We start from the raw sequence: 72,089 nt of genomic DNA, 5'->3' as shown, positions 1-72,089 counted from the left end.
TCAAATGTTAGGATAACACCCCGCAGAACTTTTTCATATCAAAGGTCAAATGATCAATCAACCCAGGTCTAGTGTCCTATTAAGCAAAACAGAACTTCTTTAAGAAATCCATTAACTCTGAATCGCATTTACACTTCAACTCATCATTCACATACGTCGGCCTAAACCCATCTCCAAGACTCAACGCTTATTTTTCCTTTAATCCAATGGCCGATGTGAATCCATGATTTTTCTACTAAAACAAACTCTCAGAGCCGATCACTTGCATCGACTGTTGGCTTTCATTGCTGATTTTAATGAAGCCTCCTTCCCATGACTTGCCAGAAAAACATTCGAAGTCTCCTAGTTCCCAAAAGACTAGATCGGTTGTTGCGATGCTCATGGACTCATCAGCGTGAACCAGTTCAACGTCATCTCCATGCCATTGAATCAAACACTGATGCATGGTTGATGGTATGCAGTAATTTGCATGAATCCAATCACGACCGAGGAGCAAACTATAAGACCCTTTTCCATCAATGACGAAGAACGTGGTGAGCAGAGTCTTGCTCCTGATTGTTAGTTCGACGTTTATTGCCCCCCGAGTCTTAGATGTATTACCTCCAAAATCCTTAAGCATCATGCCAGTCTCCATCAGATCTTCTGGTCCTTTGCCAAGTTTACAAAAAGTAGTGTAAAGCATAAGATTGATAGAAGCACCTCCATCTACCAACATCTTGTTCATCGGCTTCCCATCGACAAGACCTTTCATATATAAAGCTTTTAAGTGCCGATGTTTGACTGGTTTGTCAAATATTGCTTGCTGTACAACCATTAACTTGGCAACTATCTCCTCATACTCTGATTCATCGAAATCCAAATAAACTTCTTGATCTACCGGAGCTCTAAATTCCGATGGCAATAGAAAAGCCATTTGGATATTAGCCGATGGTTGCTTCCTATCGACTATTTGCTTAGTACGCCACACTTGAGTTTTATCGGATGTCTGAGCCTATTCCATCTCTTTATTCCTTAGGCATTGCACCCTCCTCTTCTGGCTTCTTGTTAAACCTCCTGGGCACCACTGGCCTTCCTACCACATATATCTTCTTTCAGTGCCTCCCTCTTCATGATCAGCCCAGTCCTAATCAACGACTCTTTTTCCAAGCTGACCATGAACACTTTTATTTTTTAAGCGCCGATCCACGTTATTATGATGATATGCATCTTGAGCATGGATAGACCGGTGGTTGGTTTGAGACTGCCTATACTCCCGATATTGATTGCTACATTCTGGACAGTCATGTCTAGTAGGCAACTTCAAACCTTCATTCCAGCAATGTCTGAAGAAAGGACAATTCCAATGTAATTCGGCTTGTTCCCTTTCATACCTCTCTTGTTTCAGTTGATGCTAGTACGCTTGATCTTTTAACCAATGCTGATAATCTTTTTCCTTCTACTGCTGCCATTTATTCAACACAATCTGAGACGTGACCCACGGCTTTGTCGTCTCTACTTTTAACGTCTTCTCCTGCTCGTATCGGCTCTTTTGTTTGGCATGACGTCTTCTAATCTCTCTATACTCGCCAGCCGATATTTGCATCTTGGGATCGACTGTTCTAGCTTCTTTTGATTTGGTTGATGTTAGGACCTTAGTTTTTCCTTTGAACATCCCAGCATCAACCATGTTTTGATTTCCTAGGAAAGGATTATCATCAACTTTCATTTTTCGAGGCGTATCAAATTTGAGCCTCCCCTGCTGAATGGCTCTCTGTATATGCTACCGAAAAATACTGTATTCATTAGTGGAATGAGAAGTAGCATTATGGAACTTGCAGAACTTCTTATTCTTCAACTGATCAGGGGGCAACATGACATGACCATTGGGCAACTTGATCTGCCCTTTCTCAAGCAAGAAATCAAAGAGCTTATCTGATTTGGTGACATCAAAGTCATAGCTCTCCTCGACTCTTCTTCCCTAAGGATTTGGTACCATTACTGTCTTCTTGCCCCAATTCCATTTAGCTGCAACAACCTCTTCTTCTTCATCTTCATAGCCGTCATCGACTGAGTATGGATCATAAGCTTCGGCTACTGTGGTACTTTTCTAGAACCGGGTATCTCTACGCATACTCTAGAATTGGCTATTGAGCGTTGCTACTCGTTGAGCCAATTGTCCCAAGTTGTCAAATTCTTGTCCCAACAACTTTTCTTTCCACATCGGCAACATTCCTTGAACAGCTAAAGCAGCTAGTTGATCATCGGCCAAGTTTAAGGAGAAGCACAAGTTCCTGGTTTCTCGGAACCTCTGAAGAAATTTATTGCCCGATTCATTAGTCTTCTGTCTTATAGTTGTCAGATCAGTAATCTTCTTTTCTCCAGTCCCAGTGTAAAAATACGTATGAAACTTCTTCTCTAGGTTAGCCCAATTGGCAATGGAATTGACTGGCAATGATGAAAACCACGTGAAAGCTGGCCCTGATAAGGACAGAGAGAAGAAACAAACTCGATGGGCATCCTCAACTGACGCTTCGCCCAATTGTATAAGATATCGACTAATATGTTCTATCGTGCTTGCACGGTCTTGGCCAGTGAACTTAATGAATTCTGGGAGCCTATAATTTGTTGGAAGAGCGACCAAATCATACCATTTTGGATATGGGCATTTGTACGAAAAGGTCAGCCCTTTTAGCTTCAGATCGAACTGATTCTTCATCATCTCGGTCACCCTCAGCAATAATTCATCAGCTTATGGATTTGGAATCCTCTACACCTGCTGACCCATCTGTAGATTGAAACCCTGTGTGCCTTGATATCTTGGATTTGGCATCATGTGGAGGGTGTTATAATCTGTGCCATAGTGATACCCTTGTGGAATTTCAATCTGCTAGGTCCTTTGCTGGCTTGCTACTTGAAGTCTCTGATTATAGACATAAGGATCTATATCTCTACGGATCCTTTGAATTGATGGTGCTATTTTTTGAGCCAATGATGGTATATGGCCTGATGTGCCAAAATTGATCACTTGGTTCTGACTTTGCCCCATCAGCTGTTGCACATGCTGTACTGATAGTCCAGAATTGTATTGTGTCTGATTTCTAGTAGTTCCTTGAGTTTGTTTAGATGAACCCTGAACTGTCTGGACATCACCACTACTAGCTGGTGCTACTTCTTGATGACTAGTACTGACTTGATTGGTCCCCTAGGTCGACGGATCTAGAATGTTGTAATAAGCCGGTCCACCTTGACCAACTAGAAATCCATGAATCGCCACTCTCATGGCGTTGTGGAATATGTCCATGAAAGATTCGTTATGGCTTGATATGGCATCACGAACAGATTTGTCTACAACTTCCTTAAAGAAACGCCGATCTTCAGCTTCAGTTGTGTCTGTCTGCCCGTGTAATAGAACCCTTGGTAGTGAAAATTTCTGAACAATTGTGTTGTCATGTGTTTGGGTGTAGGACAACAAACACTTGTTCTGAAACTCTTCTATAGCTTTGCTGATGATACCCTTATCCCCATTAGGTATATCTTCATAATGCAGCATAAGGATGTCATCGTTGTTGTGAACCGCCATGACGATTGTGGGGTCCCACTAGTCATGCCAGGAACATGTGTTGACATAGAATTTTCATTCCGTACCGAGGACACACGCAGTAAGCTAGAAGGGTCTGCTCGATGGAGCTATAGATCCACCTAGTTTCAGCACAGGGATGGTCGATCCTGCGCACTCCTCCTGAGACGTGCCAGTCAATTTGACCCTATAATTGACAAGGAGAGAAAGTTCATCAGTAATTAAGGGTGGAACTTGCCAGTGTTGCCAGACAGTCCTGAATGTGTGGCTCTGAGAGCCGATATGAGAAGAGATCGACTAAACAGCCGATTCCAGCATATTCATGAGAATAAATCGGTTAAAGTTGGGTTGTATAAGAAGAATCGGTTATCATTCAAGATAAATATCATTATTTGAGCAGATATTAATCAATGGCAATAAGATGTCAACAATGATTGGGTTATGCTGAGCCAATGATTACATGCAACCGAACTCCTTTTATATAAAGAAATAATTCAACATCATCTAACCGTTTAATAAAGATAAATCTAATGAACATGTTAGATCTCATCTATCACTATTACCAGTGGGGCATGAGGCAGAATCATGCAGGCCGTAGAAATAACAATAGATTCGACGACCCTAACTCATTACTAATATCAGTGGGGCATGAGGCAGAATCATGCAGGCTGTAATACAATAATAAGATCATGGGGCTAACATATCTTTCAACCTATCTTTACTTCAATGGTCTCATGATACGAACTGTTCATGAAAGCACTCGATATCGGCTAAAACAATCGATTCAGGCATAGCGCACAGTTAAAGTCATGCCTTATCAGGAATAGATCTATCAAAAAATGATCCCCACTCCATGGTGCTAATAGTGGGGTGTGAGACAGAATCACACAGGGCATGATAACGGGCCATGGAACAGTTCTCGCTAGCCAATAAATCTACTCAAGACGCAACATGCTTTAACCGTACGCTATGCACGATCAAGATTGAAGTAAAACAACCGATAAAACATAACTCATCATTTAAGGTATATATTAGATCAGTTTCAGATTAACAAACGATGAGCTAAACAAGATATAAGGCCGATCTAGATCAATCTCAATCGGGCAGAGTGGTATTGCTGCAATTAGATAAATAATGAAAGCAATAAGCAATATCGGTAACTTAATGAATCTATCAAAGACTGCCACTCTAAGGTAGAGCCGATAACTTGACCCTGATCTAGTTCATACAGTGGGGGTCGACTGGATCGATGCAACCATACTTGAACTAGGCAATAGTCGATAACTAACTTATACTAGAGTCATAGTGGAGGTCGACTGGATCGATGCAGCCATACGAACAGAGGTATAAGCCATGACGGTACTTACAACAAGCAGTGGAGGTCGACCAGATCGATGCGACTATACTTGCTAAAGAACTCACCGAGGTCTACTCTACTCCTACTCCTAAGGGGTGGCCGGAGCTGAAAAAAACTTGTGTATTGGATTGATTGTTGTCCTTTTACAATTGTTGGGGTTTGGTATTTATACCCGGGCCCTGTGCATGACTCCTGTCTAAGCATGACTTATTACAATTTTTTACCCTAGAGAAAACATTCCTAATTTAAGATAACTTGGACTCTAATCTTTCCCTTTTTGTAGAGTCCAACATGTTTCGTCTTGGCGCCGAGCGTAGCCTTTGTCGTTATCCGCCGGCACTATCTGAAGAAAGCCGATTCTAGTTTTTACATCTGAATCAGCTGGTTCTGATCTGCACACAATTGATTCCTTGATGACATGATCTTGGGGGCTTTTGAGTCCCTGTGACCCTTCTTCCAAATTTTGGTGTAAACAGGTACTCATGAAGATAACAAAGGTTCAAGAAATGGTTTTTATTGATAAATCCAACAAGTGGCTCCATACTAGAAAATTCTTTCAAGTGGTATCACATCTACACGTAGTATCAATCATGCAAGACAATGGTTCCACAAGTGATCCTCAACTTTAAGTGATCATCAAATGAAGAATGCATCCCTCACCTATAAGAGCTCAAGTTTATCAAATGGATGGCTCATGCTATGACATAGGGGGAGGTGTCCCACAAATTGGTACCAAGGTCGAAGATCCTATGTGTGGTATCTCAAGGGCTACAAGTGGTGTCATTCCAACAATCAAGTGATGTCCATAAAAAATGCAAGATTCAAGCCTCAACCATCTACCCTAAATGCAAACCTTTGCATCAATAAGAAGCACACCTTTTTATAGAAATTGATAACAAAGGGGGAGAGATTGTACAAAGATATGAAAGCTTTAGGAGAGATTAAGACAAAGAAGTAGAGGTTGGCGCGAACGGACATGCAGGGGCTGAGTCCGGTGGTTGCTGACATACGCTAATGCAGGTAGGCGCGAGAGGCCAGAGAGGATCGGACTCCCCTGTGCGTCCAGTCACATGCAAACGGATGCGTCTGGTCATGTTTTTAGCTCTCTAGGAGCTCTCTAGAAATGACTAGACGTTGAGGTGTGGCGAGTCCAGTCAAGCTAAGAAGCGCGTCTGATCAGTGGATGAAGGCACGCATGCAAGCTAGCTATTGGCGGCAATGGTTAATTCAAATGGCTAGTGACACGTGGAAGCGCGGCAGCAACCAGACGCAAGGATCGGTGCGTCCGGTCAAGTGGGCCTGCACAATCGGTCGATGCACAATGTGCCTAGTGTAGGTGTACAACGGCTCTATTTTTGTGGGGGCTATAAAACCAAGCATTGGTCGGCCTTGAGCTAAGAGCTGAGCACCCTTGAGCCTTAGTGGTTGTGTAGGTGTGCTTGGGAGCCCTCTAACTCACTTGAGCTTGATAGTGTTCATCCGATCGAGTGAGTGAGCAATTCTAGTGCAATTGCATCATGAGGTTGCATCGAGTGGCACTAGGTGATCGAGTTGCAAGCTGGTGATGCTTGTTACTCTTGGAGGTTGCCACCTCCTAGATGGCTTAGTGGTGGTCTCCGTTGAAGCACGCAAAGAAGATTGTGCGGTGCTCCGGAGAAGTGATTGTGAGGGGGATTGTGCTCACCCTGTGGGAGCCGCGAAGAGCAACTTTAGTAGAGCAAGATGCAAAGGGCAACAAGTGGTCTGGCCAGGTCAAGTGCTAGAGCTTGTAGTAAGCACTCCACATGGGAGAGTGTGACTTGTGGGTCACCACTAGCAAGGGGACCGATGGCAACCTTGGAGCTTGTCTCAACAGGGACTAGCGTGTTGGCAAGCACGTGAACCTCAGGATAAAAATCATCATGTCATCCTTGTATTCCCACTGATTTGCATCCTCATTATACAAGCTTGTATTTACTTCATTTACATTGTGCTTGTGTAGTTGCTCTTGTAATTAGTTAGCTTGTGTAGCATAGAAGTAGGTTCCTTGCGTGGCTAATTTGGTTTGTGTAACCTTGTTAGTCACATTGCTTAGTTTGTGTAGCTAAGTATTTGCGCTCTCTAATTTGGCATTGGTTGCCTTGTTATTGAGCATTGCTAGTGAGCTTAGGAGGTTTGTGCTTTTGCTTACTAGATTGTGTAGGAGCTTCCCCATTTGTGCAAAATACTAGTGCACAGGTTTGTGTGACCTTGCTCTAGAATTGATTAGGTGAGCTCTAGCTAGCCCGGCACCTTTGTTGCATAATTATGATCTTTATAAGGTGCTTGTGAACTTAGATAGAGGGCTATAGTCTTGGCTAGACCATTAGTTTTAATTCCGCATTTATCTCGGTTAGTAGACACGTTTAATTTTAAAAAGGACTATTCACCCCCCTCTAGTCTGCCGTCTCAACCCTACACCAAGACAGTGACGCGCATGAATTTTAAAGCGTTCAACACGACCAAACGATTGCTTTAGGACCTAAATCATCTGAACCATGCTCAAGATGGCATATGAGACTACCAAATCGAGCTATAACACTACACCACCCTTTAATCCAATCTCTCACAATAAATTGCTAAACATAGCAATGTCTAACTGTTGGCAGACTTGAAAATTTCTAAGTTTTTTAGCTGAATTTGATTTCCATTTACGATTTCTAAGCTAGTGGAAATATTAGCTAGTAATATCATTTTTCGACCACAAGTATTTCATTGTCATCTACAAAGTTTCTACTTCTAACTTTATTAAGGTGACACATATATGTTCTATAGCATTTTTGCATAATAAAAATTGGTTTTAAACCCTAAGTGATATAACATGACTATTGAATCAACTTTCGTTTTGCATTTTAGTTGATTGTTTTGAGTTACAGAAATTGATCCACACACTTTATTACATGCATTAACACATAAACATGATGGTCATGACATGTTTTAGTAAATGATTTATGGTGTAACACCAAGGGTGTTACAAATCTACCCCCCTTAAACAAAATCTCGTCCCGAGATTTCATGTGCCTAGTGTGGGGAAAAGAGATAAGAAATAAATTTTGATTTAAACAATTACCTCAGTGAACTAGAAAGAAGGTGGGGATAATGGTTCAAGATATAGCTTTCTTGCTCCAATGTTGCTTCATACTCCGAGTGATTTTGCCACTGAACTTTATAAAACTTCATCACATTGTTTCTAGTCACTCTTTCTTTTTCATCTAAGATCTTGACAGGATGCTCAATATAAGACAAGTCAGGCTAGAGGGGAAGTCCTTCAATTTCCACAGCTTCATCGAGGACCCGCAAACATTTCTTTAACTGGGAAACATGGAAGACATTATGCACTGTTGACAAAATATCCGAGAGTTGGATACGGTAGGCAGCAGAACCACATTGGCCCAAAATCTTGTAAGGTCCAACATAGCGAGGGGCTAGCTTTCCACAGACACAGAAGCAATGCACACGTCTCATGGGAGATACCTTAAGATACACATGATCACTAACTTCAAATTGCAAGGGCCTTCTTCGCTTGTTCGCATAAGTTTTTTGGCGACTTTGAGCTACCTTCAAATGGCTCTAAATAATACTGACTTGCTCTTGAGCTTTTTTGATAAAATCAGGCCCAAAATATCCACAGTCACCTACTTCAACCCAGTTAAGTAGTGTTCTACATTTCTTGCCATACAGGGCCTCAAATGGTGCCATTCGAATGCTTTCTTGATAACTATTGTTATAAGAAAACTCAGCTAGAGTCAAGCATTCGTCCCACTTTTCAGGAAAAGAAATGGCACAAGCCCTCAACATATCATCAAGTACCTTATTGACTCTTTCTGTTTGACTGTCAGTTTGTGGATGATAAACTAAACTTCTGAGGAGACTAGTACCAAGACATCTCTGAAGTTGCTCCTAGAAATGAGAGACAAAGACTAACCCTCTATCAGAGACGATAGTAAGAGGAACTCCATGCAAGGTCACAATCCGGTCAAAATACAACTTGGCATACTTCTTGGCTGAATACCTTGTATCCACTGGAAGGAAATGAGCGGACTTGGTAAGGCGATCCACAATGACCCAAATAGAGTCATATCTCTTTGTCGTGCGAGGCAAACCCACAACAAAATCCATGGAAATATCCTCCCATTTCCAAATAGGGATAGGTAAGGGCTGCAAAAATCCTGGTGTACGCATATGGTCTGCCTTAACTCTTCCGCAAGTGTCGCATTTTGCGGCGTACTTGGTGATATCCTACTTTATATTTGACCACCAATACAAGTGGCGCAAATCATGGTACATCTTGTTACTTCCTGGATGAATGGACAACTTGGAGTTATGAGCTTCATCCAAAAATTTTCTTCTAAGCTCCTCACTTAACGGAATAACCAATCTGTTCTTGAACCTCACTACACCTTGATCATCAATAGTAAAATGTGGACCACGCCCTTCGGCAATTAACTTTTTGATATGCGGAATTTCTAAAACATCTTGCCTTTGGTCTATAATAATTTGCTCAAGTAAATCCGAGACTAGAGCAATGTGAGCTAGCACCTCGCATGGTTGAGAGATAATGGTGCTTCTTCAACTTGATATGACTTCCGACTCAAAGCATCAGCTACCACATTAGCTTTTCTAGGATGGTAATGAACCTCCAAATTATAATCCTTGATTAGCTACAACCATCTCCGTTGCCTCATGTTCAGCTCGGACTGAGTGAAAATATATTTGAGGCTCCTATGATCCATATAAATATGCACTTTATTTCCCAACAAATAATGCCTCCAAATTTTTAGAGCGTGCACCACAGTAGCCAGCTCTAAATCATGGGTGGGGTAATTCACCTCGTGCTTTTTTGGCTAGCATGAAGCATAAGCTATCACACGTCCATCCTGCATAAGCACGCATCCCAATCCTATCCTTAAGGTATCACAATAAACATCAAATGGCCTGTCAATATCTGGTTGGGCAAGAACAGGAGTAGAGGTAACAAATTTCTTCAGGGCTTGGAAAGCTTCTTCACAAGCTGGATTCCATGCAAACTTGACATATTTCTAGAGCAACTTGGTCATTAGTTGGGCTATTTTGGAGAAGTCAATGATGAAGCGCTGATAATAACCAGCAAGACGAAGGAACTGACGGATCTGATGCACTGACTTTGGAGATTTCCAATTTAACACATCTTTTTCCTTGATTGGGTCCACAGAGATACCATTAGGTGTCAGAACATGTCCCAAAAACTGCACTTCATCTAACCAAAACTCACACTTGCTGAATTTGGTGTATAGCTTGTGATCCCTTAATCGAGTTAGTACTATCTGAAGATGTTGTGCATGCTCTTCATTATTCTTGGAGTATATCAAAATATCATCAATGAACACTACTACAAACTTATCCAACTCCGGTATGAAGACTAAATTCATGAGATACATGAATAATGCAGGAGCATTAGTGAGACCAAAGGACAATACTAGGTATTCATACAGCCCATACCTAGTAGAGAAAGCTGTCTTTGGTATATCTTGTGGATAGATCTTAATTTGATGATAACCCAAATGAAGATCAATCTTTGAAAATACTTTGGCACCAGCTAATTGATCGAACAAAGTATCAATACGGGGTAAAGGATACTTGTTCTTAATGGTTACTGCATTAAGAGGGCAGTAATCCACACACATCCATAGAGTACCATCCTTCTTCTTCACAAAAATAGCTAGGCAACCCCATGGTGAAGAGCTAGGACAGAGAAATCACTTCTCCAATAATTCCTCTAACTGCTTCTTTATTTCTGCTAGTTCTTTAGGAGCCATGCAGTAGGGACGCCATGAAATAGGAGCAGTGCTAGGTTCTAACTCAATGGAAAACTCCACATCTATATCCGGTGGTAACCTAGGTAGATCTTTAGGAAAGACATCCGGGAACTCATAGACCACAGGAATAGAGGCAAGATCAGGAGAAGCTTCAACCTGAGCAACAACTGGTAAGGTTGAATCTGAGGGCATAAGGACAGACATCTTATCCTCGGAAGAAGGAAGCTATAACTCAGTAACTCTCTGCTTAAGGTTCAAGACTACCCCATAAACTCGCAACCAGTTCATGCCTAGAATTGCATCTATGCCTTGCCCAGGCAGCACCATGAACTGGAGGCGGTAAGTGTGAGTGGCTAGCACTAATCTGACTATGTCCGTCTGAGTATTAACACACAATTGTGCACATAGAGTATTGATTCTATAGGCAATAGGAATAGCCAGAAGAGATATATTGTGCCTCTATGCAAACCCCATGCTCATGAATGAATGTGATGCACTAGAATCAAACAACACATGCAGGGTGGGAATCAATGGTAAACATACCCGCCATCATAGGTTCATTCTACAAGATCTCAGCCTCAGTGAAGTTTACTTGGCCAAAGCAGCTTACGGGCACCTTCTTCTTGATAATCGTCCTCTTGACCAGGTGGGAGTTGGCTGAAGGCTGGGAAGACTACACAGGCTGGTTCTGTGGACACTCCTGAGCATAGTGGCCCTCCTTGCCACACTTGAAACAAGCACCAGGCTTGTTCCCCTATCCTAGACGAGGTGGAACCTGCTGTCCCTAAGGCTGTTGTTGCACCTACAGAGTGGGTGCACGGTACTGAGTGGGAGGTGCCTTGTAGGTCTGCTGAGGCTAATGGAACGACTGCCCACCCGAAAACTGATGGGGCATCTACCTAACAACCTATACCTTCTAAGCCTAGGGGTGACTAGAAGACCTAGTAATCACTCGCTTGCACTTCCACTCGGCCTAAGAGTCATGCTGAAGTCCCTCTATGGCAATAGCAGCATTCATCATAGCACCAAAAGTCTAGTAGTTCTCTGTGTATAACTCCTTCTGCAGACTACAAGAGAAGCCATGATAGAAACGGTCCCCCTTCTTCTCATCAGTATCGACGGGGATCCTAGCATACTATGCCAGATGGTTGAACTTGTTCACATAATCCATCATAGACATGCTCCCTTGCTTCAGATCTAGGAACTCAGTCAACTTCCTATTCAGCACACCAGCAGGAATGGAGTACTCTCTGAAAGCAGCGGTAAACTCCTGCCAAGTCACACAGTGGTCCACCAGCTACATGGCATTGAACGTGTCCCACCATGCACTGGTAGAACCCAACAGTTGTTGTGCAGCAAAGTGCACCTTCTGCTCTTCAGTCACCATGAGTAGCTGAACCTTATGCTCTAGAATACGAAGCCGATGCTCCGCATCTAGAGGCTCAGCAGTCAGCGTGAACGTGGGTGGGTGCGTCTTCAAGAAATCCTGGTAAGAACAGGGCCCCTCGGGACCATGGGCACCACCCCCGTTCCCACCATTACCACCGGGGTCTCCATGGGCAAAGCCACCAATAGCCTAGGCTAGCATCTCCAAGGCACGGGCTGACTCACACTAAGCAGCCAGCATCTCCACCATCATCTCCGCATGGGTCATCGGAGGTGGTGGTGGTGAAGGGGGAGGAGCCAGAAGTGGGGCCTCATGGCTGTCCCCATTGGTGTGGCCATTGTCCTCACTGCGACCGTTATCACCCTGGTCTTCACCAAGACCATGACCTATCCCAGCATTGGTACTCCTACGACCAGACCTCAGGTTCATCTATAAACAAATAGGAACCAACCATTAGGGACAACACCTCTAGATTAGGAATAAGAGATTAGAGAAATGATAAGGCTTTTAGACGAAGCATTCTTTTAGGTTATCCTATCAATTCACTAATCCAAATTATATGTGTGGGGGGAGTTTAGTTTAAGCAAGATTCTCTTTTCATGATCATGCATCAGCCTACCTGTTCACTCAAGCCAGAATATAGCGGCATTCGCAAAAAAATTTGTCACATCGCACACTCACTTTCCGCTTGCTAAATGATTCTTACACAGCGTAAGTCATTGTACCTATAGAAAATTGATTAGATAAAACTAGTGCTGCTATCCTAGATAGACCATACTGCTAGGGCTTATACTTATTTACATAATTTTATCGCATCCTACTTTTCACAAAGCTTTTGTTGGTCAAATTTTAGGTTTTAAAAAGTGTTATGAAACTCGTAGACTCATTATTGGCTCTGATACCACCTGTGGTAGAACCGTCCGAAATAGCACGCTTTTGGAGGTGCTCGTCTTCCACCAGACACTAAGCATCCCAAAAGTAAACTACATCGGACGGTTCTGTGGAGCACACCCTAAGGGAGAACTTGAACAATCGATGCTTTTCATCCAAGATCCAATAATGAGTACGAGTTTACAATACTTAGTCCATTTCATACAACACGAGTTCTCAAAAATACATTATTGCAATACTAAGTTCATAGCGCAGAATTTAAACAGCGGAATTGAAATAAGCATCTAATGATAAGATACAAGGATCTGTTTGTGCCCACCAGAAGAATCCTCCACGCAACAGCCATTTCTGAAGCTGCACCTACAACAGGGGTAAATAAACCCTGAGTAGACAATGTACTCACAAGATTTACCCAACTAGTGGGAATAATTTTCCGACTCCAAAGGATATGATAAGCTTTATGGTTTGTTGGGTTTCCTTTTTGCAAAAGCATTACTAGCAGTGAATCCTTATGTATGTATTTTATTAGCAGTCATGATTAGTTCCTTAGCTAACCATTCTATGTAAGCACCTGTTCTACTTTCAAGCAAGAGTTGAGCAATCAGATCCATTTCATCACCTTTCATCTTCTAGTTCTTACTATGGTGCTAGATCGTAGACAAGTCATACCGTATTACACGGTGATTCACGAATCAATGTAGCCTAGCTGGGTACCCCAAAGCACATGCCCCGCTTGTACCCTAGGCACAAGCAGGACCAACCCACCACTCTCCTATCAAGGGGTCTAGGCCCCTGTCCAAACTTGGACTCCAAGCCCCCACACCTGAGTCCTGGACTTAGTGTGGTGCTTAGACCTCCACCATCCCCGCCTCCAATTAGTCAGTCTAGAAAGAGCCAAAACCCACGACAAGAGAGCAACAAGCCTTCCCGCTCCCATAAATAAGTATGTGCTCGGGATAATAAGTCTATGACCTAATTAGAATCCAATGCAACGACCGGTCCTTAACCGACACGGATAGGGAAAACAATGTAACTATGGGGATATGACCCCCGGTATCCATAAGACAAGACATGGGCCACACCATCAGAGGTGGCCCAGCCCATAAGATCAAAGCATGCGCGGCACTAGTCGACATGCACCGCAAGATAGTGTATAGTACCAAATAGGATACTTTCCTTGTAACCCTACCCCTCCAGAGTATATAAGGAGAGGCAGGGGTCCCCTAGTGGACATCTACATACATCTCACAATCAATACAATACACCAAAAACACAGGACGTAGGGTATTATGTCAATCAGACGGCCCGAACCTGTCTAAATCGCTATCTCTGCACCTTGTGTCACCGTCCGGTTCCTATCATGCGCACCTTCACCGATCAATCTACCTTTGTGGGATACCCCTCGGAGGACTACCGAGCATCTTTTGTCGATAGTTGGCACCCACCATGGGGCTCGTGCGTGCTGATCCCTGGCGGACCAGATGGCGTAACTCAAGATCAACATCCTTCATGGCAACTCGGCGGATCGCGTCGACATCCTTCTTCAACCACGGCACACGCCTTCGTATGCGGATTGACACCGCCAAGCTCCAACTACTTCCGTCCTACTCCAACATGAGATCAACTTCGTTCCAGCCATCAAGCGAGCCGCTAAGCAAGCTGTCCGCGTCGCCGACCAGATAATGACATACGCTACCGACCAGACGTTCTGTCTAAAGCTAAGTCATGCTTTAATATTTTTCTAAATATTCTCCAATCTTCATATATCGCCATAATGTTTCTTTGAGCTATTTTCTCCATGTTTGCTCTCCAAACGATTTTCTTTCATGTATACCAACTTAAAGATGACATACAACTAAGTCAAAGGTAAATCTCTGAACAGTCATGTTGACGCTCGGATGTCCCCAAAGACGGCCCTATCTCTAGCTCCTCCCTACATGTGCATGAGCGTCTGCCCTCTGCATTATGGGTGGTCGGCAGCGGCTCCATAGCGATGCTTTGTTCTTCCTACACGCACATGGGCTCCGCGCTACGCGTTATGGTTAATGGGCTAGCTAGGGCTGTAGACTCAACTACACACTAACTGGTCAGGCGGTTTGTATTAAATATAAATACATCTTCAGAATAACACTAAGTGTTCACACCAACTGATCGTCGAGCTGCATACGCTATTTCAACACCATTGCTGATTCTTCTCCGGAGTTCATATATTTTTACATCATGTACTACCCATTCTACATATTTGTGTTGTAGGATAATCATCCAGGTGATTAGACCACCTAGTGCTCGGACTTCTCCACCGATCAACTGGTCGGACCGCTAGGTTCATAGACTTCATCGCCGACCAATTGATCGGACTATTTGTCAGTCGCTTCTACTCAATGCTCACTTCGTTGCTGACCAATTGACCAGACTGTTCGTCGCTCGTGCTTCATCGCTAGCTACGCCGAGGACTCCTCGGTGCTCAGACATCACCAGCTGTAATGGGGACTCCTTGGTGCTCGGACATCGCCACTTACGCCGGGGACTCCTTGGTGCTCGGACATCGCCAGCTATGTCGAGGACTCCTCGGTGCTCGGACATCGCTAGCTACGCTGAGGACTCCTCGGTGCTCGAACATCGCCAGCTCCACCGAGGACTCCTCAGTGCTCGGACATCGCCAGCTCTGCCAGGGACTCCTTGGTGCTTGAACATCGCTAGCTACGTCAGGGACTCCTCAGTTACACCATGGACTCCTCGGTACTCAGATATCGCCAGCTACGCTGGGGACTCCTCGGTACTCGGACATCACCAGCTACACCGGGGACTCCTCAATGCTCGAACATCGCTAGCTACGCCAGGGACTCCTCGATGCTCAGACATCGCTAGCTACGCTGGGGACTCCTCGGTGCTCGGACATCCCAGCTACGTCAGGGACTCCTTGGTGCTCGGGCATTGCCAGCTACGTCGGGGACTCCTTAGTGTTTGGATTCTTCGTGCAAGCATCGCCAGCCAAGCTGAGGGCTCCCTTGGTGGTCGGATCTTGCTACGTCTCATCGGTGTGCTATCAAGTTGCTCCATGCTGTTCGGATCAGTATGCTGATCTTGGGCAGCACGTTTGGGGTCTTGATATGCGCATGTCAGATGATGCCGGCAAGCTTTCAGACTTCTTTTCTTTGACCCTGCTACAAGATTCATTCTTCATCTTCCAGCAGGCTTGGGGACTAAGTGGCTACACTTCACCTGGCGATGAATGTAGTGCTTATTTCTTGATTTACCGACCTTATTGATGGAGTCTAAGTGGCTACACTTCTCCTAAGTGGAAGAATTTTCAAATTTTATCTTGAGCCCCTTACATCCTTCTAGCAAGCATTACTTGGCTAAGTCTGAGGTCTCCTAACCAGTTAAACTAGTTGGTTTCGATCTTCACCGCCTAGGTCACCAGTTAAACTGGTTGGCTTCGACTTTCATCGCATAGGTCACTAGTTAAGATGGTCGGCTTCGACTTCCACTACTCAGATCACAAGTTAAACTGGTCGACTTCACGTCAAACTGCTCGGACTTGTTCAAGATAGCATTGCTCAAAGGATACAAGGTGCTCGGGGACTAGCTGTGGGGATATGACCCCTCGATATCCATAAGACAAGACATGGGCCACACCATTAGAGGTGGCCTAGCCCACAAGATCAAGTTGTGCATGGCACTGGTCGACATGCACCACAAGACATTGTATAGTACCAAATAGGATACTTTCCTTGTAACCCTACCCCTCTAGAGTATATAAGGAGAGGCAGGGGTCCCCTAGTGGACATCTACATACATCTCACAATCAATACAATACACCAAAGACACAGAACGTAGGGTATTACGTCAATCAGATGGCCCGAACCTATCTAAATCGTTGTCTCTACGCGTTGTGTCACCGTCCGGTTCCTATCACGCGCACCTCTACCGATCAATTTACCTTCGTGGGATACCCCTCGGAGAACTGCCGAGCATCTTTTGTCAACAGTAACCAAGCCATGCCCTGTTGGCCGTGGGACACAACCTCTTACACCCACCAATACTCGTACCATATCCCTACTCGGTCTTTATTTCTTTTCACCATTTTATCATGAGAATGATAATAATAATCACCTATTGTGAGTAACGGTAGGTTACTCACGCTACCGATAGCCTAAGCATAGCAGCTACTCGACCTATGCTAGTAGAACTCATAGGTAGGTTATCTATGCATGTAGTTTCAATATAAATCCTGCAACATAAATGCACATCACATATATATATCTAGTGATCATTCAAAATAAGGGTTATGCACCAGGGCTTGCCTTGGGCAGGCGGGGTGTCAGCTCAGTTAGTTAGTGATGGCTCTAGGACCTCCTCCTGCACAAGAATCTCCTCCTTGTATTCCTCGATCACCTCCTCGAACTCGTGATCTCCGATGGTCACGATCTCCGCCAACTCGTTCTCTACATGCATGCGATGAACTTAGTATTTTGGCAACAGCAACTCTTAAAATAAGAATACACATGCTAAGCTACTAAGCTAGCTCTAATGACTAAAATACTAAGCTAATCATTATCTCTATCAAATAGATTCCAAGCTCACCCCACAAGTGCTTAATTTTTATAAACCAATATCATGCCATTATCCATTTAGCCTTAATGGGTATTTAGCTACCATATTAAATAGTCGATTTTAGGGTTGCAAAAATTATAGTGAGCACATAATAATACCATGAAGCTACTGTAAAATTTTCAAACCTCAAGCTATCACCATTTTGCCACAAAAATTCTTATAATATTTAACCTAATAATATTAAGCACTCTCAATTGATTTAATAGCTCCTTGTATCAACAAGTATATATATGAACTAAATACACTAACAGATATAGCACAATTTTAGGAACTTAACAAAATTTGTTTCATAATTTTTGGGTATCTACATTATCTTATATTAATTATCAAAGTTCAGCTTAGAATTGAAATGAAAAGCTATTTCTATTTTTCCACGAAAAAGGTAAACTGCTTTCGGCCCAACGCGGCCCACGTGAGGCAGCGCACGCGTGCATGAGCGTGCGGTGGCCCACAGGCATGGCCCACACAAGGCCGGCCTGCAGCACGAGGTGGCCCGCGGTGATGGAATCCCGCGCGTGCTAGCTCATTAGCAAAAATGCCCCTGGACTTCAAGCAAAACAACCCACAGTCACGTTACTATTTCTATAGTCAGCGACTTTGCAATGGAACCCTCAGATATTTCTCCTCTATACAATGGCAAGGCCCTCGGCCTTCCCTGCGCGCTCCAACGCGACGAGCGGTGGCACTGGCGCTTGCGCCGGCCACACGGGACCCACGTTGACCTATCTACGAGGCCGACACTCACCTACGGTTTGATGCGAGACGATGGGCAGTGGTTGCACGAGTCAAAATGCCGTAGAAGGACTTCTCCATGACGGCGGACACCCTGTGGTAATGGCGACGGCGTTCTGGTGAGCAGCAGCAACAACAAGGCGATAGGGGTAGCGGGTGAGCAACGACAACTCACCAATGACCTTACTGAGAAGCTAGCTCGGTCGGAGACAACCCGAGCGAGGCTAGCCACGTGCGCGCTCTGAGGTGAATGGTGGACCACAAAGGCACGACCACGGCAGCGGCGAGGAGGCGGCACTAGAGTTGTGCTAGCGTGCACATGACAAAGAGGGAGCCAAGGCGAGCTAGTGGTGCAGAGGAATTAGTGTGGGGTGAAGTGATGGAGGCTGGCCACGACGTGGGCGGTGACGGGCCTTAACGGCACGACAACGGGCAAAGCTCCAAAATTGGAGTTCGGTGTGACGTGAGTCAAGGCGGGGTAGGGTCGGCTGGAGAGGGGGCGTGAAGGTGGAGATGTGAGCACGAGGAATTGATGAGAGGTGCTCGCTCTCTGGCTTCACTGTGACATGACACGATGGCGGCGAGAAATAGAGGGAGAAGAGGGAAAGAGAGAGACGGCGCGGCAGGTGGGCTCAGCTCGTCCTTGCCCTGGCGAGACATGAGCGGTAGGAACGGGAGGCCCATGCGCTGGCGCTAGCTGATAGGCACGTGCCCGACCGATGTGGCCCACATGGCCGCGGTGCCTTAAATGGCATGGCGACGGTGGCTCACCCACGCGCGTGCGGCAAAGGCGACATGCATAGCGGCGGCAATAGCGTAGAGGTGTAGTGGACCGGCGCAGATGCGACAACTATGCGACGATAGCAGTAACATCAAGACATGAGGAGGGTCGGCAGTGCGGACATGACGGTAGAGCAGCGTGGCCGCGGCGGCACCCAAGATGGCAGCGTGAGGCAGAGCAGTAGGACACAGGGCCAGCGCTTCGCTGCTGTCGGCCTCGGCTAAGCCTAGGTAACTCGACTGGCCAAGCGCGGTGGCATGGCTGACCGCACGAGACACGGCCATGTGCGTGGCGTGAGAAGGCCGCGCGGTGACTGCGCACTCGGCGCCAACCAACCAAAGACAGTGACACACACGAATTTTAAAGCGTTCAACATGACCAAATGATTGCTTTAGGACCTAAAGCATCTTCACCATGCTCAAGATGGCACATGAGACTACCAAATCAAGCTATAACACTACACCACCCTTTAATCCAATCTCTCACAATAAATTGCTAAACATAGCAATGTCTAACTGTTGGCAGACTTGAAAATGTCTTAGTTTTTGAGCTGAATTTGATTTCCATTTGCGATTTCTAAGCTAGTGGAAATATTAGCTAGTAATATCATTTTTTGACAACAATTTTTTCATTGTCATCTACAAAGTTTGTACTTCTAACTTTATTAAGGTGACACATATATGTTCTATAGCATTTTTGCTTAATAAAAATTGGTTTTAAACCCTAAATGATATAACATGACTATCAAATCAACTTTCGTTTCGCATTTTAGTTGATCATTTCGAGTTATAGAAATTGATCTACACACTTTATGACATGCATTAACACATAAACATGATGCTCATGACATGTTTTAGTAAATGATTTACGGTGTAACACCGAGGGTGTTACACAGGTGAAGTCTTGGCCTGCTGAAGATGGTGGCTAACCGTCGGTGAGCTCGGTGACTCTATTTATTTCTCATCTATATGCTTTTTATCAGACGATGTCACTTATGCTAGAAATGTATCTGGAACTTATATTAATGTAATCATTTGAAAGCTATATTATTTTTCTTAATCGGTTTTGAAACCCAAACTTGTACTATTATTTGTGAACCCATTTGTAATATTATTTCCACTGCAACTCTGTGTATGTGATGTGTATTTGCTTAATCATGCGATCTTGGTTGTGATGGTGATTTACCGAGGTCCTTAGTGACACTCGACGGACTACCGGGTTTATATAAGTGAAAGTATGCATGTGTCAATGTGTTAGCGGGGACAACCATACTTGATCTTGTATAAATTGGACGGTTCTGTCACAATACTCAATCTCTTTTGATATGAGGAGTTTTTCCCTACTGAAAAGGATAACATGGAATTAAGTGCTAAGGAGCTTCACAACTCCATAAAAGCACATTTTAGAAAGGTTTTCCTCTTTGATAACTTAATTAATTCCCATTATGATGGGATAAGTGGCCTGGGTAACACATTAAAAGCTTGTTTGATATGGCTTATGAATTGAAGGCACTTGTATTACATGTGTCTGATGAGTTTATGGTAAATTGCCTTATGAGTTCTATGCCAGAAAACCATACCAAACATGCTCAAAATGATAAGTTTCCAACGGTCTACAAATTTTGCAAGTTACCAAATTGATGATAAGTATAAGAATGGCTTCGAAAGATAGGTAACTTAAGTTGTCTCATAAGTTTTACTTAAAAAATTTCCCCAACATATAGTGGATTAACTAAGGTGCAATAAATAGGGGAGCAAGGGGAGCAAAGTTTAAGGAGCCATTGATGGAATAAAGATGAAGTCGAGCCTTGGAGCTTCGCATTAGATTAGTTTTAAACTTAGTTCTCAATGATGCTTATGTCATCTTAGTATGAGATACTTTATGTTTTGAACAAATGTTCTTAAGTTTGGAGTTTATGAATACATCAAATTTATTCCATTATGATTTATCTTATTAATTGGTAGAAATTTATTTCCTGTGATATGAGTTTTCTTATGTTATTATCTTTAAGTTAATCATTAGTCAGGTGATGAGACCTTGTCAAAATTGTGTCACTATAGTTAAGCCACATTTCGAAGGGAAGAATGGACTGTCTCGTCAGGAAAGAGATGCTCTATTCAAATAAGAAAGCATGGGACTTGAGAAATAATAATAAGAAAATCATACTAATTTTGTCCCTCAGCCCAACATTAGTCTCTAATTGAAGTATGGCTTGCTTTCACTATTTCTGGCCAAAGCTGATTAGTGTTTGCATATCCACCAAGTTTCTTGTTCTAGTTTATTCTGGCCAACGCTGATTAGACTAGTTCATAGAGCTTCTTTTTGAGACTTATATGCCTTATGTTTATCATTCTGGCCAATGCTGATTGATGAATATTTGACCATAAAAGTTTTACTAGGCAAAACCTTAGCAAGACATAAGTACCGTCAAGCTAAGGATAAGAAATGAGATTGTAAGTAAATGAGCTATCCACATGGCACCCTGAATGTGTTCCTAGAGAATGCAAAAATTAGTGGGAGCTAGTGGGAGTTCACAAAGGAGGAAAATTGAATCTTGGAGAGATACGAGCTTAGTTTTCTGTATCAATGACTCAAGAAGACATAAATATCTCAGTTTGTGCCATAAGTCATTAGTATACCTCCATTTAAATTACTACAATTTCTATTGTGGATTTTTAAGAGTCCATTAGTAAGCCACAACAGATATATGTAGCAAGCATTGGTTGATAATAAGGTACATAAGTAAACCTCTATTGTTATTAAACTGCTTGTGATCCATGGTAAATCTATAAGTGATCACATCTAGAGGAATTTTGTTATTCTAAACTAAGCAATTTTTATAAGCTAAGGTCCATAAGTGTATATATAAAGTGTGGCTGTCAATAAGTTTCCTAGTGAAGTCAAAATAGTAGGCTATAAATAGGTCTACAATTCTAAGTGTGACTTCAATGGGAGTTTTGAAAGATTTAAACTAAGAACATAGCCCACGATGGTTTAGAATTTCATTAAGTGGAATATTATGTTTAAAAAAAGGGTGGAAAAGTTTATTGTCCTAATACTCTACATGGGTTAAGTTGGGTTATGTGGCAATAGAAATGTCACATAAGTGTTTTCTACTCGCCCAAAAATTTTAATATGATATATTTTGGTAAAGCCTCTCAGTTTTTTTGGATATTGAGATACACCATACAATACCAAATGAGTACTAGGATTATCATGAAAAGCATATCAAATGAATGCATAAGTCATGGATTTTGAATAAGTAATGACATGCTTGTTTGTTCGCATAATGCAATTGCATAATGCATTAAGTTTAATTATCCCAATTATTCTAAGAATAAGTTAGTAACAGTTGAAGAGGAAGACATTCCATATGCTTCGGCTATCATTAACTTTAAGAATGCTCAAAGTCAATACTAGTCTAGACTTGGCATTGGGATACTTGGCAAAATATTAGTTTATTAATCCAGAATAGGTCCACTAGAAGGTGCTAAAGAATTTTAAGATATTGATGAGGCACCAAAAGAGTCATCATGTCACTTATAAGAATTAAGAATTATTTGCCAATTCTCTTGAGTATGTATAAGACAGTACACAATTAGATTATACCTACTCTTGGAGAAAAGGACAACTTTATTGAAATCTCTAAATATAATTAGTATTAAGATGAGCTCAATTAGTGGCATGAATACGACAGGCTATGTGGCTTAAGAGATATTGTCCCAATATTGAGTAATGACATACTGTTATAGGCCTATAGTTGAGTTGCAGTATTATTTCGAGTAACAACGCATCAAATGTTGATGCCAAGCACATTGATTAAATGTTGTGAAAGAAAGAACCTAGAATCAGATTATTAAGCTTGAGAAAAATAAGAACTAAGCTGATGCTAGCATATTTGATTATTTGAGTCTTAACACTTACCCATTTATGAGTGCGCAAATCAATTTGGGTTTTAGTGTAGTCTTTGACTTGATTCATGATAATAGGGTCATATACTCCCAATAAATAATAAGTGTTCTAACAAGGTATTGCAGTGAACTATGGGTAATGGGGTTCCAGTGGCGATTAATGCTGCTGACGACACATTGGTCTGGTCTTATTGTAGTATTGAGTGTGAACATAAGTGTAAAGCGAACATTAGTTGCATAATTGCATTAGCCGTTCGATCAAGTGGGAGAATGTTAGAATATGATCAGTTCAGCTAATCCTAAACTTAATTATGAGATTAATTAAGCATTAAGCTTTTGGTCCACCCACTCGTCATTTATTTCCAACTAAATAAGAACTGCCATGGTCGGCGGCAACACTTAAAATTCTAAGGGTTCGGCCCCCTGACCCACAGCGCGATTATAAATAAGAGAGACGTCCCTGATGTCACAATCTCTCTAATCCATACGACTATTCACATAACCGATCGATTAGGCACTGTAGGGTTTAGGAAGGCCGTCCTCAATCTAGTGAAGACTAAGATCTACTTAATCTACGTCAACTCTTCTACGTCTACGGAGGCACTCAGATGACATCTACAAACTCTGGTTAGTATCAGATTAATTTCCGCATAAGATTTAGTTAGTGATCATATTTAGACTAAGATAAGACCCTGTTAGTCTAAGTTCTAATTCAACAAGACTTTGTATTGTATATGATGCTGCACCTACTGGATCGAGGGAATTAAAGCTAAATGCATGTGTATAGTCTTGCTCTTTCTTTCCTTTTCCTCTTTTGCTAATGTGCTAGGAATATAGGCCATGTTCGCTTCTCTTATAATTCATCTTTTTCAGCTTGTTTTTCAGTTAAAACAGTGTTTCGGTTTGTTTTTTCAGCGAAGTGAACAGGGTCATAGCTCGTGATCAGAACAGTGTTTTGACTTGTTTTTTCACACTAGTAGAGAAACGAGGTGTAGTACCGGTTCTCAACCCCCTTTAATCCCGATTTTGGAACCGGGACTACGAAATCGGGACTAAAGGTCTTGATTTTTAGTCCCGGTTCCTCCAACCGGGACTAGAGGTGTTTATTGGGTAAAAAAAAGTTGCAGTTGTGGAGATTCGAACCTACGACCTCCCACTTCAGCTCTTGCACGCGTTACCATCTCACCTACCACCACACATCTTACTTAGATAAGATACTCTTTCCTTTTAAATTTAGTTTGGAGACACCTTTAGTCCGGGTTTGAGGCACAAACCGGGACTAAAGGTACCTTTAGTCCGGGTTCGTGTCTCAAACCGGGACTAAAAGTCACACTTTTAGTCCAGATTCGTGTCTCAAACCGGGGCTAAAGATTCTCGCACTTTTAGCCGTTGGGCAGGGACCTTTAGTCCCGGTTGGAGCTACCAACCGGGACTAAAGGTTTCGTTAGTCCCTGATGCGAAAAATACCGAGACTAAAACCAAATTTCGAAGTGGATCCAAAGTCGTTTTTCTACTAGTGTCAGCGAAGCGAACGGGGCCATAGCTCGTGATCCAAGAGCACAAGAGAAGAATTATTGGGCAAAAATTTGGGCGTCAAACTAATTAGGCGGAGAAGAATATAAGCTGTGGACAACACATGCACGGGAACAATTTATATGCTTGTCAGAAATGTTGATCATGTTCAGAATTTCAACAAGGGAACTGCTCCGGTACTTCTCTCTAAAAGTTGCACACATCTCGAAGGAGCCCATCCAATCAATTAAACATTTTCTTAATATTATCTATCCTGTATGGCCCAGCCCTTCCAAGCCCAGACCGTACCTAGCCCAAATCCCCAAATCCAATTCATTCGTCTTCGTCCTCCAGATTCCCTTCGCTTCCATTTGTTTTATTTTAATTAAAAACAGTAAATTTCAGTTCATCATAAAGGAGATGCAAATTCAGCTTGCAATACTACGCAGCGGAGACAAAAGAAGGGTGATGCTGATGCGTACGTGATATCCATGTCCGTGCAACTGCCGTGGATGGTCCAGCTACACCTATTTTGTGTCGTCTATATATTTAAACTCTTCTTGTTAATACAACGATACTCAAATCTTTTGCATATTCGAGAAAAAAAAGTTTTTCTCTACTATCTTTGCAAAACTTTTCACAAAGAATGATATGTGATTTGACAACTAGTCAACTACGTGGAAGCAACAGTTGTGACTCGTTAGCCTTTTCTTTTGACAAATATCTGGAAGCTGACACACATTTTCTACCTCTTTTGCAAAGTTGTAATGTTTTTATGAAAAAAAAGTGTTCCAACAGTTTAGATAATTGTTTCGAAGTCACAAAAAAATAGATATATATGGAAGAACTATCTATCATCTTAATAGGCCACCGGCTACTTTCAGCCCTTCCGAAGGGGTGGGTAGAACGAGAAGGATTTATTTGGAGTCAGAGGAAAGGAAAGATTAGTGGGCATGGATCAAGTCTTCATTGTTGACAAATCTCGAATCATATCTTGAGATTTGTTATGCTTCTTCCTACATGCAAACAATTTTGCAAGGAAGCATTCTGCTGGGTGCAACAATCTTTTTTTGCCCAAGCAGCAGCAGGATTGCAGGAACACAATGTCCAAGCATTTCCCTATTGTTTGTTAGCATCAATCAATTATAATCATAATTTAATCTTCAATCATATTCTTTGAAAATCTTCCAAAAATATCATATTAATTGAACTCCACTCTAAGTTTAGGGGTGTCACATGAGAGTGTCACGTCGAGTATTCAGATAATAATAATAAAACAAATTACAGAAGTCGTCGGTAATCCGCGAGATAAATTTATTAAGCATAATTAATCCGGCATTAGTAAATATTACTGTAGCACAATGTTGTAAAATCATGGACTAATTAGGCTTAAAAAATTTGTCTCGCAAATTAGTCTCAATCTGGGCATTTAGTTTCGTAATTAGTCTATATTTAATACTTCATGCATGTGGTCAAACATCCGATGTGACAAGGACTAAAGTTTAGGAGGAGGAAATAAACACAGCTGATTCACATAAACTCACCTTAAGGGCTTGTTCGTTTTGGCCCAGAACGGCCTGGATCGCGGCATGATCCGCCCGGATCGAATAGGCCCGGTTCGAAGCCAGGCCAGATCAAGAATGACCGTTCGGTTAGATACGGCCCGGAATGCAAACCGATCAATCTGGGCCTTTTTCCCCCCTCTTTGGCCCGGAATGGAGACGGAACCTATCCTGGCGACGGCGCGGCACACGACTCGCGATTCGCGACGGTGCGGCACGAGGTGACGGCGCGGGGCATCGCGAGGGGATGCGACGGCGCGGCACGAGGCGACGGCGACCGCTCCCCATTGAACGTCCGCGCTCTCCGTCGCCTTCTCGCCGGTAACGCATCGCCCTCGTCTTCGTTGCCCCATTCTCTCCGCGGCGCTAGGGTTCTTGCTAGGGTTCTCGTCGGCGCTAGGGTTCTTGCTTGCTTGCGCTCTATCCGTCCCTAGGTGAATGAATGGCTGGCTCGCCCGGTCGGTCTGGTCTTGCCAGGAAAGGCGCCACTCTTTGCCCCCAGCGACCAAACTGCTCGTCGGTCTCTTTGGTTAGATGCATACTTAAAGCTGGATCAGAAAAAGGAAGAATGAGAGATATGCATGCTTTTCGTTCGTTTGCTTTGGGCAGGTGGACTCCTTTGCGGTGCATCTGGGCCTGAACGTTTGTAAAATACTAGAGTTTGGATTATCACAGGAGTGATTTACCTGGTTGGAGGATTGTTGTTTCACTGGGACATGATCATTGAAAAATATTTAATTCTTCTATATCATAATCAAAGAAGATGAAAAAACTTTGTAGGTGACTATGGTTTTATATGTGGTGGTAAATAATAACTAGCTGCAAGGCATGGAGCTCATACTCCTGCAGCTTGGAAATGTATCATGTCACGGACATTATAACATCCATGTCTTCTTTTGAAAAAAAAATATCTGAAGGTTCGTAGATCTTACCTTGTAGTGTACAGGGTAGCTTCTCACTACTTGTTCTCAGTGATTTTTCATGGTTAGCTACTTTCTCTCCTTCAGCTGCTGCTGGCATTATTGTCTAAAACCTTTTGTGTCAGTATATTCAGAACTGATCTGCAAGAAATGCTATTTTCTTTTTATTGGCAAACTTATATCCACTATCTGCCTGTTTAATTTTGAAACTGACTCATGGTTCTGCGGTTTGGATTAATACTTCAGTGAATCATGGTTTTGCGATTTGGATTTACATTTTAGTAGACGTCCCTTTGTATTCATTGCCTCTTATAGTTAGTTGAAGTATTATCTGATTAGCATTGTCTTGATCCAGAAGTCATCTTCGTTAGCATTCTGGAAGTCCTAACTTTTTGTTCTGATTCAATTACTTTTGTTTCAATGACCAGGAATAAAATCTTTTTAACTGACTAAAATGTATAACGTGTGTTACCATGTATCAGTTCTGATTTCTGAAACTACTAATCAGAAGAACTATTAATTTGGATATATCAAGTAGTCTGTATACGTGTGTTAATTTGGATATATCATAGTATGTATGTATCATGCATGCATGCATGCATAGGAATAGGATCGATATACAGCCTTGTCTTGTTATCGGCTATATATACTAGTTGTTGGGTTGGGTGGCCGTGTACGTATATTGTCAGTGTTATTGGCAAGGGTGCCTACCTTTAATTTGTGTGGGGTAATCTGTTTTATGCATAGAGCAGGAGCAATCTGTTCATATCCTAGCTAGATATGACAGCCCTGAACCTCTTGATTAAGACCCGTTGGATGCGTGCAAAGTTGATTAACGTAGGAGCAATTTGTTCAGGGTTTAGTTTCACCAGATGGTTTCTTTTTACTTGTATTATTATCTAGATGATATTTCTTATTTTTATCAAACTAATAGTTTATTTGCACCCCCTCTCACCTCTTTCCATTGGTCGGCGATTGCTATATCATAATATCCAACATTTCCGTTTCAGGTTTTGGAGAACCTAAGGATACTGAGGTAGTACAAGATGCCCAGAACGTTTGTGTTTCTATCAAGTTGCTACGTAGAACCCTTGCATTTTAAACATTCAGAGATCTAATAGAAGATTTGTGCCAGATGTGATCTTGTAGAAACAAGAAATTACTACAATATACAACAAGTAGAAGACTCCTTTCAAAGTTTCAATACCTTGATTTTTGTTTGTTAGATGATCAGTGATATGGATCGTATAAATTCTTGGGAACTATAGACTGTAACTATTGTAAGAGTATGTTGCTGTTGATGCACTTTTGTATTCCTTATCACTCGAATTTACGCTGGTTGCAGACTTGCAGCTGCCTCTGATGCACTTTTGTCAGTTAAACATCTAGATATGTATACGCATCAGATTCTTAGCCCTAGATTCATCCCTGGCTAACCGAACAATCAAATAGGAGCAAGGGGATTGGTTCTCCTAGGGAATTAAACCTGCCCAGGGAATGAGTGACAGCAAGGGGATCAACTAATTCCAGGCCTGGATTGATTCTTCTCCTGGATTGGTTCCCCAGCTGCCGAACGAGGCCTTAGGGGGAACACGGGAATTTTACAAGAATCAGTTTAATTTTATAGGAAAAATTTCCCGCGTTCCAAGCAGGCCTTTATTGGCCCAACCTTTTCTTTTAGAGGAATTTCTTGGCCCAACCTATGACAGATGATCAGCCCCCGACCCATCTTTCCCTAAAAAAACACACCCTACCATCTACGTCGGCCCTGCGTCTTTTCCTTGCCAAGTTCTATTCTATCTCTCCACCCCTTCATTACCATATAAGATCTGCCGTAAGCCCGTAAGAGCTTACAACATGTAATTATCCGTCTTAAAAGAAATGCAACTCTTGAATAATTTTAAATCAAACTATTGAAATTTAACTTAATGTATACAAACAATTATAAATATTTATGATGTGAGATAAATATCTTTAGATTTACCAGATGTATAGTTATAAATATAGAATTTTGATTAACTAAATTTTAAACAGTTTGACTAAGGTAACACTTTTTGGGAGGTGTTATTTGCCATCGCTTCCAAGTTCCAACCCATACTGGACATGGTCTATCTCATCTGTTTCATAGAAGCTGCTGCATGTTTAAACAGAATCACCCTTTTCTGAACCTTCCATATATGTATGCTCCGGTGATCGACAAGATTGGACTTGCATTGGCCACCCGCCACCGGATGTGCGTGTTCCTAGTTCCTATTCCTACCATATAGAACATCGATCATTGGACTTGCAGTTCGATATGAAATGAGCAAAAGAGATCTATATATCTTCATGGGATCGAATAGAATAGAGTATTGTAAGACCAATCTATCATTGTTCCTGTTTTGAACAGTCGTGGCACACTGTTCTGTCTCGATGAAATAAGTTTCATCTTGGTTATCTAACTAACCCCACTGCTTCGGCTAGTAGAGCTAACATGAACTACGTGGCTCACACATCGAAGAAGGAATGATCACAGGCTCGCACCCAGCTTGCACGTCACGTCTGTTTGGTTGCTTGCCCAGGCAAGCTTCCCTGACCAGGCAGCAATCCATGTCATTGATTTTGACTACCTGGTGGCCAGGATTTGTTGCCAAGCACTGTCATGGTAGCAACCAAACAGGCCCTTCATATCCCTCTTGTGTCCTTCCGCTTCACCTTATATTCAAACCGTGAATCAAGCAGTAGGCATTTACGGTGACCTCGCCAAAAGTTTTGCTGATGTGACTCAAAACAATCACTTGAATCAAGCGATTGCCTCTTCAAGTCGGTAGTCTCGCCTCAGTTTTTTTTTTCGTCCAAATTGACCATCGTCTCTCAATCCCTCTGAATGTCCTTGGTATGTCGATTGCTATATTTTACATCTCCATTTTTATAGTTGAAAAATGCTAAGAACATGTTTGGATCTCATTCTCATAGTGAGAATCTGGATTCTAGACAATGAGTATAAAATATCACGATTCTGTTAAAGAAATGATGGACGTTTGGATTTCATTTTCATAGCGATTATTATTGGTGTAGTAAAAATCTTCAAAATAGCAGGTTTGGGTAGATAGTTGGATTGTTTGGATCTCATCCTTATTTTTCTACCTCATTCTCTTTTTTCTTAGGAGATCCAAACCGAGTCTGTTGTTTAGACAATAGTCGCACCCTTTGGCTGCCTTATTATTCCAAGTGGATCCTCCATGTTAATTCCCATTTGAGCACTAAAGAAAAGGATAAATCTAAATTCCAAAAATCATAACCATACAACCATTGACTCCATATATAGACTCTAATTACCAACAACAATTATAGTCATAACATTTATTTTTTTGTTTTCTAAAAAATAGCCGCATTTGTCATTAAGAAAAATAACAAAAAATGGTCCATAAGTTTTGTTTTCTAAAAAATAGCCGCATTTGTCATTAAGAAAAATAACAAAAAATGGTCCATAAGTTTACAGTAAATTACTGACATTATGCCATTGTGAACCCTAAATCCACGCCTAAATTATCTACATGTGCCATTGTGAAATATATCTAAAGTAAGCCCTACATTTGTATTCACGATTATTTATTGTGTCATTACAAAAAATAATTTAAAGTAAACCCCAACATCCAAATTATTGACTTGCATCATTATGTAAGATAATATTAAATAACCCCTTAAATTTACTAGCTTCTACTATTATTATGGAAAAATAATTATAAAGTATGTCTATATATATGTTTTAAATACTAGTTCTACCATTACTTATAGAAAGGTAGCTCAAAGTAAACATAAATATATTGTATGCCCACCATATAGACTAATTGCATGCATGTATGATTCGATGGTTTTGTAATCACAAAAAACTTATTAAAGAATAACATGCCAATACAACTAGCAAATCATTTTGAATTATGTTAATAATTTAATACTCATGACAATAAATTACATAAGTTGATACTTTATATAAGTTTATACATTTGGATTGAAACGTTATGACATATCTACATTGCAATGACTATTTTTACAAAAAAAAAAACTAGTGCGCACAAAATTCTTCGATAAAAGAAATTCAACATCTAGAGTGCTAAAACGATTGTTTTGCCATTGCAATAACTAAGCCTAGGACCTAGACTATTTTTTTAATAGCATACAAAGGTGAGTTTTAAATAAAATATACAACAAATACCGAATTTCAACTTAAAATAATAAAAATAGTAACTAATAAGTCAAAAATGAAAGCTAAAATATAGGTTTATGACTTCACGGCACATGGGCTACAATAAGGGTTGGTAAAACTTAAGCTAAGATTTCAACTAAAGATATAATATAGACACGTAGAGATGTGAGGCAAATGGGGAAAATCTATGACATAACTTAAGTAATTGGTAAATCTATCATATAGATAGAGATCATAGACAGATCTATATGGATATCGTGCACAAAGACAAAGAATTTTAGTTAATTGTGGGAGCTAAAGTTATCCATGAACTTCTAATGCTTAAGATTATAGTCCATGCAAAAGCACGAGTGGTTATAGTAATAATTACATGCGAAATGGTCAATTTATTTTGCTTGTGTGCCTCCTTCTATAGAACTTGTTAGCTGAAAACAGTTGCTCAGCTCATTCCAAGGTCCCCACCAATCATCTACATGTCGTATCACCCGCTAGTCACCAGTTGTGCAGCTGCTTCACCACTGGCTGGTGATGTCCCCTCAAGCTCCAAAAGTCGAGCCACAATCTCTTGCTTCTTGGCCTTTAGGTCATCAATCTTTGCATCCAACTTCTCTAGTTTGGTCCTCAGCTTGGCAGCGTCGGTGATCTCCCTAACTTTCTCCTTTTCTTTGTCCTCGCTCTTCTCTTTCTTTTCCTTCTTTGGCTTCTTTTCCTTCTTGTCTTTCACAGGTTTCGCCTCTTCAGTGTGATCCTTGCACATTTCGATTTTGATAAAAAAGGAATGAATAAAAAATGCAGATGTTCACCATGTTTCATGCATAGATATAATTATAGTGCAAGACAATAAAATGTGAATTGATTGCCTGGTACGGTGCTGCCTAAATACAAGGGCAAACTATTGCATTGATTACCTTGTCCTTCCCCTTTGCTGGCTCGTGGTGAGTTGCAACTTCTCCTTCCATCTGGATTGTGGTAGGAGCCCAAGAAATCACAAAATATATTAGTATAAGATCCTAGAACTGAATACACACATCAATCAAATAAAGTATATTTATCCATCAGCAATGCATCTTCCAAACAAGAAATCTAAGTGTTGTTTGAAATCAGTGCTTTCCTTGACCAAGATAACAAAGCTTAGTTGTGAGAAGTCTTCAAAACAAAATGTTGCTACAATGTTGTTAGATCGATCCTTGAAATTGAAGCAAAGCCTGAAAAAAGTGACATGCTTAAATTATCATGTTCTAGGAAAATTTAATTGTGACTTGGAGCAATGCATTTCTATAATTAGGGTTGTGTATAGATTTGGGCATATGTTGTGGGGATAAGAGTGGAAGTCTCACCAAGCCAGATAACAACCACAAAAACTTAAAATCCATTTGGGTAAAAATAGTATTTCCTTTTTTATAAATGAAAGTACCATCCCTCTTCATCCTCTCAAGAGAGGAATCAAATCACGCTATTACAAGGTTCACCACAAAAAATAGTCTCACACGACTGGCAAAGTCATAATTTGGTTAAAACCCATGGGAGGCGAAGAAAGCCATTGTTGCAGACTCCAGCTTGTGACATGGCTGTAGGATGTGGTCTTTTCTCTATTCACATGTTGTAATGGGCCCAAAATTGTAGCCAATGTGCCCTTGAATAGAACTCGCAAATATGTTTTAGGTTGAGATTTATCAGAAAAATAGTGTCAATTCTTGTTAGCCATATGGACTAACAAAAAGTAGCAACACTAGTATGTAATAGTAAATTATACACTACAAGAATTTTGGCTTTACGTGACGTTTTGATTTAGTCATGGACAAGCGAAAACGCGTCACAGTTAACTATCGATGACGGTCCAGTAAAACGTCACCTATCCCGCGTCATACATTTTTTAGACCAAAATAGAACGTCACAGGTTGGTTTTTTGGATCGTCATGGATAAACCGGAGGGCAACTATAGGAAGAGGCTATGGTGATGAACTGAACCATCATGGTTTTGCTGCCACTTCAGCTGTTGCCATGTCATTAGGATGCCACCTTGCCACATCATCAGTAGGCTTTTTATGGCCTATTTTCTTCAATTAGGCCCATGTTTTGTGTATTTTTTTAGATTTAGTTGGGCCCATATTTTAGTACACACTATTGGGCTAGCCCAATTGCATAGTAGAATTGGCCCATTGTGGCCCATAACATATCAGCAAAAATTCAAATTTAAATTACACCAAATTCAAATTTAAATGGACATCAATTTCACATTTAAATTGACGACACATTCAAATTTAAATTCACATGATTCACATCGCCATAGATGACCACAGATCATCACAGATAAACATAAATATGCCAAGGTCCCATCATCACACATACATCTAAATATAGTTACATATGAAGTTTGGCACAACAAAACATGCATCAGGTCAAAGACCATGCTTTAGTTCACAGAACAGCTGCAGTTCACACATACATCTAAATATAGTTCACAGAACATACATCCATCACCAAAAGCCGTGCATGCATAGGTCAAAGACCATGCTGCAGTCGTTCACAGGCACATAAGTTCACAGCCATGCATCAATTCAACCAAAAGACACAGACACTTGTTCACAGCGCAGCATCCATCACCAAAATAAGCAACCAACAGCAAAGTGCACTAGCCGATAACCCAAGACAACCTTACTGTGTTGCTTGGCATCCTGGAACCATGGACATCAAAGTCTTGATCAGTGCATCAATGTCAGCTTGCCTTTTCTTCGACTCCTCTTCTTGCTTAGCCCTAGCTGCTTCTGCCTCCTGGAATTTCTTCATCATTTCTTCCATTTGCTGTTGTTGAGCCTTGACAACCTTCCTAAGATCACTTGATGTTTGTTTCTCCACCACCAGTTCCTCTTCTAGGTCATGCTCAGCACTAACACGTGTGGCATTGCTTTAGAGCCCCACATTTACAAGAAACCTGTTCTTCTTAGTTTTCTGAACAAGAGTCTGAGAGACCACATCAGTCACATCCTTTGGTTGAAGACCATCATGTACAGGTTCATTCAGCTTCTCCTCTATTTCAGCCTAGCAGTATAAGAGACATAGATAGGTCAATGATCATGATATATGAACCTAATGTATCATCAGATTGTGAACTAAGTATGATTTTACTTACAATAAGAGATTGAACTGCAAGAGCAAATCCTTTCTTTTTGCTGTAGTGCATCTCTTTCAATAGTTCCAGTGCATTTGGTGGTTCGTTTTTGTACTTGTCCGCCTGAAAAAAAAAATAGAAAAGGACACTCTAAAAAACTGTTGTTGTTCTATGTATTACTAACACAGATAAAAGGCATTAAATAAACTAAGTTAGAACATTTTCTAGATTTTCAAGTGTTAGTGGCATAACTAATTTTGCAACCCCAAGTTTAGTATGCAGTGATATAATTTTGAAAACCAAGCAACCAGCAGCAGATTTTTGTTGCATTGTTGTTTCTAAAGTTCTACGAAGACCTAGTTGATGGGAAAGGATCGGATGAGAAGCCTAAAAACATTCCAGACAAGCCACTGAACAAAAAGATAAAGTTTGAGGACTCTGATTCTTCAGATGATGAGGATGAAGACCACTCTGGTGAGGAAGCCGACAATGGGATTGGGAATGATGTGGAGAAAGGTGAAACCGCTCCATCTGAGAAGCAACAGGAGGTGCTTGATACCTCTGATACCGCGAGTAAGGACAATACCACTCCATCTGAGAACCAACAGGAGGTACTTGATACCTCTACCGCGAGCAAGGACAATGAGGAACAAGCAGTCACTGCTGATGAACCGAAAGAAAAGAAGCAACGTGTGGAAGATCCTCCAGTTTCTAAGTAGACCGTGCAAAAAGAAACTACTGATGAACTAAAGGAGTCCACTGATAAACCAAAAGAGTCTAGTGAAAAAAATATTGATGATTTAATTGACGAGGACCTGAAAGAAATAGGGGATAGGAAAAAGGTATCTTTGCTTTCTGGTGTGGTTACAGCTTAAGATATCTGCTACAGTGCTCCTCTGTTATGGTATAGTGCATATAATTTTATACCAAAGAATAAACTGAAGTTTCTAGCATTTTCTCCATAGTTGAGGATGGATTGATCCATTTATCTTTTCTAAATTTTGTTCTTATTAAGCAGGGCCTTCAGCATAGGAACTTAGGGATGCTTTTAAACTACTGTAGACTTGTCCATCCTTTTACTATTATCATACAAATTTATACTGTAGATCCAAGTCCCATAGTGACCCTTAGGATACTGCAATCAAATATTCTCGTGCTTAATAATCTTCTCTAGCTCAGATTCAAAATTTAAATTTAGGTTGTACAGGATAAAATTGTTTCAGGCATGACTTTAGAGGTTGATTATTGTTGTATCTAACAAATCACTTTATACTAGATTTAATCTTGTTGCAACATCACTGAGTGTTCATGTATAAGTAGATCAGTACACTTCAGCTTAAACAATTTGTTGTGGGATGAAGATCATGTAGGAAATCTTGACTAATGAAGTGGTGGAAATTGGTATTATATGCACCTTTTTAGCAACTGTTTATTTGAACCTTGAGCTGAGTCATCATCCCAGGTCTTATCTGCTTGTGTATTTCATTTGTTCAGTTCTGCTGGAAATCTTTCTGGCAATCCATTTATTATATTATATGCAAAAACAGCACATATTGACTAAGCTATGTATCTGTTTTTTTTTTTAAATTCTACTATGGTTTATGGCATTATATGCTAACTTATATGACTTTTTGTATTATGAACAGAGGCTCTTTGCAAGCCTTGAGTCTGGCTGCAATGGATGCATATTCATTCAAATGCATAAAAGAGCAGGAGACCCTGGTCCAGTTGAGATTGTACAAAACATGATGTCATCTGCTGCTTCGACTCGTAAACATATGTCAAGGTTCAGATATGGTGCTATTGCTGCCCATCTTCTCTTGTCACTGTTAATTTTCATTTTTAAAGATGCAGTTTTTCTTTGCTGATACAGATTATTGAGTTGCTTTCACACTTATAAACTCCCCATCTGAATGCATACTAGTGTGTCAAGGTTCAGATATGGTGCTTTCACAGTTGCTGCACTTGTGTGTGCTGTGTTCTGTGCTCAACTCCTTCTACCTCTAGCCAAGTGTTGTGTAAGGGTGATCTGGTTGCTCACCTGTACAGGGAGGCCGGTTGCCAACAAAGTTTGCAAAAAAACGACTATTTTACTTTTCTTGGTACTGACTATTAATTTTTGTGGAGGTAGTGTGTTAGATCATATATGTTCATGTTATGAATGGATTAGGTACAGTTTTGATTTTGCGATGACAGTGCTACTCTTAGATAAGTTTCATTTAGTTCAATGAATCAGTTTATAAGTGTCATGCTCCTTAATATGAATCACCCTGCAATTATACTTCTGTGTTTTCTCATCCAATGAAGTGCATGAAACATAACCAGACAAACTATAACACCCAAACATATATTCTGAACAAGTATTTTGTTTTCTTTGTTCATTATCTAGAATTGGACATGGTTTCTAACTCGGAACTTTAATCATACAGTTTGCAGTGTTATATGAAGCAAGGTCAAACACAGGAATTGATAGAATGAAAATCATAAATGCAGTAGCGAAATCTGTACCACAACCTTATTATTAATCTTTGTGCCATAGCTACATACAAAGCTCTTTTAAATATGCAGAGAAGAAAAGACCTCACAAACAGCATGTTCTAGTGAAAAGACCTCACAACCAACAGCAGATTTTTGTCAACTATTACTAAGCTTTGTGCCATAGCTACATACAAAGCTTTAAATATGCAGAGAAGAAAAGACCTCACAAATAGCATGTTCATATATAGTATCTTGCAATTGAAGCTCCAGCAACATGTTCTAGTTGAAAGTGACAATGAGTTGTACTCACCAAATCTACAATTTGCATTTCATAGCTGCGAGAACCAGTGGTCTGATGGAACTGCACTTTGCTTCTGTTCTCTCTGTTCTTCTCACAAGTCACCTACAGCAATACGGTTCTATTGCTAAGCACACATGACATCAAACATGATGAAATTGGAAAAGTTGGATGATCTTACCATTTTTTGCTCATTTTTCCAGTGTTCCACAAGTTTATCCCATTGCTCATTAGTCATTGTGTCCACAGGAGATGTTTTGGGCACCAGATGTAGTGGCAAAGCATCAAAATACCTCTTTTTCAGCTTGTAGCGCTGCTGGCGAACAGCTTTCTTCAGTATAGCCACACATGCTTTTTTCATAGGTAATGAATTTGCATCCATATGAAACTTTGACTGGTGACAGTAAACAACATTGCCAATTGTTATTGAATGCACAATCTTAATGTTGCAAATAAATAGTGGAAAGGGGCAAGTTTGAACACTTACAACAACTCTCAATATGTACGCGTCGATCATCTTAGGATACTTCTTGTATTCCTTCCAATGTTGAAATATTGGAACAATTTGTCTTACTGCAATGTTGCACTCAGTTGTAAATTTTGCAGCGATCATCACTGAGTTTGGTCTTCTCTTCCCTGGCTCAATAACCAAAGGAAGTCTCTTCTTCCTCGAGCGAGTCATCTGAACAAGTTCCCTCCCAATACTAGGTCCCCTCGTCCTGTTCTCCTCATCAAATAGGTCATCTACGAAGGAGTTGTGTTAGTATACTGTTGTCCTATGTTGGGTATGGAATTACAATGTGCAAGACTTAGAAATACACACCTTCAGCGATGTTGGCAACCTGTGTTTGTCCATTTTCATTGACATCATTCATTGTGGTGCCATTTGGAGTGTGTCCATCTAGGTTTAGCTCAGTGTGTACATGCTGATCTCCAGCCAGGCAGCCATTTTGCTCACCTACATCAGCTACAATGCAATATAGAGTTAGTAATAGTACTTTGGAATGTTGTCTCTAAATTTGAGTTCGATTTGTTACAAGAATGTAGTTATCGGTGTTTTGGAACCGGGGGTCCCTCAACCAACGAGTGAATTTGTGCTGCGTGCCCCTAATCCCGGATGGTGATGCAAAGAGACACAAGGTTTATACTGGTTCAGGCAATCGAGGCCCTACGTCCAGTCTGAGAGATCGATCTTGTATTCCTTGCACCGGAGTGCTCGTAGTAGGGGGTTACAAGCTAGGTGAGAGAGGGAGCTAGCCCCAGGTCTCGGCGAGGGTGGCGCGGGCTGCTTGAGGCGTTGTTCCCAAGCAGTGTAGGAGTGTGTAGTTCTATCTGTGTGTTCGTCTTTCTGCCTGTTCCTCCCTTCTAGAAATGGCCCCGGTCCTTCCCTTTTATACTCTAAGGGAGAACCCGGGACGTCCATACATAGCGCTCTATAAATGGGGGTGGCGTGTCCAAACCCTGTAGCCGGCCACTGTTGTGGTATGGTCGATGGAGTGGCCCCGTCCTTGTTGTGCAGAAGTGACGCGCCGGTCATACTTGATCTTGTGCGTCGTGGGGCTCTAGTACTGCTTGATGCAGGACATGGCGGGCGACGTGCTGGTCATCGTGCGATGACGTCGTAGGGAGCAGTGGCTCTGCAGATGCCGAGGCTGAGCCATCATGGGGGGCTTGGCGGACATGGATCCCCAGGCTGCCGAGCCCCTGAAGCAAACTGCCGAGGCCTTGGAGGGAATTATCGGTCCTGGGTACTGATTCCGAGGCCATAGTATCCCAGACATGGCTCCCCACGCTGCGTTGTTCTCGGAGCAGGAGTTGGCAGCATAGTGAGGCATGGGCGTCAACCATGTGCATGGTGGTTAGTACAGTGGCGGGTAACCCCTGCCCAGTCCAGGCGACGTGCTGGTCATCGTGTGATGACATCGTAGGGAGCTATGGCTCTGCAGATGCCGAGGCTGAGCCATCGCGGGGGGCTCGGCGGACATGGATCCTCAGGCTACCAAGCCCCTGAAGCCAACTGCCAAGGCCTTGGAGGGAATTATTGGTCCTGGGTACTGATTCCGAGGCCACAGTAGCCCCGACGTGGCTCCCCACGCTGCGTTGTCCTCGGAGCAGGGGTTGACAGCATAGTGAGGTATGGGCGTCAACCATGTGCATAGTGGTTAGCACAGTGGCGGGTAACCCCTACCCAGTCCTGCCTCCTGTCCCGTCGGCCATTCCGCCGTACTGTGCCGAGCATGCGGCCGATGTTAGGGGCAGCAGTTGGCTGAGTTAATGCGACACGACGTTTTGTCAGAGGGACGGGTGAAGGAAGAGGCAGCGGAGTGCTGCCGAGCCTGCCTCGCGCGAGACGGAGGGTCGGTGGCCCGGCCGAGGCCTTTGGTGGGGGATCGCTCGAGGTCAGTGGTGAGGGGGCCTCGGGCGAGTCGGAGAATCGGTCGAGGCCAGCGGTGTTTAGCTGGTTTCGACTTTTATGAAGTCTAAGCAGTTGTTTTTTGGTTCTTGCTTAGGGTACCCCTTCTCACTGTATCCGACAGTAGCCCCTGAGCCTTGGGGGGAGTGGAGGCACTCCCCCTGAGGTTCTGACGAGAATTGGCTCTTGATAGTTCCTGTTGGGATGGTGTTTTGTACTTGAGGTTTCGGTGGGTGCGCGCGAGCGCACCCGCCGGGTGTAGCCCCCGAGGCCCTGGAGGAGTGATTTCACTTCTTTAGGGGCTTTTTTCTCTTTCGAGTGAGGGGTTTTCGTTGCGTTTGCCGGGCCCGTGGGTGCGAGTTCGGATCACAGGGCCTCGTCGATGCTGCGGAAAGAGCCCCTTAGCCTCCGCCTGGAGCGAGAGGGCCGTCAGGGGTTCCCTCGGCTTTTTGTATGACCCTCGTGCTTCCTTTTCGCTCGGAAGGAGGGGTGGAAGATGCCATGCTACCCTCGGTGGGCGCGAGCGACGGCATTTCCGGTGAGCTGTTATCGGGTAAGTCCGAGTGGAGGCCCGTACCCCGTTCGCTGGGGGTCGGCTAGCGGTCCGGAGACGCGCTCCAAGAGTACCGACGGGTTTCTCTAGTGGGGGCCGAGGCCGTTCGCTGGGCCTCGGTGGCTCGGTGCCTCCCAACGGTGGGATCCCATTCGGAGACCTCCCTGCCGGTCTCGGACACGACATAGGGTCCGCTCATACAGGCTCGCCCGTAGTCGTCCCTGACTCTTTTGCCCTGGGGCGGCTGTCGAAACCCCTGGGGGGCCCAGCCTTTGAACCCCTGGACCGTAATGGGCTCGGGTCGCTTGTCTTTATCTTGGGTGTAGGAAGAGCCCCCGAGCCTCCGCATGGAGCGAGAGGGCGGTCAGGGGTCCTCCCGACTTTTTTGTCCGTCTCCCGTACGTCCTTTTCGCTTAGACGGGGGCTGTTTGCCAAGCCCACTCGTGTGCGAGCCTGAGCCACTGGGTCTCGGCAAAGTTGCAGGAGGAGCCCCCGAGTCTCTCGCACGGAGCGAGAGAGCGGTCAGAGGTCCCCCTGGCTTTTGGTTCGCCCCTCGCGCGTGAGGGTCTGTCTACCGAGCCCCCCTCGGGTGCGAGCCTAGGTCGCGGGGTCTCGGCGTCTTTTGCAGAAGGAGCTCCCTAGCCTCTACATGGAGCAAGAGGGCCATCAGGAGATCTTCTGGCTTTTTGAACGACCCTCGCGCTTCCTTTTCGCTCGAAAGGAGGGTTTGTTTTGCCGAGCCCCCTCGTGTGCGAGCCTTAGTCGCTGGGCCTCGGCAATGGTTTGTAGGAAGAGTCCCTTAGCCTCTGCATGGAGCAAGAGGGCCATCGGGGATTCTCCTGACTTTTTACTCGACCCTCGCGCTTCCTTTTCGCTCGGAAGGAGGGGTGGAATGTGCCGCGCTACCCTCGGTGGGTGCGAGCGATGGCACTTCCGGTGAGCTGTTATCGGGCAAGTCCGAGTGGAGGCCCGTACCCCGTTCGCTGGGGGTCGGCTAGCGGTCCGGAGACGCGCTCCAAGAGTACCGGAGGGTTTCTCTAGTGGGTGCCGAGGCCGTTCGCTAGGCCTCGGTGGCTCGGTGCCTCCCTACGGTGGGATCCCATTCGGAGACCTCCCTGCCGGTCTCGGGCACGACACCGGGCGTCCCAAGCGTTTTGCTTGCTTGGGCCTCGGCCTCGTATAGGCTCGCCCGTAGTCGCCCCTAACTCTGTTGCCCTGGAGCGGCTGTCGAAACCCCTAAGGGCCCAGCCTTCGAACCCCTGGACCGTAGCGGTCTCGGTGCCCAGTTCCTTTGCCTGAAAGGAATGGGGGGGGTTATTTCTCTTCCTATGGCTAATAACGGCAGGCGCGTCTTTTGAGGCGGCTTTTTCAGGGAGGCGAAACGGCGCCTGCTGCTGCTGTGGTTGGACACGACGTGGCGTCAGCCGATGGGACGTATCTGCACGCGCGATTAATGAGGAGGGAGTGGGCGCGTGGGCGGTAAGACCAGATCTGGATAACCGCGCCGGATTTTTTGGGGGAAACTTCCCCGATTTCGTCGTCCGGTGGTTTCGTTTCGTCCCTGCATAAATACGCAAAGAGCCTCGCCCTCCCCCTTCTTACCTTTTTCGCATTCGCTTTCGCTGCCTCTGTGCCATTGCTGAGAGCGTAGAGCACCGGGGAGGAGAAGGGCGAGAGCGAGAGACTGAAAGAAAGAGAGAGAGAGATTACCGCCGTAGCAGCGACCTCCACCGCGCAATGGCTGGTGGTCCCGTCATCCTCCCGGCGGATCCCTGGGAGCGGTCTGACGTCACCGAGGAGAAGCTGCAGTCGCTCGTGGAGGCCGGTCTTCTTCGCCCGATCACCGACCCTGATGAGCTGGAGTGGATTGCTCCGGGGAACGAGTCGGAGCCGAGGCCGCGCGACGGCTATGTGGTGAGCTTCGTCGTCTTCCACGAGCGAGGCCTCGGGTCGCCGGTGGATAACTTCATGCGGGCACTCCCGCACTACTATGGCGTGGAGCTCCACAATTTCAGCCCCAACTCCATCGCGCAGGCGGCCATCTTCATCGCCGTATGTGAGGGGTACTTGGGGATCGCTCCCCACTGGGAGTTGTGGCTCCACTTGTTCTAGGCAACGTTCACCACCAAGCCGGGGGGAACGAGGGGGGCCCGGAAGGTGCAGAGGGCCGGCGGCTGCACCCTTCACGTGCGCCAAGATCGGCAGTCCCTCTACATCCCGGCCCAGCTATCATCGTCCAACCGTCGTTGGTACGACGGCTGGTTCTACCTCCGCAATGACGACGGAGGACTTCCTCCTTATACCGGGCGGGTTGTAGAGAGTCAACCAGAGAAATGGGGATACGGCGTTATCAAGGCTGATCAGCCTAGGCTGGAGCCGCTCTTGCGGGCCTTAGGGAAGCTGCGTGACCGCGGCCTTTCGGCGGCCGTGGTCGTGGCGGCCTTTCACCGCCGGAGGGTGTTGCCGCTGATGGCCCGGCGGCGGTGGCTGTTCGAGATGACCCCGAGCGACCCGATTGCCGGTATCAAGATGTCCGCCTTCCCCCTTACCGACGACGAGACCCTACGTCGGGTGAGAGAGGCGGTAGACGGGAAGCCGAAGATCGACGATTTGATGCCGTTCCCGATGCGCCCATCGCGGGGGCACATTTCACTGGTGAGTTGGATGTTGCCGAGGCTTTCGCGGCCTTCTTGTTTTTCGCCTTTTTTGTCTGTTGTCTTACTTTGTCGTTCCCACAGGGGAGAAGAGACGTGCGAGGCTCCCCACCGCCCGTTCCCGAGGACGCCCGGCGGTGATCCGTGAACAGGGCGCGCGCCGAGGAGGAGAAGAAGAAGAAAGATGCCAAGGAGGCGAAGCGCACGAAGAAGCTCCTCGCGCGCGAAAAGCTGGACGCCCGTCGCCGGCGTCAGAAGCTCGACAGTCTCCCGTTGGAGCCGTCTCCCTCGTCGTCGGTGTTGGATTCTTCGGGCGACGGCGGCGGCCGCGAGGTGGGGACGGCCTGCCTGGAACACCTCCCCGACATTAGGGAGATGGTGCTCGGGGCGCCGGCAAGGAGGCTGACGCTCCTAGGAGGAGGTGTCCCGGGGCCGGTGGCGGCCCGTCCTGGGGCCGAGGCCGACGCGCCCGAGGCGCGGGTGTCGGAGGAGCGTGCCGTCAGCCCGATGGGTTCGACGGTGGAGGTGGAGCGAGCGACGGTGGGGGCGACCCCATTGGTTCCGCGAAGGGTCGAGGAGGTGTCAGGGTCCGACGGAGGCCAGCTGGCACCGGTGGACACCGAGGCCACACTGCTGCCACCACCGCCGCCGTTGCAGAGGAGGCTGGCGGTGTCAAAGCGGCTGCATCCCCGTTCGCGGTAAGCGTCTTTTCTGGTGGAGTCCGTAGTACTTCTTGTTTGCCCCTTGGTCGCATGCTGACCTTGGGAGTGTCTTTGCTTCCAGCCAGACGCATCTGGTGGAAGATCCTACCTTGGCGCCCCGTAAGGCGCTCAAGGTGAACGTTAGCTCCTCCACCCATCAGGCAGCGGAGGCGCAGGCTGGCGTGCAGCGTGGCGCGGCGTCGGGCGGGGCTGTTTCGGAGGAGGCGGCTACCCAGGAAAAGGGTGCCAAGGCGGCCGCGGAGCGAGTGGAGGAGGAGGAGCCCACGCCTCGCGATGTCGCGGGCCTTGGGGCGAAGGAGGCTGGGGCATCCACCATTGCTGAGGCCATTGAGGGTGAGGCCGGAGCCCCCAAGACCTCCGAAGTCAGGGCGGTGGACGCCGGGGCCACCGAGGTAGAGATGGCGGAGGCCAGAGCCCCTGGGTCCGTCGAGGCCGAGGCGATGGAGGTGGAGACGGAGCAAGTTTTGGCGCCGCCCCTAGTTCAGACAATCTCGTCTGATGATTCCTCCCGAGGGAAGGAGGCGGCGGACGTCGAGGCGGCCAGTACCGCAGAGCAGCCAGTCCCAGATCCCGCCAAGGGGAGTTCGGCCCTTGCACGGCTACGGCCCGAGCCCCGTGGGTGGAACTTCCCGCGTGTTTTCTGGCGGAACCAGGCTGATCCCGAGGGGGAGCCTATGTTCGCCCTTGAAGATATCGCAGAGGGGGGGCGGTGGGATACCCTCGAGCAGTACCGCCAACTGGCAGTGCGGTCGCTGTAGACTGCGATGACTGTTATGGAAGGGGACTTGCCTGGTGTCACTCAGGTAAGTACTTTCGTCTCTCGTGCCGAGTTGTTTTCTCTTCGAGCCCCCTCGCAGCGTTTGACGTGCGTTTTTTACCTCTTTAGGAGCTCGAGACCCGGTCCCTTGGGAAATCGGTGTTCCTATGAAGGGAGAGGGATATCTGGGACCAGCTCCGGCGGCAGAAGGGCCTGCTTGCCGATGCCCAGGGGCTTTTGTCGGCGCAGAGTGCGGAAGTGGAGGACCTCCGCCTTCGTTGTGCTGACCTTCAGGCCGAGTTAGCCACGGCTAAGGGGCAGTCTGCCCCTCTGGTGGCGAAGATCAAGGAACTGGAGGAGGAGCGAGACTCCTTCAGGTCTCGGGCCCAAGAAGCAACGGCCTCTACGAAGGCCACAGCTGGGCAGCTGGGTGCGGAGCAGAGCGAGCATCAGGCGACAAAAGTCGCCTTGGCAGAGGCTACCAAGGCGGCCGAGGCCTCTCGGGTCGAGGTCTTAGCCTAGAAGAGCAAGGCCAAGGGTAAGTTCCGCTGAACCGTGTTCCTTGTTTCATTTGTTCTGGTTCGCGTTTGACTCCTGACCCCTCGTTGTGACGTAGATCTGGAGAAAGAGGCTTCCCAGGCGGCTGAGGCCTCTGTCGCAGCGCAAGCGGCGCTGGATGTTGAGGTCCGGGAGCACGAGGCGCTGCACAGCGCTGTCTGTACCGCCTGTGAGGCCCTGGATGTCGAGGAGGTCCAATCAGCCAGCTCCCTTGGGAGCCGCCTGATTGCGTTGAGCGGCCGCGTCCACGAGAGGCTCCGGGGGGCGTTGCACACGGGTGTCAAGCGCGCCCTGGCCGTCGTCTCCTCGCACTACGCCATCAACCTCGAGGCTGTCAGCGACGGCTATGTGTTGCCAGAAGATGACGAGGAGGCTGATGCGGAGGTCGTGAAGCTGTTGGAGGCGGCCGAGGCACCTGGCACAGCGCTGGCTGGTCTATTTGAAGAAGAGGTGGTCCCTCCCGCGCCGGCCGCCGATCCTTGAGCTTTGACCTGGGCCAAAAGGGGCCATGTAACCGGATTGAGTTAGTTGCCGTATCGTGACGTTTTTGTGGCCGTCGAGGCCTTTAAAGTATTTGCGTGCGTGGGTCTTTTAACCGTTTTCTGTTCTACTTCCGAGCCTGTGCCCTCTGTCTCGATCTTGGGAACCCGCGAAGAAATCCCTTGGAACCTAAGCCGTCCTTCGGCGAAGGGTGGTGAGGGAGCTGCCGTAGCCCAGAGGCGTAGGCCATTCTCATGACTCGACCGACCCTTTGGCCTCTAGACAAGCTTTTGGTCTTTGGGTTTCTTGCGAAGGTCCCATCGGAGCGCGAGAGAGTTTGGCGTAGAAATTTTTTGAAAGACCATTAACAAACGGTGTTTGGGACTTAGGGGGTTCCCCCTTTTTAGCCCCCGAGGGAGGCTCGGCTTTGCAGAGGCAGAGCCAAGTCTCCCTTATAGTGCTATTGTGACGTCGAGCCCCTATTGATAGACAAGTTCTCTGCACAGAACTTCCTCGGAGCCTACGCTGTCCTTTGGGTGAAAAGGTGGTGAGGGAGCTACCGTAGCCCGGAGGCGTAGGCCGTTCTCACGGCTCGGCCGGCCTTTTCGCCTTTGAGACGATCGTATGGTCCTTAGGTTCTATACAATCGACTTGTCTATAGGGGGGTTCCTCGAAAGATTATAACAACTAAGAACGCTTCTTTATTGTATTTCGAGAAACAATGTAAACAACGTTTGGAAATTTAAGGGTAGAAACGACGTAGCTGTTCTATGTTCCAAGCGTTGGTGAAGATTTCGCCCTTCTCGTTGGCTAACTTGTAGGTCCCGGGCTTCAGCACTTGAGCGACGATGTACGGCCCTTCCCAGGGTGGGGTCAGCTTGTGGCGGCCCTTGTTGCTCTGCCTCAGTCTCAGCACCAGGTCGCCCACCTTCAGGTCTCGGCTTTGGACGCGCCGGGCTTGGTAGCATCGTAGGGCTTGCTGGTACCTGGCTGAGTGTAGTAGCACGACATCTCGGGCTTCCTCCAGTTGGTCGAGGGCGTCTTCGCGGGCAGTGCGGTTGCTTTGCTCGTTGTACGCCTGTAGCCTCGGGGAACCGTATTCTAAGTCAGTGGGGAGGATGGCCTCGGCTCCATAGACCAGGAAGAACGGTGTGAATCCCGTGGCTCGGCTCGGGGTATTTCTTAGGCTCTAGATGACTGACGGGAGTTCGGCAAGCCATTTCTTGCCAAACTTCTTCAACTGGTTGAATATCCTTGGCTTAAGGCCTTGTAGGATCATGCCGTTGGCACGCTCTACTTGGCCATTCGTCCTTGGGTGTCCTACGGCCGACCAGGCCACCCGGATGTGGTGGTCGTCGCAGAACGTTAGGAACTTGCGACCGGTGAATTGTGTCCCATTGTCAGTGATGATGGTGTTAGGAACCCCGAACCTACGGATGATATCCGTAAAGAACAGCACCGCTTGCTCGGACTTGATCTGAGTGATCGGACGAGCCTCAATCCATTTGGAGAATTTGTCGATAGCTACCAGCAGATGGGTATAGCCCCCGGGTGCCTTCTACAGAGGCCCAACCATGTCCAGCCCCCACACAGCGAATGGCCATGTGATGGGGATGGTTTGGAGGGCTTGGGCCAGGAGGTGCGTCTGTCGAGCATAGTACTGGCATCCCTCGCAGGAGCGTACTAGCTTCGTGGCGTCGGCCACCGCCGTTGGCCAATAGAAACCTTGGCGGAAGGCATTGCCCACGAGCGTCCGAGGCGCCGCGTGGTGCCCGTAGACTCCCGCGTGCAAGTCCCAAAGTAAGGATTGGCCAGCCTTGGTGGTGATGCATCGTTGGAGAATACCAGATGGGCTACGCCTATACAACTCGCCGTCGTAGAGGACGTAAGTCTTGGCGCGTCGCGCAAGCCGTCGGGCTTCGGTTCTGTCAGCAGGAAGCTCTCCTCGAACGAGGTGATCAAGGAAAGGGACTCGCCAGTCCATTCCTTGGTCGGCCTTGGGAGGCTCTGCGTCAATCGCCATGGCCTCGGGCTCGGCGGGCGAGGTCTCGGTGGCAGAGGGGGCCTCGGGCCCTGCGGTGGGCTCGGCCGATGGGCCCTCTTCCGTCGCCAAGGCATAGTCGACGGATGGCTTGTGGAGGTCTCTGGCGAAGACGTTCGGTGGGACCGGGGTCCGCGCCAACGCCATCTTTGCCAGTTCGTCCGTGGCCTCGTTGAACTTTCGCGCAACATGGTTGAGTTCGAGACCGTCGATCTTGTTCTCCAGGCGACGTACTATCGCACAGTACGCCTTCATTTTGGGGTCATGGCAGCTTGACTCTTTCATCACCTGATCGACGATGAGCTGCGAATCACCCCGTACGTCGAGACGTCGTACTCCAAGTTCGATGGCGATTTGCAGGCCGTTGACGAGGACCTCATATTCGGTGACATTGTTGGAGGCGGCGAAGTGAAGCCGGATCATGTAGCATATGTGTACTCCGAGGGGCGAGACCAGGAGCAGGCCCACGCCAGCCCCAGTCTTCATCAGAGACCCGTCGAAGTACATGGTCCAGCATTCTGATTGGATCTGAACGGGTGGCAGCTGTGTGTTGGTCCATTCGGCTACAAAGTCGGACAGGACCTGTGATTTGATCGCTTTCCGAGGCACGAAAGACAAGGTTTCCCCCATGAGTTCGATAGCCCACTTGGCTATTCTACCCGAGGCCTCCCGGTTTTGGATTATCTCTCCCAGAGGAAAAGACGACACCATAGTCACCGGGTGGGACTCGAAGTAGTGACGCAGCTTGCGTCGAGCCAAGACTACGGTGTAAACCAGCTTCTGGATGTGGGGGTAACGCGTCTTAGTCTCGGAGAGCACTTCGCTGATGAAGTAAACAGGTCGTTGGACGGGTAGAGCATGTCCCTTCTCCTGCCTCTCGACTACTATGGCCACGCTGACCACTTGGGTCGTCGCAGTGACGTAGAGTAAGAGGTGCTCGCCCTCGGTGGGCAGAACCAGGACGGGGGGGTTGGTGAGCAGTGCTTTGAGCCTGGCGAGGGCTTCCTCGGCCTCGGTGGTCCAAGAAAAGCGCTCGGACTTTCTCAAGAGGCGGTACAGGGGCAGGCCTTTTTCGCCGAGGCGCGAGATGAAGCGGCTTAGGGCCGCAAGGCATCCCATGACCCTCTGCACCCCTTTGAGGTCTCGGATCGGGCCCATGTTGGTCACGGCCGAGACCTTCTCCGGGTTGGCCTCGATCCCACGTTCCGAGACTATGAATCCCAAGAGCATGCCTCGGGGAACCCCGAAGACACACTTCTCGGGGTTGAGCTTGATGCCCTTCTCTCTGAGACATGTGAAGGCAACCTCCAAGTCGCCGATGAGATCACCGGCCTTCCTGGACTTGACTACGATGTCATCCACGTAGGCCTCAACGGTTCGTCCGATGTGTTCGCCAAAGACTTGGATCATGCACCGTTGGTAAGTAGCCCCTGCGTTTCTGAGGCCGAACGGCATGGTTATGTAGCAGTACATGCCGAATGGAGTGATGAAAGAAGTCGCAAGCTGGTCAGACTCTTTCATCTTGATTTGGTGGTAACTGGAATACGCATCAAGGAAGGAGAGGGTTTCGCATCCTGCAGTGGAGTCAACGATTTGGTCAATTCGTGGTAGTGGGAATGGGACTTTCGGGCACGCTTTATTTAGACCAGTGTAGTCCACGCACATCCTCCACTTGCCACTTTTCTTCCTGACTAATACAGGGTTAGCCAACCACTCTGGATGGAATACTTCCTTGATGAACCCGGCTGCCATGAGCTTCTACACTTCTTCGCCAATGGCCCTGCGCTTCTCCTCGTCAAATCGGCGCAGGCGCTGCTTTGCCGGCCTGGAGCCTGCCTGGATATCTAAGGCGTGCTCGGTGACCTCCCTTGGTATGCCCAGCATGTCTGAGGGACTCCACGCGAACATATCGACGTACGCACGGAGAAAGTCGACGAGCACGGCCTCCTATTTGCTGTCGAGGGTGGCGCTGATCTTCAGTCCTCGGCCGTCGGGGACGGTGGGATCGACGGGGACGAGCTTGACGGCCTCCGCGGGCTCAAAGGTCCCGGCATGCCGCTTGGCGTCGGGAACCTCGCTACCAAGCTGGTCGAGATCGGCGATGAGGGTCTCGGCCTCCACGATGGCCTCGGCGTACTCGATGCACTCAACGTCACAGTCGTATGCATGTTCATACGTGGACTCGACGGTGATGATGCCGTTGGGGCCTGACATCTTGAGCTTGAGGTAGGTGTAGTTGGGGATCGCCATGAACTTGGCGTAGCACGGGCGCCCCAAGATGGCGTGGTAAGCCCCCTTGAATTCAACCACCTCGAAGGTGAGGACCTCCTTACGGTAGTTGGAGGGAGTGCCAAAGCAGACGGGTAAGTCGATGCGCCCGAGGGGTCGTGTGCGCTTTCCTGGCACGACGCCGTGGAAGGGCGCGGAACCACCTCGAAGCCGTGATTGGTCGAGCTCTAGGAGCTCCAGAGTGTTGACGTAGAGGATGTTGAGGTCGCTGCCTCCGTCCATGAGCACTTTGGTGAGCCGGGTGTTGCCGACGATTGGGTCGACGACAAGCGGGTACTGCCCGGGGTTTGGAACATAATCGGGGTGGTCATCCCGATCAAAGGTGATTGCTTCCTGAGACCAATCGAGGTACCGGGGGGTGGCCACCTTGACCGAGAAGACCTCCCGGCGTTCCCTCTTTTGCTGGCGCGCCGTGAGGCATGCCGAGGGTCCGCCAAAGATCACGAAGGCGTTGCGTACCTCGGGAAACCCATCATCTTTATCGCCGTCCCTTTCGCCGGCGCCCCTTTTCCTGGCCTCATCGTCGTCGGGGAGCCCAAGCCTGGCGTAGTAACGCCAGAGCATGGTGCACTCCTCGAGGGCATGCTTCACCGGACCTTGATGGTAAGGGCAGGGCTTCTTCAGCATGTCGTCAAATAGCCCAAGGCCACGGGGGCCTCAGGGATTCCTGCGATCTGTTGTGGCGACATGGATGGCCTCGAGGACCTCCTGCTTCCCTGGGCGACCCTTCTTCTTTCTCTTGGGGACGCAGGTGGGCGAGGCCTCGGGGGCCTCGTCCTTCTGCTTCCCCTTGGCGTCGTTGTTGGGGAAGATGGCCCCAACCGCCTCTTCGCCCGAGGCGAAGTTGGTGGCGATGTCGAGGAGTGCGGCCGCTGTGGTTGGTACGTTCCGGCCCAATTCTCGGACCAGGTCTCGGCAGGAGGTGCCAGAGAGGAATGCTTGGACGATTTCCGAGTCACCGACGCGGGGCAACTCGGTGCATTTCTTGGAGAAGCGCCGGATGAAATCTCAAAGAGATTCGTCTGGCTTCTGGCGGCAACCTTTGAGGTCCCAGGAGTTCTCGGGGCGCACATAGGTGCCCTGGAAATTCCCGACAAAGACTCTCACCAAGTCGCGCCAGTCGTGGATCTGTGCGGGAGAAAGGTGTTCGAGCCAGGCTCATGCTGAGTCTGACAAGAACAAAGGGAGGTTGCGGATGATGAGCAGGTCATCTTCCGCACCGCCTAGCTGACAAGCCAGGCGATAATCGGCTAGCCATAGCTCGGGGTTCGTCTCGCCGCTATACTTTGTGAGGTTGGCAGGTTGCCGGAACTGGGCTGGGAAGTGAGCGTTGCGAATGGCTCTACTAAAGACCCGAGGGCCAGGTGGCTCAGGAGAAGGACTGCGGTCCTCTTCACTGTCATAGCGACCGCCTCGGTGTGGGTGGTAGCCCCGGGCGGCTCCGTCACCATGGCACCGTCGCCTGCCAACTACTTCGTGGTCGCCTTGTGCCTCGTGCTGGTCTCCAGGTCGATCACGCACCGAGGGGGCCCCGTTGGCCGTCGGCGCGCGAGCGGGCTCGGGACGGACCGAGGCATCCTGGCCCCGGCGAGGTCGCGCCGTGGGTTGCTCCGAAGTGCCTCCGCGCCGGCGAGAGGCGGAACTTTCGGCCTGTTGTACCGCAGCGGTCTCGAGGAGGTCGCGGAGCTCTTCGCGGACCCGTCGCCCCTCGGTGGTGGAGGGCTCGGGCATTGCTCGGACCAACATCACAGCCGCTGTGACATTCTGGCTAGCGCGATTAAAGATTGGGGGTGGCTCTCCCCCCTCGTTGTCGTTGATGCGGTGATGGACATCGTGGGCCCTCCCTCGGGCTCCTCTGCCCTCACCGCGCCCTTGCTGCTCCTGCTCGAGAGTGTCCCAAAGCTATTGCAGATGGAGTCGGTCTTGTTCGACCTTGGCTTGAAGCTCGCGGAGCTGCTCCAGGTCTGGGCGTCGATGCTCCCCGCGAACGGGATTCTCGTTCCGTGCTGCCAGGGCTTCAAGGCGTGGAGGTGTGGCGTCACCCGCCCCTGCCCAGGGCAGGGAATGGTTGCCTGTCCTCTCATCCTCTTCGCCCGCCCTTGGCATCCCGAGCCCGACGTGGAAGCACTCACAAGATGGATCGTAAGTCCCTTCGTCGTCGGAGTCAGAATAGCCGAGGCAGTAGTCGCTTGCGGCCAAGAATTGGCGCAAAGCCCCAGGGTTGTGGAGTTCGGAGAAATCCACCCCGGGCCATGCCTCGTCCTTGTCCGAGGAGTCGGAGTGGGTGCTCAGGTCGAGAGCGAAGCGCTGGCGGCGTTCCGAGGGGTGCTCGTGAGCGGCAGTGTAGACGTAGGCATAAGAGGCGGCGGCATTCCTCAACCCAAAGGGGTATGGGGACGGTGCCGTCTCCATATTTTGCCCCGCCGGGGTCGACTCTTCAGGGAGTGGTGGAGCGGAGCTAGACGACTGGGCATCGCCGCGAGCCACCGGCGATTTTCCTTCGTCCATGCTCAGGCCAGACAGGTCCCCAGCCAAGGACCCCGTACCAACAGCTGGTCGTAGGATATCGGTGGGGAGTGGCGTGCCGCCCCGGGCTCGCGTAGCGTCGGGGTGGCCTTGCTCGCGTCGTGCCTGGCGAGCGTGGCGAGAGCGGCCGCCCGGGCGCCGCCTGCGCCTAGGCTGCCGGGGCGCGACTTCATCGTCGGACGGTGGGGCTCGAGGAGTGAGGAGCACCATGTCGTACTCATGCCCTAGAGACATGAACTCTAGGCTCCCGAACCAAACTACGGTGCCGAGACGCAATGGTCGTATGGGGTCTGCCATCCGGGTCCTGCTAGGATGACGAAGCTGACACGCAGAGGCCCCTACCTGGCGTTCCAACTATCAGTGTTTTGGAACCAGGGGTCCCTCAACCAACGAGTGAATTTGTGCTGCATGCCCCTAATCCCGGATGGTGATGCAAAGAGACACAAGGTTTATACTGGTTCAGGCAATCGAGGCCCTACGTCCAGTCTGAGAGATCGATCTTGTATTCCTTGCACCGGAGTGCTCGTAGTAGGGGGTTACAAGCTAGGTGAGAGAGGAAGCTAGCCCCAGATCTCGGCGAGGGTGGCGCGGGCTGCTTGAGGCGTTGTTCCTAAGCAGTGTAGGAGTGTGTAGTTCTATCTGTGTGTTCGTCTTTCTGCCTGTTCCTCCCTTCTAGAAATGGCCCCGGTCCTTCCCTTTTATACTCTAAGGGAGAACCCGGGACGTCCATACATAGCGCTCTATAAATGGGGGTGGCGTGTCCGAACCCTGTAGCCGGCCACTGTTGTGGTATGGTCGATGGAGTGGCCCCGTCCTTGTTGTGCAGAAGTGACGCGCCGGTCATACTTGATCTTATGCGTCATGGGGCTCCAGTACTGCTTGATGCAGGACATGGCGGGCGACATGCTGGTCATCGTGCGATGACGTCGTAGGGAGCAGTGGCTCTGTAGATGCCGAGGCCGAGCCATCGTGGGGGGCTTGGCGGACATGGATCCCCAGGCTGCCGAGCCCCTGAAGCAAACTGCCGAGGCCTTAGAGGGAATTATCGGTCCTGGGTACTGATTCCGAGGCCACAGTATCCCAGACGTGGCTCCCCACGCTGCGTTGTTCTCGGAGCAGGAGTTGGCAGCACAGTGAGGCATGGGCATCAACCATGTGCATGGTGGTTAGTACAGTGGCGGGTAACCCCTGCCCAGTCCGGGCGACGTGCTGGTCATCGTGTGATGACGTCGTAGGGAGCTGTGGCTCTGCAGATGCCGAGGCCGAGCCATCGCAGGGGGCTCGACGGACATGGATCCTCAGGCTGCCGAGCCCCTGAAGCCAACTGCTGAGGCCTTGGAGGGAATTATTGGTCCTGGGTACTGATTCCGAGGCCACAGTAGCCCCGACGTGGCTCCCCACGCTGCGTTGTCCTCGGAGTAGGGGTTGGCAGCACTGTGAGGTATGGGCGTCAACCATGTGCATAGTGGTTAGCACAGTGGTGGGTAACCCCTGCCCAGTCCTGCCTCCTGTCCCGTCGACCATTCCGCCATACTGTGCCGAGCATGCGGCCGATGTTAGGGGCAGCAGTTGGCTGAGTTAATGCGACACGACGTTTTGTCAGAGGGACGGGTGAAGGAAGAGGCAGCGGAGTGCTGCCGAGCCCGCCTCGCGCGAGACGGAGGGTCGGTGGCCCGGCCGAGGCCTTTGGTGGGGGATCGCTCGAGGTCAGTGGTGAGGGGGCCTCGGGCGAGTCGGAGAATCGGCCGAGGCCAGCGGTGTTTAGCTGGTTTCGACTTTTACGAAGTCTAAGCAGTCGTTTTTTGGTTCTTGCTTAGGGTACCCCTTCTCACTGTATCCGACAGTAGTCAGTTAACCTTCCTCTGTAGCCTGATTAGGGATTTCAGCTTGATTATTCATTGCATTAACATCAGCTGGACGATTCTTCATTCCCCTTGTGACCACACTAGATTGCATCCCAGGTTGTTCCTTCTTAGCACCTATCTTTCTCTTCTTTGTTGTTGTCTTCTTCTGCAAAGAACCAATCAAACATACAGAATGGGAGATAAACATTAGATGCAATTAGCAAGCAAAGCACATATTAAGATTTGACACTATGGAATAACTAGAACCTTAGATGATAAAGTAGGAGGTTCCAGGTCATCATCACTTAGATGGGCATCACTGTTAGCCTCATCCTCACCATTGTACTCCGAACCAGAGTCTTCTCTGTCCTGCTACTGCCGCTTTTCTGGGGAAATAGTAGTGTTCGCACATAGTTGAGCTAACACAGGAAGTCCTAGTTTCTGCATGTATGCGTTGTTGCGCATACACTTTCTCATCCGTAGGAGTAAATAAGGATTGATCGGAGCTTCTGCAATGAGAAGGAACAAAGAGTGCAGATGGCAGCATGTTATAGTGAAAAGACCTCACTTGTAAACTAATTTATATTGTGAGGAGCATGCAGATTATCTTTCCTACCAGGACCCTCCATTACTAATCTCACACCGACAAATACCTTAAGCTGACAATGACTATTTTTAATTAAAGGAGAACGTAGAACAGTAAACAGTGGTGATTCCCAGAAACAGAGATCACCCAAAATAGAAGCTGCATGAGAGACACTTTACCTTCAATCGGGTTTCCCTGCCGTGGCCTTTTCGAATTCACAGCAGCAGCACCTATAACAAATTAACAGTTCAGGTTAAAGAACCCCACAGATGTTATCACTCTGAGAAGGCACTGCTAGTAGTAGCAGCAGAAATTGACGAGGATCTTGTGGCAATTTAGTTCAGGGCATCAATCCCAAGCTTTTCAAGCACATCCACAATTCCACATAATAATCCAAGAGGAGAAAATACTAGTGAGGTAACCCAGCAAACATCCCTCCCCTGATTTCCCCCAATTTTCGCTAATGTACAGAAAGAGTTTAGCCAGTGGTGAACCATTTCCTATATGTGCATCACCTGCCCCAATAGCACACTGACTCTACAGCAATGTACGTCACCGAAACACGGAGAAGAGGAGGGACAGCTCCATCTCATGGGGCACATGCGACCACATCCCCCTCCGCCAAAATTAGATGGCCCAAAATAGAAGGTGCAGGAGAGACATTCACCTTCAACATGCTCTCCCCGCCGTGGCCCCTTCGCTGGTTTCCTGCCCCTCTTCTTCGGCGACATCGGTGGTGCTTGCTGGATGGTGGCGGTCGCGCTCGACGCGCTCGTCACCTTCACCATCGAGGCCGCGCTTGTTGGCTGCTGGATGGCGGAGCGGGATGGCGAAGCGGCGGTGGAGGAATCGGTGGATCTGGAGGCTGCGGGATGGTGGAGCGGGGTTGATGGACGGCGGAGCTGCGGGATGGTGGAGGCTACAGGATGGATTGGGGGGATGGTGGCGGCGTTGGCTGGGCGAATTGGAGGATTTGGGGGGATTTGGTGGCGCCGTTGCCTGCGAGACGGTGGAGCCAGATTATATATGGCGCTGCAATATTACCAAAATATCCCCATCGTTTCATTTGTGGGATGCACGGATGGCGGGGCATAATGGTAAATTCGTAGCGAAATTTTCAGAGCGCGCGCGTAATTTTTCCAGGGCGCGCGTCTCTGTTCAGGGTGCCTCTTTTTTTTCTTCTGTTATTTTTTTCTTAGCTATCGAAATAATAAAATAGTGCCAGATCCGTATCAATCGAAATTAGTTGAGGCAAATCTCTGGAGGTGGGCGGCGATGGATCCCCTGCAGGGGGGCTTGACGGAGCTGCTGCCGTGGCTGCTTCTCGGTATCGCCTTCACCGCGGCCACCGCGCCACCGCTGACAGCAACCGGGACGACCGGCGTGGATAGGGGCAGCCGGCGTGGACAGGGACCACAAGGCTGGCACTGACAGCGGCGGCTGGAGAGGACAGGGGCAGCCCGTGCGGAGAGGGATGGCCGGCGAGGACAGGGGCGGCGGGCAGCGGGCGATGGGCGGTGCGCGCCCGGTGGCCGGCGTGGATAGGGGCGATGCGCACCCGGCGGCCGGCGAGGACAGGATCGTGGTCTGGACACGGTCGCGTGGTCTGGAGACCTGGACACGGTCTCTAATTTGTTTCAAAACTATCCTAATTTGTTTGCCACCGGTCAAAAGAATAAACATATCACTAGTATACACACATGAATCAGTGTCCAAGTGGTTAGATCCAGCTGTTGTGATCGACAGGTCCAAGGTTCAAATCTTAGCAGCAGCATTTTTTTCCCCATTTACCTTCCTCCCACCTTCCCTATTTACATCTCTCACTGACAAGTAGGTCCCACCAGCCCCCCTGCCACTCAGCATGACATGTAGGAACGATGTGGACGCTCACATCACAATGACACGTTGGATGTTGTATATGTGACCTTCCAATAAGTCTGTCATGGATGACTAAAATGATCCGTGACGTCCAGTTATGACGATAATTTAACCAATCGTCATACATCCATCACCTTAGATTTGGACCGTCACATATGACTACATTCTGTGATGATTTGTTAGAAGGTCACAATTAAACCGTCACGTAAAGCCAAATTTCTTGTAGTGATAGTGATTGTCTCTCTTTTTATGATATCCACCAAATATACTTTTCCACATTTAGTGGAGCATGACACCTAACACAATATGTAAAGCACACCACTAGAACCTAGCATAATGACATTAAAAAAAGGGGTGTTGAATTGTTTCTAATTTAACATAAAAACACCATATCTACTAGCATTACGATTCCTCCAGCAAGGTTATCTTTAGTAAGGATGACACTCTTTTTTATAAAACATAAAAAACCTTAATTTTCAAAGTAATTTTGTTCGCTAAATTGCTTGTGTGACTTTAATACTATTAATGACTATAATAAGATATAGAGAATTTAATGTGAATATACCATTTTTGTTCAAAGTCCAACTTGTAAGTTACCATTCGCAATGCATGCTACTAGATTATGCCATTCTTGTGATTTATGCCGACCAAAGCTCTTATTTAGGAAGCCTGTGCTAATGAATTCAGCACTGTAGCATGTTTCTTGTGGATAGTGTTATGCATGTTTGGATAATGTGAACCCAAATTGTTTTTCCCTAACCTTATAATTTTTTTTTTTCCAAAACCTGATTTAAGAACCATCTTTTAAATTAAATCTTGTCTAACTTATATATTGGGCCTTCACTCCATGAGACCCATCCAAAATGATAACCACTGCCACTTACAGGCCACCAGATGGAGGGTGGGAGATGCTGTTAGGCAAGTGTCAACAGATTTATGGGACTGGAGCAAGAACATTTTGGGGGACTTCGAGAAAAGGATTAGAAGGGCACGCAAAAATCTGGAAGAGTGTCGAAAAGATGTGCTAAATGGACAAAACATCTCACGGTAATCAATTCTCAGATATAAACTAGGGAGGCTTGAAGATCAGAAGGAACTGTATTGGCGCCAAAGAGCGCATGTTCATTAGCTACAAAAGGGAGATCGGAATACAATTTTTTTCCACCAATATGCTTCTGAAAGGAAACGGACAAACAGAATAAAAAAGTTGGTGAAGGATGATGGAGGTGTAATGGAGGATACAGCAGGGCTGAAATTGATGATTACTAACTTTTATGAATCCCTTTTTGAATCCCATGCAGGTGCTCGTTTTGAGGAGTTGCTAAACCAGGTTCACCAGAAAGTGACGCCTGATATGAATCACCACTTAACGAAGGAATATAGTGAAGAGGAGATTAAGCATGCTCTTGATAATATGGGGGATTTAAAGGCTCCTGGGGTGGATGGAATGCCAACCCTCTTTTACAAGCAGTACTGGAGTATTGTTGGGGAGGATGTAGTGAGGGAAGTGAAGAACCTGCTAAATGGGGGCACAATGCCAGAAGGATGGAACGAAACAATTATTGTGTTGATCCCCAAAATGCAAAATCCAGAAAAATTAAAAGATCTGCGGCCGATCAGCCTATGTAGTGTTGTGTACAAAATTGCATCTAAAGTTTTGTCAAATCAGCTGAAAGTCATATTGCCTGAGATTATTTCTTTGAATCAAAGTGCCTTTGTGCCTGGGCATCTTATTACTGATAATGTCCTACTAGCTTATGAGTTGACACATCTTATGCAAACCAAAAAGGGGGGATCTGATGGCTATGCAGCTGTGAAATTAGATATGAGTAAAGCATATGACAGGGTTGAATGGTCTTTTTTTGGAGAAAATGTTGCTCAAGCTGGGTTTAATGCAGGTTGGGTCCAGGTTATTCTAAACTGTGTCTCAACAGTCACCTATCGCATCAAGGTAAATGGTGAATTAACAGAGGAGATCATCCCCCATCGTGGTCTCAGACAAGGTGATCCCCTGTCTCCCTACCTTTTCTTACTGTGTGCTGAAGCTTTCTCATGCCTGTTACATGAAAGCTGAAGGAAGAGGGGAGCTGACTGGTGTTGAAGTGTGCCAAAATGCTCCGAGTATAAATCATCTCTTGTTTGCAGATGATTATCTGCTACACCTGAAAACTGATGAATGGAGTGCACATCATCTGTAAAATATTCTTTCTTTTTACGAAGATTGCTCGGGTCAAACTATCAATAAGGATAAATCATCAGTCATGTTTAGTAGGAATACAAAAAGTTCAGAGAAAAACCAATTGATGGCAGCTTTGGGTATCACTTCAGAGGCACGAAATGAAAAGTATTTGGGACTTCCAATTTATATGGGGAGATAAAAAAGAAGAACTTTTGAATATTTGAAGGAAAGAGTTTGGAAAAGAATACAAGGGTGGAAGGATAAGCTATTATCGAAAGCTGGCAAGGGTGTTCTTATTAAGGCTGTAGCACAAGCCATTCCAAGCTATGCAATGTCATGTTTTGATCTGACAAAAACTCTCTGTGATGAGATCAGCAGTATGATAAGTAGATTCTGGTGGGCTCAGCAAGACAAGAAAAATAAGATGCATTGGTTATCTTGGGAGTTACTATGCTGCAGAAAGGAAAAGGGTGGCTTGGGATATAGAGATCTACATCTTTTCAATTTAGCGATGCTCGCAAGACAGGGTTGGCGTCTTCTTCTAAATCCAGACTCTCTATGCGCTCAGGTTCTGAGAGCTAAATATTTCCCTGATGGCGACCTTCTATCAGTAGTAGAGAAGCCTGGAATTTCATATTCATGGAGAAGTATTGTTCGGGGGGTGCAAGGAAGGATGGGCTGATATGGAGGGTCGGAGATGGCACTCAGGTTAATATATGGACAGATCCCTGGATCCCACATGGTGTTACTAGGAGACCTTGTACACCTAGGGGGCAAACAATTTTAAACAAGGTCTCTGATCTTATTGATCCGATGTCTGGTGATTGGGATAGAAGCTTGGCAAATGACGTTTTCTGGGAAGAAGATGCAAAATACATTCTATCTATTCCGTTGAAAAGTGGAATGGAGGATTCTTTGGCCTGGCATTTTGATTCAAAAGGAGAATTCTCAGTCAAGTCTGCATATCACGTTTTGAAAGATAAAAATGATCTCTCACAAAGGAGGAAGGTAGGTGAAGCTAGTGCTATCTCAGACCACACTTGTAACTTTAATTGGAAGAAAATTTGGGAGCTTCAATGCCAACCGAAGGTGAAACTTTTCTTCTGGAGACTATCTCATAGCAGTCTTCCTCTACACATGAATATTTTTTGCCGAGGCATGGACATTGATACACGGTGCCCTGTATGTTGGCGGCTAAATGAAGATGGTGGGCATTGTTTTCTGAAATGTAAATTTGTCAAGAAATGTTGGAGAGCTTTGAATTTGGAGCAGCTTCGTCTGGTTCTGATTGACCTTAACTTTGCAAAACAGGTTGCCATAAAAATTCTTTCTCTAGAAGAGGATAAAAATTTATTAGTGATTGATTTTCTTTGGGTTTGGTGGGATGCACGAAACAAGGCAAATGCTGGGGACAGAATTTTGTCCACTGAGGAGATAGTGTACAAGGTACAGGCTATGAAATCTTTTGATAATCTTCATACACATGAGAAGGCAAATAGGAAACAAAGTGGAATTTCTTGCTGGTCTCCTCCTGCTGCAGACATCTTGAAGATTAATTTGGATGGAGCTTACTCTCAAAGAGAAAAGAAAGATGCATGGGGCTTTATTGTGAGAGATCACAGAGGGGCTGTTGTGATGGCCGGTGCAGGTAGAATCAATGTGGTGCATGATGCTCTTAGTGCAGAGGCCCAAGCTTGCCTTGCAGCTCTTTATGCAACAATTGACCAAGGTATATCTCAGATCCTTTTGGAGACTGATTCATCAATTCTAGTAGAGGCTCTCCAGTTCTGCTCTTATGATTTTTTTTGTTAATGGTGTCCTGTTTAGAAAAGCTAAGTTCCTTATGTCTCTAAATTTTAGTCGGGCTAACATTGTCCATGTACCACGATCTTGTAATAGGGGTGCACATGATCTTGCTCATGTTGGTTTGAATTGGGACCCAGATCGATCTCATGTTTGGATCGATCCCCTCCTAGAGTTTGTAACAACTTTGGGAGCTCGTGATGTAAACGAACCTCCACAGAATTAATAAAGTACAAACCTTGCTTCAAAAAAAAAGATGGAGGGTGGGACTGGAAGACGCTAGGCTATTGAAGGGAGAAGGTTGAGGCTGTATTTAGCACATTTTATAAATTATTTATGACTAAAATAAATTGAAACTAAAATCCAAATGATACGCTTGCTTTTTTTTAGCTTTTTCTCCACACGCTTCTCCCACAGCACTCAAAACTCCTTTTCGGGTGCGGGCTTGCTAGCGCCAGGACATTCGGACGTCCGCGCCTGCAACCGTTTCCCACGCCGTTACGCATGCCCACGTGGGGCCCGCGCCATCTCGAATGTAACCAGCATTGAGAAGAGGGGGAGGGGGGCGGATGCCAGCCAGCGCCAGGAGGAGATACCGAGGCGAAGCAGCAGAAAGTGAGGAGGGAGATGCAACACCCGATCTACTTTTGAAACATCCAGATTCAACACTTGCAACATACGTCTGAAGGCAGATGAAATACTTGAAACATGCATCTAAAACACTTGCAAACACACATGAAAAACACTTGAAAACCATTGTAAAACATACGCAACATCCAGATAAAATACTTACAACATATGTGTGAAACATATGCAACATCCAAATAAACACGCTTGCAAGATACGTTTGTGTCGGGGACCAATACTAGGGTACCCGAAGAGGAGGAGCTAATGGTAATCAACATTGATTCATCCGAGCAGTCAAGAGCGCGACTATAGCTCCAACCGACCCCCAGGTGCGTGGGCTTTGCCTCGCACGACCTCAGGGGGGTGGCTTCTGCCTCGCTCGACCTCTGGGTTGGGGGCCCCGCCTCGCTCGACCTCTAGGTCAGGGGCTCCGCCTCGCCCGACCTCTGGGTCGAGGGCTCCGTCTCGCCCGACCCCTCAAGCGTGGCTCCTGACGGAAGCCTGTACCACCGCCAACCACTACGGGCCAGAAAGTACAACCCAAGGTCAAACTTCTGGCATCGTGTAGGCAGCGGGCACATCTCAACATGGCCCGTGCCCGGACATGTCACTCCAGGGAACTCACATCACCAACGATGACAGACACGTGGTCACTATGCTGCCTACTCGTTGTACGGCCGCTGACCAGCACGCTGGTTCACCACGTCGCCCATCGGGACAGAATGGGACGTCATAACCCGCTGACAACACCGAGATGTGGCATCATCAGTGAATAGGCACCCAGCGTGGAGCCATCCCTATCACCATCTGTAGTGTCGGCGGACCCGCATAAAGGAGAAGAAAGGCCCGGTGGTCCTAGAAGCCTTCCTCTCCTTGGCTCTCCTCCCTCTTTCTCTCTATGTAACCTGCTCTTCCCCTTCGTCTATAAACAAGGAAGTAGGACGTCCTAGGAGAGAGGACGACAATTCACCACTCTACATGGCTATAAACATCAAAACACATGCCCTAACATGCCTTAGGAGCACACGCACATCAGAGACTTGGGACCTATCCCTATCTTGCTCGTTTGTAACCCATACTACAAACTTTTTGTGCTAGTAACATGAGTAGCAGCAACAAGCTTGATGTGGGGACTTTTTGCCTGAACTAGTATAAACCTCGTGTCCTCTAAACGCACCATCCGAGCCAGACGTGCAATACTAGAAATTTAGTAGTTGGTAACTCAAAACACCGATAGTTGGCACACTAGGTAGGGGCTTTTTGCGTGGCTAGACGTCCACATCAGGCCTCGGATGGCTAGTCACGGCGTCAGCTGGGTCCCGAGCACGCACGTGTGCTTTGGGAACATGGACTTCATCGTCACAATGGGGGGAGAGTTGGTGCAGGCTCCCGTCGGCGTCCAACCTCTCCACTCCACCAGTCTCGATGCGATCGTCGAGGCGCTTGAGGAGCTATGGCTACACGCACTAGAGGCTCGCGCCCCCGGGAGCGACTAGCTCCTTGGCTTCTATTATGGGAGGCTAGAATGCCAGCTCGGCGCCTTCCTGGGACCTTGATCACCCCAAGAGGACTTAGGCTGCCTCATCTTCTCGTTCACCAATGTCATGACGCAGCTTGCCGGAGGAGAGCCGTTTTCCTCAGAATACCTCATCCGGAGCGCCCCGACAGCGCTCCCGTTTGGTCTACGCAACGCCGCCAAGATCGTTGGTCACCTTGTGGCACAACACACGCCCCCATCCCCCACGAACGACGAGTTCATGGGGATGACCGAATATGTCATGAAATCTTTCCATGACCTCATAGGAGAATCAGAGTCGCCCTCCAACTCTGACTCCAGCAGGAGGAGCCATCACCCCTCTCGTGAATGTTTCATGGCAGGAACCCCTGAGGGGTATGTCGAAAGCATCCATGAGGGAGAGGCTACCCCAACGAATGGCTTTGACGATGAGGTCGAGGGGGGTGTAGGGGCCCCACCTCACCTACGGTTAGAGCAGCTGAAGGTCCAGCACCAAGAGCTCGAGGAAGCACGACTCTAGCTCGAGAAGGAACGCGTGGAGCTCAAACGAGAGATAGAGCGCCACGAAGATGGTGGGCGTGCGCGCATCATGGCCCACGACGTGAACCGAAGGATCATCGAGGACGATGAAGCCCTCCCACACTTCACCCGGGCAAGCCAAAACATCGCTGCTGCGGCGGCCTTGTGTCACACCCGATTTTAAGGATAAAATTGGATGCAAAATCTTATGTATGCCCAGAGATCAGTCACACACATAAGCCGACAAATTATAAATAGCATCATCACAAGTGTTTATTACATCACGAATAATCAGACATAGTCTTCACATAAATGTAGCGAAAGTATAAAGAAAAATCTCTCGTGGAAGTTCCATATCACAGGGACATCAACTGGTTGACCACAAGTCTAGTAACCCTCAGGAAAGTCATTATTACCATAGCCATCTGTTACCCATCTGGGATTTTTATCCAAATAATGAAAATAAACAAGTGTAAGTACGTGTCTTACTCAACAAGTGTAACATGGGGTTCATGAGGCTCAAAAGGCTTAACACAGGTTTAACAACATTCAACTTTTAGTTGTCACAATTTTAGCATAAGAGTAGCAACAAGTTGTTTCAATCCCAAAGTAAAACACATGATCAATGTAAACAAGCATAATGAATAGCATAAATGGATAATTCTTAGTGATCATCTATTCCATAAATCGTCCAAGGCCGCTCGTGACCATAAGCACAGCTGATATACCAGTTTTACACTCTACAGAGGTTGTACACTTTCACTGTGAGTCATGATACCCATATGCCCGGGTTAATTACTCCCAAAACACTACCAAGGTGAGCAGGCAGGGTTCACTATGAAGTCTTTCAAAGGTTCGTCTAACAAGTTAGGGCCATTAGATTCACTCGGCAAACAGATATAGGACCCCCCTGTAGAATGGCACAATTCCATCATGGCTATACACATACGAGTAGAGGTTGTCCTGTACCTGATTCATCAAGCCATTCTTACGCCAACAAAGGTAACCACTAATAAGCTAGAAAAGGTCCTCAAACTGAGCTATAGCTAGAGCCATGTAGCACTCACAGTTATACTATAAGTTCTGGATGATCACTTATAGATAAGTCCCTAGGGAGAGGAATTTGAAGCATTTAGAAAGTAGCTAAATACTCCAGCCCCCTATTTCCAAGTTGCTAAAAAGTCATGTTTTAACATTTATTGGATATACCATTAGTCAAGTTATAAGATCATGGTTTAGTTGAGCACTAGCAAAGCTACCCAATGCATATCCCATAGGAGACAAGGTATAAGTTCAATTCTAGGAAATCCTTATCAAGGTGACACATGCAATCATGAATTAAATGCATTAAGGTGAATAGGAAACAAGGATGATCCCATGCTATACTTTCCTTGATCAAAGTGTTCCTACTGATCCTACTCGTCAAAGTAGTACTCTTGATCACCCACGAATTGCTCACCGTCTATACTCGATAATCACAGCAACATACAAACACCCAGAACCAATCATGCATAGCAAACAAATACTATAGATTAGAATAGTACACCAACATCATAAAATCAAGATGAAAAGCTTGTAAAATGAATCTACATCTTGCTATGAATACACAGACGCGAAGATCACAAAAATCAGAGCTAAAACGAAGAAGTTATGAATTAAACATGATTTCCTTTAATAAAATAATAGATTAAATCTAACCTTAAATTTTAAAAGTTGAAAACATACCTAACAGTAGTATGAACATGTAGATTATGGAATTACGAACCTAACACAAGTTGAACGGGTCAAATCAGAGCTAAAACGTGAAAGTTATGGCCTATAGAAACTAGTGGCAAAACTGTAAATAGATGAAAACGTATTTTGGATCTAAACAAAAAAACTACGTTTTCAAAAGACGAAAACGTATTCTCTGAATACACTTTGGACTGCGGGTTTGATAATAAAAAACCTGAGGGGTTCTTTAGCAAATAAGATAGGCGAAGGGGTATCTTTGAATCTGAGACGTTGATCACGTGATGGGCGGTTGCGATTAAGTGGGAGGGAGAGAGAGTGCACGATCGGCCGGAGAAAGGCCGACACGGCGACTGCCATGAACGGTGGCAAAGAGCTCGCTGGTGTTTGTCGATTTTGACATTCCGGGCATCATCGGACAAGGGAAAAAGATGGGGGGAGAGAGGAGATGACGGCGAACTCATCAAGACCAAGAACGGAGGCGGGAGCGGTCCAGCGACGACACGTGGCAGCTGCGCAGAACCGACAGCGGTGGCGGAGCTTAGGGTTGCGGCTTTGCTGTAGCTCAGAGCGAGGCGGCGGCTTCGGAGAGACTGGATGGAGGCGGTGGGTGTATAGGGACACTATTTAAGGGGGAGCCATGCGTGGGGTGCATGCCAGGACGTGGTGTGACGGAGGCGGACTCGGCCACAGGAGCAGTGTCCGTGCCGGACACGAACTAGAGGAAGGAGACGACATGGCTAACATGTGGGGCCGGCTCATCAGCAAAACCAAGTGGGAGAGAGGAGGGCGCGGCGATGCGGTGGAAGACTGGGTCGCTTGTTGGGTCGCTGCGGGAAAGCAGGCCACGCGGGGAGAGGGAGAGAGGAGAAATAAACTCCTTTTCTATTTTCTTAACACATTTTCAAATCTAATTTAAACTTAAATTCAAATTCTTTTGCAAATTCCAATCAAACCAAAGCATCACAAATAAAATATGTAGCAGCATGTATGCACACACATATATGTAGACCTATATTTGATTTTATTTTTAACAAAGTTATTATTTTCCTAAATTTAAATGCTTACAAAAATGCATAATTAAATCATTTTCTCCTATTTTAAAATGTTGAAATTTTTAGGGTGTTATAATTCTACCCTCCTTAAAATAAATCTCGTCCTTGAGATTCAGACAATGCTTACTCAAAAAGTTGCGGGTATGTTTTTCTCAAATCCCCTTCTCTTTTCCAAGTAGCCCCATCTTCTGTATACCGATTTCACTGAACCTTACACATCTTTATAACTCGGCTCCTCGTAACTCTTTCTGCCATCTCCAAAATCTTTAACAGAAATTCCTCATATGTAAGATCTTCCTTAACTGTAAGCTCCTCTAACGGTATCTGCTCCTCTGGTACACGCAAACACTTCTTTAACTGAGACACATGAAACACATCATGTACACCTAGGGATGAAAACGGTACGGATATTTTCCGACCGTATTCGAAACCGAATCCGTTTAGAGGGGTTGAGATCTGTCCGTATCCGAGTCCGGATATCCAACATCCGATACCGTATCCATATCCGAATACTCAAATCACATATTTATGATGTCGATATCCAATCGTATCCTATCCGACATAGTTGACACTATCCGTATTCGAATCCGAATCCGGACAAAAATATGAAAACAAATGTAATATCGGTGATATCCGTCCGTATCCGATCCGTTTTCATCCCTATGTACACCTGATAAGCTCTCAGGCAATTCCAACTGATAAGCTACTTCTCCATGTCTCTCCAAAATCTTGAAAGGCCCAATATACCTTGGTGCTAACTTTCCTTTCATGTTAAACCTTCTCACACTTCTCATAGGTGACACCTTCAGGTAAACATAGTCCCCTATTTTAAAAACCAATTCTCTTCTCTTAGTGTCAGCATAACTTTTCTGTCGAGACTGTGCCACTCTCAAGTTATCCCTAATCATCCTTACTTGCTCTTCTGCGTCTCTTAAAACATCTGGTTCGAACACTTGAGTTTATCCCATTTGATTCCAAAACAACGGGGTTCTACACTTTCGCCCATACAAAGCTTCAAAAGGTGCCATATTGAGACTCTTCTGATAACTGTTGTTGTACGAGAACTCTGTATAAGGCAAACTCTTGTCCCAACTTGTACCATACTGCAACGCACAAGCTCTCAACATGTCCTCTAAAATCTGATTAGTTCTCTTAGTTTGTCCATCTGTCTAAGGATGATATGTTGTACTAAAATTCAACTTTGTTCCCAATGAACTATGTACTTGCTACCAAAAATGAGATGTAAATTGAGTACCCCGACCAGACATAATTTTCTTGGGAACTCCATGCAGACATACTATTCTTTCCATATATAATGCAGCCAATTGGGGTCTAGTATAGGTAGTCTTGACTGGTAAGAAGTGAGCAACTTTAGTTAACCGATCCACTATCACCCAAATTGAATCATAACCTCTCTAAGTGCGTGGTAACCCCACAATAAAATCCATACCATCTTCTTCTCACTTCCACTCAGGTATCTTCATTGGTTGTAATAAACCTATAGGTCTTTGATGTTCAGCTTTGACTCTCTAACATGTATCACATATAGCAACATACTCAGCAACATCTCTCTTTAGTCCGTACCACCAATACTTCTCTTTCAGATCCAAGTACATCTTGGTACTCCCGGGGTGAATAAAGTAAATGGACTCATGTGCCTCACGAAGAATTGCATCTCGTATAGCCTTAATCTCAGATACACATAGTCTTTTCCCAAACCATAGAGTTCCATTATCATCCATATGAAAACCTGGTGCCTTGCCAATCGCTATGTTCTCCGCTATCTTTTTCAACTTCGCATCTTGTAACTAGCCCTTATGTATTTCTTGCTCTAGTGTAGGCTCTATCACCAACTCTACTACATTAGTGACAAAACCCAAGTTTAGTTGCTTAAGTTCAGCAAACAACTCACTTGACATAGGTACCACTTGCACCTCCTTGGCGTAACTCTTCCTGCTAAGAGCATTGGCAACAACATTTGCCTTTCCAGGATGATAGTGTACTTCCAGATCGTAATCCTTAATCAACTCCAACCATCGACATTGTCTCATATTTAGATCTATCTGAGTGAAAATATACTTCAGACTCTTGTGATCAGTATAGATATCACTCTTATGTCTGATAAGATAGTGCCTCCATATTTTCAAAGAATAAACCACTGCTGCTAACTCCAAATCATGAGTTGGATAGTTTAGCTCATGCTTTCTCAACTATCGGGATGCATAGGCCACTACTCTCCCTTCTTGCATAAGAACACATCCGAGACCTTGACGAGATGCATTACAATAGATAGAAAAGTTCTTTCTCAAATCTGGCAAAACCAATACTGGGGTTGTAGTCAATCTTTTCTTCAACTCCTCAAAGTTAGCCTGGCACTTCTTGGACCACATAAACTTAGCATTTTTCTCCAATAGAGCTATCATAGGCTTGGCAAGTTTAGAAAACCCTTCTATGAACCTACTGTAGTATCCAGCCAATCCTAGGAAACTATGAATCTCTCCCACATCGGTTAGTGGTTTCCAATTCAACACATCTCTCATCTTGCTTGGATCTACTGCTATTCCACCATTAGAGACAACATGGCCTAGGAAAGAAACTTCCTTCAACCAAAACTCACACTTGCTTCGCTTAGCATGCAACTTGTGTTCTCTGAGCTTTTGCAAGACTAACCTTAGATGTTCATCATGTTCTTCTTCCATTTTGGAAAATACCAATATATCATCGATAAATATCACCATAAACTTATCCAAAAACTCCATGAACACCTTATTCATCAAATACATAAAGTATGTAGGTGCATTGGTCAATCCAAAGGACATAACGGTGTACTCATACAAACCATACCTCATAGTAAAAGTTGTCTTGGGTATGTTAGTTGCATGAATCTTCAACTGATAATAACCAGAAGAAGATCAATCTTAGAGAAAACACAAGCACCTCTCAACTGATCAAACAAGTCATCAATTCTAGGTAGCAGGTACTTATTCTTGATAGTAACCTCATTTAAGGACCGATAATCCACACACATCCTCTGGGTACCATCCTTCTTGTCAACAAATATAACCGATGCTCCCCAAGGTGACAAATAAAACATTTCTCCTACAACTCCTTTATTTGTTTCTTAAGTTCCTCTAGTTCATTAACCCCCATTCTATATGGATGCTTAGCTATAGGTGCAGTTCCAGGTAATAATTCAATAATAAACTCAATGTCATGGTCAGGTGGCATACCTAGCAAGTCATCGGGGAACACATCTAGAAACCCATCCACTACTAGGTCCTCCTTGTTGATGCTATCATCAAGCTAGTTCATTGTGGCTGCTAGTTGCTTCTGCACCACAACATCGACACTGATTCTATCCCCATTTAGTGTGGTCACAACAACTACCTTCTCTGGACACTAAATCACTACTTGTTGTTGCATCATCCAATCCATACCTAGAATCACATCGATACCGGATGTTCTCAACACAATGGGGCTCACTTTCAACTCTACCCCCCTTAAGGATAGACTAGTTGGAAGACAACGATAAGAAGCTTGCATACTACCTCCTAGTGAGTTTACTAGTATGGGATCTTTGATGGCACATAAGGGTATGCTATGCGTTCTAACAAATGCTTGTGATATGAAAGAATGCTAAGCTCCAGAATAAAAAAGAACAGTGGCAGGAGTGGAATAAACATCAAATGTACTAAGCATGACTTCTGGTTCTACAAGCACCATCTCTATAGACACATGATTCACCTTTCCCATGTTGGGTGCTGGCTTCTGAGGCGTTCCTTTTGGATTACTATGTTGACCCTAGGGTGTTAGCTGATTCTGCTTCATGGGGCAATGGTTAGCATTATGTCCAACTTCTCCACAATGATAGCATATGTTGGGGGTACTAGGTGCACTGGTCTTCATGGGAGTGTTGTTAGGTGTTCCCTGTCATGGTGTCTGCTGGCCACTCTGCTGCTAGGGGCATTGTTTGCCATTTTGTAACACCTTGGGTGTTTAAATACTAAAATATGCCATGTCATCATATGCATAGCACATCATTCATGTGTTAGTGAAAATTTTGATATGCATACACTAAAACAAGTTTACCTTTATGTGGTATGTGTTGAATTGTATTGTTTGAATCAAGTTCAAAATTTTTGTTTGGATTTGAATTTTCAAGAAAACCCTGATTTTCAGTATTTAAATCCTACCCTGAAAACTCATTTCAAAATCTAAGCATATTTTGGGGTTGAGCCTAAAAGCAAAAGTGTAGAGCTTGTCAAGTTATACAACGTTTGTTTTTGGAGTTTTCAAAGTTGTTATGAAAAATTTGAAGTAATTTGAAAAGGCAAAATTCTTTAAATGTCCCCTATTTGAATTCAAATTTGCATTTCAAAATGTAGACCGAATTAGGGGGTAGTTATAAAAGCAAAGTTGTAGAACTTTGAATTTTAAGCAACTTTTATTTTTGGAGATTTTTGAGTTGTTATACAAATTTGGGAGTAATTTGGAAATTTAGACAAATGACAATTATGTAAATATGGTGAACAGTGCTCGCCGCTTAAGCCACACCACCGGCGACCTTCTTCTCGGTTCCAGGCGCGCACGTGGTCATCTTTGGTGTCGCGCTGGGGTGGAGAAGGCTCCTGCATGGCTTCCTTGTGCTTCTGGGCTGCTCTATTTAGCCTAAGCCATCGCCGTTCGTTCCCGTTTCCTTGCTCTATTTTCCCGTCACCACCGTTCAACTCTGGTGAGCCCGCGCCGTCGCCGTAGTGCTTCATCGTCGTAACCAAGCCTATCCCAGCTTCATATTCTACTTGCGAACCTAGTCCTCTAGCCGTTGTTGCCTGATTGCGCTAGGAAACACCGCTCGTCTTCTTTCTTCTTCACGGCCGGCAGCGCCATCGTGGTGTGTGCGTCGTCGTGGCCAACGTGCTATGGTCTGCCTCTGACCTTACAAACCCTTGCTTCAGCTTCGTCTCAATGCCGTGGTGCTTAATACCTTGTTGCTGATCATTTTGTTCACTACAGTCACCGGAACACTGCCACCGACGACGTTTTGCTCCGCCGTGTTTGCTCAGATCGTCGAACCACCTTGCTGTTGCTCCTTTGGCTCGGTCTTTGACACCAACGCGTTTGGGGTGAGCTACTGGTGCTTCCTGGACCCTTTGTTTAACTGCTACTAGTCTCCTATCGTTGGCGTAGCGCCGCCATGCAGTCGCGTCCGCCATAATCGGCGTCAGGCTTGAATCATGTTGTAATTGAGTTAGCTAGTGTCTCCAATCGATGCGCTGTGTTGTTGTGAGCATGTTGGTGTCTTTGCCATCACCGGTGATCTCGTCGTCGGTGAGATTTCGTTGGTCAGAGCATCGCCGCCGCGGTCAACGCGGGAGGTAGGAGATGACATGTGGGGTCGGTTGTCAGTGACTCAGCGTTCAAAATGGATTTTTCTATTTTGCAGATTTGAATGAATAGTGATAGTTTTTGTTATTTTTGTGTAGAATTATTTAGAGTTCCAAAAATTATGAAAATTTTTGTGTGACCTCTCTGTGATGTATATTATTTAAGAAAAATATGAAATGTTGTTTTTCAGTACTTTTTGAATGTGATGAGAATTGCTCAATTAATTAATAAATGGGTTTCCATGATTTTTCTAGGCTTAATTAATTATCCAAAAATTGTGAAAATTGTTTTGCCACTTAGTTATCATGTGATGAACCTTTACACAAATTTTGAGCTCAATTGTAACAAGTTGATTTATTTCATAATTTTGAATTAAATAATTAATTCATAAAAGCAAATAGTAACATTTAATGATTTAGGTTTTGTTTGAATTTTGGATTGAGTAATGACCTTGGGTCATTAGTTGGTAATGATCCTTGGCAATTGAAGTATGTGTTATGAAAAAGGTTTAGTTAGTTTGACTTACAACTGTACCGCGAAGGAAAGTTGTATTCGAGTTGTTAATTTTGCATCTATCATCAAGCATCATGTTTCGTATCCCGCATCATGTTAAACATGGCATTGTTACTACGTGTAGTGAACGAAGGTGAACACGTGGTAGTTAATCAAGTTGCGAAGGAAGCTAATCCGTCTATTGAGGCCAGATCTGATAATTGTGGAACGTCGTAAGAACCTGACCTTTTCGTGAACCAAGGCAAGCCCCGGATGCATTTAAACCTACCTTGTGTTTTACAAGTTTTTATTGCTTTTGCTTTTCAATACTGCATTAAGTGATTAGGGGTTGAGTGGAAACCTAATTGGTG

At 46.1% G+C, this 72,089-nt stretch overlaps 1 protein-coding gene and 2 pseudogenes across 1 annotated transcript; 1 reads left to right on the top strand and 2 right to left on the bottom strand.

Moving 5' to 3' along the window:
• Positions 1-31,530: 31,530 nt before the first annotated feature.
• On the bottom strand, positions 31,531-32,468 carry LOC136473466 (protein PXR1-like). The gene is made up of 3 exons (XM_066471108.1): positions 32,339-32,468; positions 32,134-32,186; positions 31,531-31,973 (listed from the first exon to the last, which is right to left on the bottom strand). The coding sequence occupies exons 2-3, from the start codon at positions 32,182-32,184 to the stop codon at positions 31,707-31,709; spliced, it is 318 nt and encodes a 105-aa protein (XP_066327205.1). The 5' UTR covers positions 32,185-32,186; positions 32,339-32,468; the 3' UTR covers positions 31,531-31,706.
• Positions 32,469-33,766: 1,298 nt separating this feature from the next.
• LOC136473465 (uncharacterized) lies at positions 33,767-55,011 on the bottom strand (annotated as a pseudogene).
• On the top strand, positions 34,637-36,859 carry LOC136475432 (nucleolin 2-like; annotated as a pseudogene).
• Positions 55,012-72,089: the final 17,078 nt, after the last annotated feature.

This window comes from Miscanthus floridulus, chromosome 8 (assembly GCF_019320115.1).
Source record: "Miscanthus floridulus cultivar M001 chromosome 8, ASM1932011v1, whole genome shotgun sequence".
In the NCBI taxonomy this organism is placed as follows: Eukaryota; Viridiplantae; Streptophyta; class Magnoliopsida; order Poales; family Poaceae; genus Miscanthus; species Miscanthus floridulus.
The sequence above is the reverse complement of the archived record's forward strand: the minus strand, read 5'-3'. Positions and strand labels throughout refer to the sequence as shown.

Bases quoted from the DNA above. Each gene is read 5' to 3' on its own strand.
- LOC136473466 (XM_066471108.1), bottom strand. From the start codon at position 32,184: ATGGAAGGAGAAGTTGCAACTCACCACGAGCCAGCAAAGGGGAAGGAC. The intron at 31,974-32,133 runs GTAATCAATGCA...GAAATGTGCAAG, and splicing joins CAGCAAAGGGGAAGGACAAG to GATCACACTGAAGAGGCGAA.